Below are 72,089 nucleotides of genomic sequence, written 5' to 3' on the forward strand. Positions count from 1 at the left end.
GCTATACGCAGCTGACAGCCCCAAACATGGCTCCTTTCTTTGGTCGTCTTTGAGTTCCGCTTTCTCGTCGGCGTTTTCACTAAGCGTCGATGTGCGTGACGCCTATATACGCCTCATTGTTCGGTCGTCACGATAAAGAGCACTCTGCCAGGGCCTAGAACGATGCCACGATGGATGCAGCTATGGAAGAAGGACAGACTAAGAGAGCGTCAGGCGACGATCTTGAAGCCTAGCCATAAACAACACGAAGGAAATGCTCTCCTGGAAAAGTGGTTCCCGACACGTGATAGCAAACGGTGGTTTCTAGCCGCCGAGCGCGCTGCAAGTAGGGGGAGAGGGAAACATGAAGCGGGCAGCGCGTGGCTACGGCCGATCGTGAGAGAGGAGGTTGGCTTGCTGAATACAGCTGCCGGACGTCATGCTCTCCCCTCCTCCCCCTACTCTTGTTCCCAATTCCATGGAATAAACTCTTTGAATAAACTTACGACTGATAAGACACTGGCGCCACCTGATGGTGGAGAACCACTTCGCTGCGCCTGTAGTATGGCCTCTGAGATGCAGTGTAGCCATATACCATTTTCGAAGGCTTTGCTTAAAGGGCTTTAGCGCGTTGATTGGAGGAGCAATGCGTTGGCTAAAGTGCACTAGAATACGGTCTAGTGTAGACCCAGTGACGCAGCTTTCAGCCCAGTAGAAACGCCGAACAAGATTGTCAAACTGCAAATACGACGCCGAATCAGAAAGTCTATGCCTCAATTTTTTTCAGCCAAATTACGCCTGTATATGCCAAGTCAACAAATCCACTCCCAGCCACGGACCTTTCTTGGAATCGGCCCGGCCTTACCTGCCGATAGCTCCAAGGCACGGCGCTGCTGTCAATTGTTTAAAAGGTCGGTTGTGCTTCACTAGTTAGAGCAACGAAGCGTGATTCGCATTCTATGGAGCAAGGGCCGAACGCCCATTGTTACGTTTCGCCTCCGACGCGCGGTATAGCCGGCGCGGATGCAACGGACGCCGGGGCTTCGTTCAAAGCGGCGGACATTTTGACCCGTTCAGCGCTGCCGCAACGCTTCCTCCCAAGCGCGTCCAGGCATGTTTCAATGCCACGTGTCTTCGTGTGTCTGTGTGTGTGTGTGTGTGTGTGTACATGTTGGTGCCCACGCTTGTCAAAGCGTGGCAGCCGGGGAGAGGAGCTCCCCAACTGTGAAGCGAGGAGGTCTGACCGGCGCCGACCCGGCGGATGCGTCACTTCTCGTCTCAACGTGTCCGTGCGGCGCCGTCACGTGCACCTCAACCCGAGCCGTTCCCTCTTGCCCTCGACTCCGAGAGTATAAAAGCAGCAGCCCACGAACGCCAAGAGAGGCTTCGATTTCTTCCGTCGAGTAACGTGGCCTCCCGTTTCTCCACTTCGGTCGACCTGACCGGCCGCTCTTTTGCGATGCTAGAATAAACAAGTTGTTCTGTTAGTAGTCGACTCATCCTTTGCCAGGACCTTCGCAAGCTTCCAGCTGTGCCCCAGGCCGCCAGGCCAACGCTACCCTTGGGTCTTGCGACCCATTTGCAACACCATCCAAACCCACTGGGAAATCCAGCCCACGTATGGAGAAACTGTGTCTCGCCTCGAGAAGTGTGAGGTGGTAGTTTTGTGAGTTCGCAAAAGGGCCGTGAAGACTTGCATGGCAATGAACGTTCGGGGAGGCCGCGTGCGTCGCCGTCTGACGACAGCCCCGGTCATTTCACTGGGAGAATCTGGACAACCCACCATGCAGTCCGGACCTCGCCCCACGCGATTTCCAAGTTTGCGGCCGCTGAAGAAGTTCCCGGCAGGACAGCGTTTCACGTGCAACGACAGAGCCACGACAGCAATCCGACGGTGCTTCCACAGTCAGGCCGACGAATTCTATACGATACGGGTATCTCAAATTTAGAACTGCGATGGGAGAAATGTCTGAACAGGTGTGGGAACTATGTGGAAAAACAGTGTAAGTTACGTAGAATAATAGGCCCCCCATACCTATAAGTACCTCATCATCATAATCATCATCATCATCAGCCTAGTTACGCCCACAGCAGGGCAAAGGCCTCTCCCATACTTCTCCAACTACCCCGGTCATGTACTAATTGTGGCCATGTTGTCCCTGCAAACGTCTTAATGTCATCCGCCCACCTAACTTTCTGCCGCCCCCTACTACGCTTCCCTTCCCTTGGAATCCAGTCTGTAACCCTTAATGACCATCGGTTATCTTCCCTCCTCATTACATGTCCGGCCCATGCCCATTTCTTTTTCTTGATTTCAACTAAGATGTCATTTACCCGCGTTTGTTCCCTCACCCAATCTGCTCTTTTCTTATCCCTTAACGTTACACCTATCATTCTTCTTTCCATGGCTCGTTGCGTCGTCCTCAATTTCAGCAGAACCCTTTTCGTAAGCCTCCAGGTTTCTGCCCCGTAGGTGAGTACTGGTAAGACACAGCTGTTATACACTTTCCTCTTGAGGGATAGGAGCAACCTGCTGTTCATGATTTGAGAATGCCTGCCAAACGCACCCCAGCCCATTCTTATTCTTCTGATTATTTCAGTCTCATGATCCGGATCCGTGGTCACTACCTGCCCTAAGTAGATGTATTCCCTTACCACTTCCAGTGCCTCACTGCCTATCGTAAACTGCTGTTCTCTTCCGAGACTGTTAAACATTACTTTAGTTTTCTGTAGATTAATTTTCAGACCCACCCTTCTGCTTTGCCTCTCCAGGTCAGTGAGCATGCATTGCAATTGGTCTCCTGAGTTACTAAGCAAGGCAATATCATCAGCGAATCGCAAGTTGCTAAGGTATTCTCCATCAACTTTTATCCCCAATTCTTCCCACTCCAGGTCTCTGAATACCTCCTGTAAACACGCTGTGAATAGCATTGGAGATATCGTATTTCCCTGCCTGACGCCTTTCTTTATTGGGATTTTGTTGCTTTCTTTGTGGAGGATTACGGTGGCTGTGGAACCGCTATAGATAGCTTCCAGTATCTTTACATATGGCTCATCTACACCCTGATTCCGTAGTGCCTCCATGACTGCTGAGGTTTCGACTGAATCAAATGCTTTTTCGTAATCAATGAAGGCTATATATAAGGGTTGGTTATATTCCGCACATTTCTCTATCACCTGATTGATAGTGTGAATATGGTCTATTGTTGAGTAGCCTTTACGGAATCCTGCCTGGTCCTTTGGTTGACAGAAGTCTAAGGAATTCCTGATTCTATTTGCGATTACCTTAGTAAATACTTTGTAGGCGACGGACAGTAAGCTGATCGGTCTATAATGTTTCAAGTCTTTGGCGTCCCCTTTCTTATGGATTAGGATTATGCTAGCGTTCTTCCAAGATTCCGGTACGTTCGAGGTCATGAGGCATTGTGTATATAGGGCGGCCAACCTTTCTAGGACAGTGTTCCCACCATCCTTCAACAAATCTGCTGTTACCTGATCCTCCCCAGCTGCCTTCCCCCTTTGCTATAAGTTAAGCTATAAGCTATAAGTATAAGTACCTATATGTACCTTATTTTGGCTAATAAAAAATAGGGGCAAATATTTGTCATTCGCCCTCGTAGATAAAAGCTGGGGTATTTCAATATAAGAGATTCAGTCCGCTCACACGAGACGCTTTGAAAAACTTTTTTTGCTAAGTGAGCTTGTGGTGGTGACGCCCACACCTTCGGCGCCTTTTTATTATGGGGCTGCGGCGTTCCTTTGTTTCTCGGTTAATTGATTCAATGGCACAATTTCGACAACAGCAGGGGACAAAACATTGTAGGTAACGTGCAGATGAGTTAGTGTTTAACAGGTCTGTCTTAGAGTATTCCTTTTTCTTTCTTTTTTTGTTACGACAGAGTGGAGATAAAATTTACTTCTTGAGGCCGGTTACACGCACCAATACAGAATCGACGAAGACTTTTGGCTTGATCATATTTGGCAACTTTCGACTGAAGTCTTTTAACTGAAGTTCTGCTTAAAATGGTCGCTTTGTTTAGAATGCAACAAACTTCACTCACACCACTTCTCCGTTTGCCTAAAGAACAGAATTTTCCATTAATAGACGTTTAGAGTTCGAGCAACCCTTCCTCTGAAAGAATTTATCTTTCGCCTGTTTGAAAAATTGTCTTTCAAAAGTCTTTTTTTCTCACGGACTTCGAATACACGGGAAATCGTTGTCCGCAATGTAAGTGGTACTTAAAAGCGTCCTGTGCGATTGCTGTGAATTTCAGCAGGATACCAAAACGCAAAAGAATCCTACCGAAACGGCCTGAGTGGCAGTCCGCCCCTTCCAAATCAAGTTTTGATTGATCAACGTCTGGATTAGTTCTCAATGACCTATCCATGATTTGAGCGGTGCGAAGAAGACGGATTGTTCATTTGTGCAGCTGTGATAACAGTCTGTATGTCTGCAACTGTCGCCAAAAATGAGCGAGGCCTGTGGAATTCATATCATTTAAATACGAGCACTGGAAGCAATGGCTAAAGCTTGGGTGGAGCGCTAATAATAAACCAAATAACGACACTATCAACGCAGTGTGACCAGTTGAGGTTTTGTGACGAATGAAGCAGCGTGTATTTGTTTCTAGAGTGCAGTTTTTGTTCTTGCCTTCTCATGGTGTCCTTCCTCCGTTACAATTGCAGGTTACACGGACGTCGTGGATTTGTCTGAAGGTAAGCAAGCGCTTGATAATTTATGCATGACACGTGCAACAGCCGTACGCGCGACCCGTAAAGCCCAAATGGTTCTTCCTTTCTTTTTTCCTTTCTTTCCTTATTTCTTAAGGTGAGGCTACTAATCAAAACTGAGGCTACTAATTAAGGAGAAATTCACTAATCCCTGTCTAATTGATTGCATCAGGGCCGGTGTAGAAGTTAGGACACTGCAGTCCATCAGACGTCACTTCACGTATGGCGAATCTTTGAGTGAACGTGCGGTCTTCAACGTTTGCGCCAGCACCATTTATTCAGCCCTATATCGGATATGAAATATTGTGTCAAGGTTTTAATCACATCATTCGATTATAAACCTTTGCGTTTGTTTGTATTCTAAATCTTGACTGCTGATAAGACAGCTCATTTGAACTGCTGTTTAATCGGGCAATGCCTGGACAAAATAAAAAGAGGAGGTTCATCTAATTTGACTCACCTATTCCACTTGGTCAATATGTATTTAGACCGCCTACGGAGTGTCCATAGCCATAATATGCATCATTATGCCTTCTTTCGTACTTTTTCATTTCTAAATTAAAGGTATGGAGACGATCTGCAAACAAAAATCGCTAAAACGACACTAAAGGCAAATATTAGGTTGTAGGAGCAGACGGCCCACAAAGAAGTGACATTTATTAAACAGATGACTTCGTTGATGTCGCGACTACCATCGTCGAACCTATATGCCTGACAGCGCTAGTCCAGTCTCTTCGTCTTCCACTGCGGGGCTCTATGAGTACCACTACACGGCTCCTCCCTTAGCGATAAAGGCCGTGCCGTTGAGCGGTTGAAGTTGTGGAGAAGGCACTGCCAGATTCTAGACGAGCTGACTTCAAGTGGTTGATGCAAACTGTCTCTTCGCGTCCATTGATAAGAAGTGTGAAAAACTTGGCGTCAGGCTGGAGGACTTTGAAGGGACCATCGTAAGGAGCTTTTAAAGGAGCGCGAGTAGCGTCGTGACGGATAAAGACGTGACTGTTATGAAGTAAAGATAAGCTCATGTAAACATTTCTGTGGTCGCTACGAAGCGGCGGTGGTATAACAGGGGCCATTGTAATGCGAAGGTGGTCAGCGTAAGATTGTGGTTCAGCAGATGACGGTTCCCAGGCGATGAACTCACCGGGTACGCGAAGTGTCGTGCCGAAAACTAGTTCTGCTGAGGAACACTGTGCAACTGCTTTCGGAGCTGTGCGAAGACTTTGTAGAACCAAAGGCAGCGCTCTGTCCATGGAATCATGGAGTTATCGGCACGAAGTGCTGCTTTCAGTGGACGGCGGAAGCGTTCCACCATGCCACTGGAACATGGGTGATAAGCGGCCATTCGTATGCCGTTCTTCTTCCACCGCGGGGTTCTATGAGTACTGTCCACTACAAATTCATGCTAAACTGATAGATTTGTATTCAAAAACGTCTAAGGTGACAACATTATCGAGGACAGAATTTTCTTGACCGAGAAATGCACGTAAAAGCAGGGCATGATAGCATACTCCCCCATGACATTCAAGTGCTAGCCCAGTTACGAAGGCAGTCATTATAGTTCCGTCACCAGTAATCAACCATCAGTAGCAAATAGATCACTGTATATTGCATCATAAGACGAAGGAAAATGCTACTTGTTCAGTTCTTTTTGATATTTTGGGAAAGAGATCTCGTTCACGTTACCCTCGACAACGCCGTGCATGTTCGAAAGGTTTCGTTTTTTTTTTCCACGCTGAGCCAACCGCGCTTTCGCGCGTCAGTGTTTTCGTTATCGCGTACTGCTGCGCTGGTTTTGTTATCTCGCGAAACTCACGTAAACTGCAAGTGGCAGATAATACCCCTTCCATGTGATGTCGCGGGATTCCCCGAACGGGTCACGCCGCTTCACCAAGTGCAGCTGCAGCGGCTAAATTTCTCCGTGGCCGCGCGTTAGCGTTGAGCACAGTAAATAGTAGCGCCGTCTGTCGTGTGCCGTTTTGCTCACCGACGGCAGTGATGGTGCATGCAACGTCACCACTCCCCACTCGGTGGCGGGCGATTTGAATTGCGGTATCGGGGTGCGTACCCTTCAGACACGCAATTTTTTCGTAGACTAAGTCTTTTCTTGGCATGCATCAAACGCTGCAAGGTTTCTGGAATGATAGTTCAACAGTCCACGTCGACTCAGTATTTGCCTTTAGTGTCTCTTTAGCAGATATAATTCATTTGGTTGCTGGTCTATCTGCAGGGTGTTCCAGCTATTAAGCACCAACAAAAAAGAAGTGGTGCGTTTTATGCGGTCGAAAACGAAAGTGCTCACAATTAACAGGAATCGTGAATAAGGTAGCGTCCAGTATTGTTTTTGTGGTTATTATTTACTTGGTGTATAACTAATGTCATGCAATTCTTAACTGTAGCTATGACACCATGTATGTACACGAAATCTCAGATTCTATGTACAGTCGTCGACATAAAGTTGAAGCTGTATCTTCTTTTGCTGTATACAATTGGTGCGTGGGTAAAATTCATAGCAAAACGTCCCCAAAACTAAGATTTCTATAAAATGTCTCAATATGCATTCGTTAGGGCCAGACGATGTTGTCAGATATTTTATCTGAAAGGAAGATCAATCTGATTGCAGCACGAATACAAAGTGGCGAGTTAGGCTTTTATCTAGCGCACGAAAACAATGTGATTTACGAAATATACACTCTGAATGATACATTACCTAATGTGTCTAAACAAAGGTGTTGAGCGATAACTTGACTGTTAACCAGCTTGGGACCGTGGTCGTGCTCTCGCGGTATGCCTTGTCCGGATGTCATATATGCAGTGTATGTCGTTAACATTGCGAAATGCTTAGCTTTTGCTTCTTTTCAGACAAACCAGCGTAAGTAGACACCTGAAGTTTAATTCATTGATGTCATGTAGTGCGACGCACGAGAACGCGGGGTGGAGAGGGAACGAATGTTGACGTCGTCATTCATGAGCACAGCTCAGCGAAATCACTGCAAGAAACGCGCGTTCAGTAATGCTTTCAATGTTTGAAGTTTTATTACTGATTGGAATCATTGCTGACGTTTAGAGTCCGAAAGTAACACAGCATTGAGGCCCCGTTTTAAGGGGTGGCGCTCAAAATTTAGCTAAACGGACCTTCCTGCAGTCAGTCACCACTGGAATGTGGTCAATGCAGCAGGGGGTCGAATCTGCGACCTCGTGCTGGGCAGCGGAGTACCGTAGGCAGTGAGGAACTACGGCCAGTGTGTTCGACTAATGCGATATTCGTAGTATAGCTTACGTGGTAGATTTGCCTGCCAGATTTGCCTGCAGATTCGAATTGAAAAGAAAAGTTTTAATAGGAATTATTATTTGCCTCATTCTTGGCACTTTGCGGCAGATAGATAGGTAGGCCCCTGTCTGGCCTCGCACGAATAAAAGAAAATAATGGGTAGCCGACCGTGTAATGAAACCCTCGGCCGCCGAGCGCAGCAGCCCGGAGCTCGCCGTGAGGCCGTTTATTTTTGCACTTTTCATTACTGGCAAGGCTTAATGCGACCCCCCCCCCCCCCCGCCCCTCAAAGCGAGCTGAACGTCCTGAAATTAGAAAGGTTTCATATGCAGTACAGTTTCTACCCGCGGCAACACGCTCCAGATCACAGCTGTGTCTAGTGCGCTTCGAGGTCCACGACAGAGACGACAACAGCTCCGTGAACACCTACAACATACGCCGAAGGAAGATCCACTGCTTGCATGCTCGTCGCGCGCGTGTCAAGTACTCGTGCACATGACCCACATCGGTACCGCATTACCGCCGGATGCACTCGCATGCGCGATGGCAGGCACACAATGACGCAATACGTCTTCCGCACAACACGGCGGAAGAGCTACCGCCCGTACAAACAGGCTGCTCAGCGTGCAAAACGGCAACCGCGCCAACCAGCAGGGCCCTGCTGTGGGAGTGCCCAAAGTATGCAGTCTTACGACGAAAGCACTGGGGGCAGGTGGCCGGCTTCGAGGAGCCGGTCCGTCCCTCCGCAGAGGCTGACAGTGGCCTGCAAGCGCTGTTTGCCTTTGTTGCGGAATCGGGCATTTTCCGCGTGGTGTAGCTGTGCGCGGAAGCATTCCTCCGTGTCAGGTCCTGTCCTCATCTCTCAATTGCTCAGCTCCATTACCCTTAAAAGGCCGATGAGCCATCCCTCCTTTAAATGCCGAACATATACCGTGCGCTTCGAGAAAAAAATTATTAGAGCCTAGCGAAAGTACTCGCTCGCACTCCTACTCCTCTCGTTCCGAAACCAGCCAGCTCTTTGAAACGCTCGGTGCGGGCGCCCTGCGCCGATCGCTCGTCTTCTTTCCTTGTGGCAGCTATGGTAGAGCACTGTCTCCGCTACCGGCCCATATTCTTGAGTACTTTCCTCGTAGCACGCTACGTAGAAATTGTGCCGTGTTTATACCGAGATCCTCATCGCCCGAGGTAATTACGCGTTAACATTTATCCATTGGCGACACGTAGTCGCTGTAGACGTCACAATATGTGTTCCTCTTGCTTACGCTTGTTCCAATTCCCGTTGTAGAAACCAGCAATCGCCGCGTCGTGGGCTGACGTCGAACGGCCTGAGTATAGATCATGCCGTCGCCGCCGTACGATAATCTTCAGCGAAGTCATTGACGTGTTCCTGTCGTCGCAGAGACGTATGCCCGTGACCCCCACACACAAGCACTCAGTTTACGCAAGTACATTAGTCCACCTGCTAGCGCTTTGCAAAACCCCGAGCAATGCTAGATAGATAGGTGCTAGCGAAAAGATTTACGTGACATCGATTGCCACTGTGCGTGGGTTCTGCACAGTTCTAGTGTTTCTTTTTTCTTTTTTACGCCATTGCGAACTTCGTATTGTTCTTGTGCTGAAGTAAAGTGGGTACCTAGCTTAGCTTGCATCGCCTTATTGCCAATCGGGTGCGCCTCAAAATTATCCCTACGTGTCTACATATTCATTTCTAGTGCAACACCACACGACGCTGGCAGTGGCAGCGCAACCTTACTGATAGGAACAACAGCGTATAAGCAGCTGCAGGCCTCTGGTGATCAGACCAGTACAATGTTTGCGATAGCATGCCGCACTTTCAATGTTCCAAAAGGATACATGACGTGCCCGAAGAAAATATCACGCAAGAAAATTATCAAGGTAGCTTGCATCACGTGAATGCTTGGCTCGTGTCAAAGACAGCCGGCTGTCTCACTAAACAGTAAAAAAGTCACACATCTGAAAAAGAAAAAAGAAAACAAAGTGATAGGAAATACAGTATGCCGCTACGGCTGTCTTGCTCTATGTAGCCCGAAGTTAAACCATTGCACGTGGCCAATCCAACTGTAACAATGCCAGTGCTTCCCGTCCTTTATTATTGAGCGCCCAATAGACAATCTCCCTTCATCATTTTCATGAGCAAAGAAAAGCATTGCTTCTATAAGGTGGCTTGCCAGCAGGCCCGGCAACGTATTCCACTGAGCTGTCGTCCTCGCTTTACCCAACCAGCGGAGATAGCGAAAGCGGCAGGATCTGGGCCGTCGTGGGCGTCTTCCTCGTCATTTGCCTGATCTTCGGCCTCATCGTCGTTGTCTTATTTGCCATTCAACCCGAAGGTAAGTGCCCCTCAACTTGCGTGAAAGCCCATTTTTAAATCTTATATGGCACCGATAACAGCAGGAGCAGCAACGCGTTGAATATAGTCGCTGTCGGCCGGCAAGAAGATTCTTACGTGACAGTCTCCTCAGCTGCCGAACGCCATTAGTCCAAAGCGACACTTCATGGTCCAGGGGCGGAATTCGCAATGCTTTTCGCGCGCAAGTGATTTTTTGACCGTGGGCGACCGTCTTCGCTCACAATATGTGCAGCATAAAGTTTGGCTTAAATTATCTCTTAGAAATAGTTCTAGCGAAATATCTTTTTGCGATTACGTGGCCAAAACATTCTACTCTCGCACACCTGTTTAAAGCAAACGCACTTTCCATTTTTTTTTTATAGAGCAAGCGAACACGCTCAGGAAACGCTAAACAAGCCGGCTGTCTTGGTGTGGGTGGACAGACAATGGCCTCCGAGATCACAGCGGCGCATACCACACCGCCGAGATCTCGAGCTCACGGGCATGCTTACTAAAAAAACGGAACACTAGTTTACCAGCCCCCCGGTCTGGGGCGAGGCTCCCGCGTCTTGCACTAAATAAAGGTCGCTGCAAATTTTGCCAGTGGTCTACATAAGATATCGCATAAGAATCTCCGCGCGATGCTTGCCTTTTTATGAATTGTAATTGATTTATATCTGTATTTACAGATGATGACATCGCTGAGGAAGTCGCCGGCAGATCTGGAGCGGCGGCCGTTACCATTCCGGCTGCCCCGAACCATACGCTCGCTGTAAGCTTCAGGAACTAATTCGCGTTCTGCGTATGACTTTCAGCGTGTTACAGATTTATGTACGCATGTTTCGTGTTTCGAAATTTTGTGCAAATTATTTCAAGCCTATACAAGGTGTCCCAAGTCTCGTGCGCTGATTAAAAAGGAAAAAAAACGCCTTCTATGTGGATGAAGCCGATTATACGCTGTTGCCCGCAATTTGAGGCAGCATGCAGTCTTTCTTGTGTTCTTTCTCAGAAATTAGTTTGTAGTGATTGCTTAACTAACTTTTTCATTATACTTATGTCTGGCGGGCCTACAGTCACTGTTAGGGCACCTTCGAATACGACGATTTCAATTGTTTGCGTAGGCCCATCTGTTGCGCAACTCTATATCCAGCCTTTAGGAACAATCTCGGTGAATATTAACCGTAACCACCTGACCAGCACGTAGTCCACGTTGTATATACCGCGTATTGCCACGTTATAGATTTATATTTCGCGGTCTTTGCGCGAAACGTGGGAGAGAGATTTCACGGTGCAAGCAATTAAAATTGACATTTTCGAAGGTGTTCTAACAGGTAATATTAAAAAGTTAGTTATTCATTGCCATCTAGGTAATTACAAAAGGAACAAAAAATACCGGACGCGTCTTGGCATTGCTGATACAAAAATAATATTTGTTCGATCTGCATAGCATTATGCATTCATTTCGAAAATAAATGAACTCCGTGCGTGGTACGTGGGACACACTGTAAATACCGCTCACACTGAATTTGCCGAAGAGACAATTTTTGTTACGACCGAACTGAAACTGTCAGATTCTGGGTTTAAAACACAAAACAAAAGAAAAAAAAAACGTTCGGAAACTACTCTTCAAGTATACGGAGATGCATTAGTCGCCATGATTTGCAGTTGCACTGTGTCACGTAACTGTCTCACTCTCTGGCATTTATAATGCCGCCCCCCCCACCCTAAAAAATCTTGATCAATCTTGCGTACGCGTTATTTAACACATTGTGCTTATCTCATTCCTTTGAGGAATGATATGCCACGTTCTTACGTCCATGCTGTTCGCGCCCGGAAAGTACTGGGAATAGAGTATATTCTACAGTATATAGTACAGTATAGTATAGTATAGTATAGTATAGTATAGTATAGTATAGTATAGTATAGTTCAGTATAGTATATACAGCATATAGTATACAGTACAGTATATTTCACAGTATTATTGAAAAGATAGGCATGCGTTACAGACGGCAATCAACGCCGCGGCCAGGCACGTACCCAAGGGGGGGCCCGGGGGGGCCCGGGCCCCCCCCCCCCCCCCCCAAAAATCAAGTGGCATACCCCCCCCCCCTCCCCACCCACGCCACCACTCCTCACACATTCCTAAAGCGCCACCAGATCAATGTTGAGACTTGGCAGCTGTTCATCGGTCAGCATTATGCTGCCTTTTTCACTCCCTTTAGATGGCGGTAGTTATAGGCATCTCTTGTAATGTGAAGGACAGTTTTCTCATAGATTCCGCACCCGCGCGATTAACTCGAGATGCGTTCAGTTGTCACCATCTATTCAACAGTCACGCGCATAGCTGTTGCTTTTGTTAGTTCAACCTTCTTTGTTTAGGCTGATCCTGGGACCAGGAGAGGGATGCGGCTGTTACTCAGCTGGTCTGTACTCTCATGGAACGAGTTGCGGCGGGAGAATACGCCAATTGCGTTTAACTTAACCCTTTGCTTCATTATTTCCTTGAATTACGGGTCGCCGCGACGCTGGCAGATGCCTGCAACCATATACACGTGATGGAAATAAAATAATGTGAAAGAGCGTCCATCATGAAACCCTGCAATAACCCTTAAAGCCATAAGCAAGATGACTGTCGCCCGTTACCTCGTCTGTTTTTCCCTAATTGTATAGCACTTTTCGTGCAAAATTGGCAACGGGAAACAAAAATCGCAAGGAGTTGAGAAATTAAGCGATCTACTAAGTGAGAGAGCCAAGGCAACAACCAACCTGCAAGCAAAAGCGAATAATAAAAAAGATAACCGTTGTTTATGAGAATATTTATGGATCAACATCTTTTTATTTAAAAAGGAAGTAGAGGAAACGCCGCCGGAAATGGAGAACGATGACTTGTTTTGAATGACGCTTCAACAGTTATCGGTCCAACCGCCTCACGTAGCCACTTCTCTGCTGTGCTTATGTGGGTGTTTTTCTAACCTTTCGCGGTGAGCGCAGTACGCCTAGAATCGCAGAATCCTGTGCTCTACGCGGTTGTATGGGACTGGCGGCCGCACAGCGTTACGCAATTCGCGGAACTGTCAAAACTGATCAACAAGGCGAAAATAACTGATATTCGAAACTATAACATGAGAAAGACTGAAGAAGCCGTAAAAAATGAACGCAGCCTGAAATCAGTAAAAAAGAAACCTGGCATAGGACAAACCATGATGTATGCACTAAAAGATAAGAAGGATAATATCATCAGCAATCTCGAAGATATAGTAAAAGCAGCGGAAAAATTCTAAGCTGACCTGTATACAGTACCCAGAGGAGTCACGATACCTCACTTAGAAATAGTAATGAACAGGAAACAGAAACTCTCCTATAATTAGCGATGAGGTCAGAAGGGCCCTGCAAGGCATGAAACGATGAAGAGCGGGAGGAGAAGGTGGAATAACAGTCGATTTAATCAAAGATGGAGGAGACATAATGCTTGGAAAACTGGCGGCTCCTTATACGAAGTGTCTATCGACTGCAAGGATCCCAGAAAACTGGAAGAATGCAGACATTATACTAATCCACAAAAAAGGAGACGTTAAAGAATTGAAAAATAATGGGACCATTAGCTTACTCCCAGTATTATATAAAGTATTTACCAAAATAATCTCCAAACACTGGACTGTAGTCAACCAAGAGAACAGGCTGGCTTCAGGAAGAGATACTCTACAATGGATCACATCCATGTCATCAATCAGGTTATCGCGAAATCTGCAGAGTACAATAAGCCTTTCTATGTGGCTTATATAGATTACGAAAAGGCATTTTATTCAGTAGAGATACCAGCAATCGTAGAGGCACTACGTAATCAAGGAGTACAGAACGCTTACGTAAAAAGCTTGGAAAATATTGCTACATGCGTGTGGTATTCGTTTTAAACGAGGCGCGTAGGCGCCATCACTCCAGAAAAGAGGAGGAAGAACGAACTGGGCTCGCGCTGTGAATCTAACCGGTCAGCGCTGCAACCGTTGTTGTAAATATAATCTGTAAATAGTTTCTCGTCTTACTGACTCGTCCTTCGCGTAAGAATATCTACAGAGGTTCTACAGCTACCTTCATTCTACACAAGAAAAGCAAGGAGATACCTATAGAGAAAGGGGTCAGACAGGGAGACACAATTTCTCCAAAGGTATTCGCTGCATGCTTAGAAGAATTCAAGCTATTAAACTGGGAAGGCTTAGGAGTAAAGATCGACGGCAAATATCTCAGCAACCTTCGGTTTGCCGATGACATTGTTCTATTCAACAACAATGCAGACGAGTTACAACAAATGATTGGAGACCTTAACAGAGAGAGTGTAAGAGTGGGGTTGAATATTAATATGCAGAAGATGAAGATAATGATAAATAGCCGGGCAGTCGGCCACTAGAGACTGTAAAGGAGTACGTTTACCTAGGTCAATTAATCACAGGGAACCCTGATCATGAGAAGGAAATGCACAGAAGAATAAAAATAGGTTGGATCGCATACGGCAGACATTGCCAGCTCCTGACTGGAAGCTTACCATTATTATTGATAAGTAAGGTGTGCAATCAGTGCATTTTGCCAGTGCCGACATATGGGGCAGAGACTTGAGAGCAAGTTAAGGACCGCGCAAAGAGCGATCGAACGAAGATTGCTAGGCATAATGTTAAGAGAGAAAGAGAGCGGTTTGGATCAGAGAGCGGACGGGTATAGACGATATTCTAATTGACATCAAGAGAAAAAAATGTAGCTGGGCAGGTCATGTAATGCGCCGGTTAGATAACCGTTGGACCATTAGGGTTACAGAATGGGTACCGAGAGAAGGGAAACGCAATCGAGGACGACAAAACACTAGGTGGAGCGATGAAATCAGGAAATTCGCGGGCGCTAGTTGGAATCGGTTGGCGCAGGACAGGGGTAATTGGAGATCGCAGGGAGAGGCCGTCGTCCTGCAGTGGACATAAAACAGGCTGATGATGATGGTGATGATGATGATGATGGAGGTGGTGGGCCGCCCCCTCCCGAAAAAAAATTCTGGGTACGTGCCTGGCCGCGGCACAAATTCAGCCCCAAAGTGTGCAAATATTTCATGGAGTGCGTTTCTACAACTTGCTTGCGGTTTCGGTCGATTGACGCTCTCTCTTCGTCTATCATTTGTATGGTCATTATACTACTCTTGCTTCTGCCTTTTTCATTGACATAAAATTGGCCGCCGACAGCTGTCCTTTATTCATTTATTATCGTCGAAAGGACAGCCATTCATAACATGCTGCAAGCGCTCTTAGCCCGCCTTCCCTGTGTTCAATGATGTCAGCACATGTCTGTAAACAGGCACCACTTGATAACGCAGCCAAACTTAGGAAGGGGGCAATAATAAAGCATTTCATAACATGCTACCATACAGAAGCGATTAGAATCCTTAATTATTAAGGTGAAAAAGACTCGAAACTAATTGAGCGAACGGCCGGTCAGGAAGGAGCGTCAGAAAAGAACGCCCATCCGTTTGTTCACGTATAGGCGTTGTGTCCTCCTCGCCATACGTAGGAACCAACTAGCCTAACGAAAATTAGCGAAGTGCTCAGTATCGTCAGTGGTTCCTGCAGCGCGTCCAATCCGCTTAGATGAGGCGTGCCTTGTCTAGAGTTCGCACGACAGCCAGGCACTTTTTAACGCGACAGCGTTAAGGAGCTCGTGTCGCAGAAAAGCCGGTGTCGTCGGTGTCGGCGTCCGCGGCGTTGGCCGTGAGCGAAAAATCCCGGCAGGCAATTCATAAATAAAAACAACTTGCAACATGGGCTGCGTGGGAATCGAACCAGGGTCTCCGGAGTGTGAGGCGGAGACGCTACCACTCAGGCACGAGTTCGATGCTTCAAAGCGGTACAAAAGCGCCTCTAGTGAATGCGGTGTTGTCTTAGAAACGTGCCGTAGAAAGTTATACTGCGGTGTATATCGGTAATTATGAGCATGTAACTTACAGAAGTTGCAGTTACACGAGTAGCGAAGTACGTTTCCGCTACATTTCTTCTGCGCTTTCCGCACACGCAGAGCCATCTTGCGGCAAACACAGAAGGCCCCCTCCTCTCAATGTACGGCGCTACCCCGACAGGTGGTGCGCCACGCGCGCATTGGGGCTGTGCGGGGACCGGCGCGAGGCGCGTCGCAGCCCCGACTCCCTCTCCCCTCACGACGCTTCGCCGTGCTCCCTCACGGGTTGCAGAATCAAGCGTTCTTCCTTTCTTTCTTTAGATCACTATCTATATATCTCTCTGCCCGTGCCGATCACCGAGTTCTTTGGTTCGTTCCGCTTGCTCAGGCGCACGTTTCCTTGCCGCGCCGAACGCTGCGTTGCTCGACGCTCACGGCGTGATTGGTGGGTGCGAAGTCCGATGCGGGGCGCCTCGTAAATGATCGCTGCGCCGTAGCGCATTGTCTTACACCCCTTGGCAGGTCGACGGGAACGCTGTCACGTTTCACTCTTGAAGGCAAAGCTTAAGGGTCCTCCAATTTTTTTCTCAACTAGCTGACTGGTTCTCCTTCTCGACGGGTTCCCTTGTTAGCTTATTTAGTCACTTGCTTCAGTCACACGGCCGTTTGTCGCGTTCCGTTCGCATTTCTGTCGTCCATTGTGCAGAACCGTTTAAATCCGCTTGTGTACGGAGGAGAACAGGCTCCTTGTAAAGCTTCGCTAGTTTCCGCTCTTATGTCTTGTTGCTTCTCCAGACGATTCCGGAGCGTCGCGTCAGTCCCACACCGAGAAGGGTTCCCACACCTAGAACGACTGCGACGAGCGCTACGCCACCGGCAATGATGACGTTGCCCAGGAGGACAACCCCCACGGGTAAGTCTCTGCGGAGAAAGTTCAGGACGTCTATACTCCGTTTCGTACATTGTAGCTGCTTCCACAGACAATGGCCTGCCTATCTGACCACGCTACTATAGTAGTGAGGTCAGATACAAATCTTACTTCCGGCGACTCACAATGCAGTTTGTTTTTAAATCTGCAGAGCTCCATACAGAATAACTACTTCATATATCACAACTGCGATTTGTGGCCGCAATGTTACGTCAAATCATTTATCATTTGTGCACTTTGTGCGCCCGTTATGCGGCGTACTATCTTTTGGTCGCGAGCGCGAGTGGTGCGACGGGGCCGCTACTCGCACAAACGTGTCACTCTGTCACCCTGTTCGTTTGGCGGTAAATGGCCTCAGAGCACCGAGCTCCTCTCTCGCGCTTCCTCCTGGGCAAGCTGCGCCATCTAGCGGTGCCACCACGAGGGTGCGCGAGAACGCTCGCAATTGTTACCTGACGCTAAACCGTCGGGCTGTAGTTCAATTCCGCCCAGCACACCGAGAAGTTAAAATGATTTTCTCTTTTCATTCAACGGAGGCGTGAAATAGTTACATACATACATACATACATACATACATACATACATACATACATACGTACATACATACAAACATACATACATACATACATACATACATACATACATACATACATACATACATACATACATACATACATACATACATACATACATACATACATACATACATACTATCGCAAAGCAGGTGAACTTCGGCGAGAGTGCTAATTGCGTGAATGCAACATCTCGCAGCCACTCCGGCAACGACGACGACTCAGCCTCCTCCGCTGCTCTGCTCTGTCGGCTCGCCGGCAGCAGCCATCCACCCGCTGTACCCGCCGGACAGGTCGTGCGACATCGTCTTCTTCACGCACGTGCGGGTCAAGAACAACACGGTGCAGCCAGTGCTTGGCAAGATCATCTTTCCGACGTTCAAGAACGTCTGCGCCACATACAGGGACACCACCTGCGGCCTGTCCTTCGACGTGAAGTAGGTCACTCAGCGCGCGTGCCGGGTACAAGAAGGCGGTATAATACAATGCTCGCTGAAAGGGGTCCCCTTATCACGCATGCTGCGAGTGCTCGATAGGAAATTTTGGTTAACCGCTGATCGTTGTGAAGCGCAGTATATGGAGCGATTTGGCGGATGCTTTCGTTTTTAAATTGCATCAGTAATTGTGGGAGATAGAAGAGGCTGTGTTACCCCGAGGTCATTGCTACCAGGAGGCGCACTTCCATACCAACACTGACACTCACTTCCTTCAGAACACGGACGCACTCTTACAAGCACTTTTCCTTCCCTACCCTCTCCCACAGCGGTACCTAAGGACCACGTCACGTTTGCGTCACTGGACTCAGTTTGCTTTCTTTTTTCTTTATGTTTTTTGTTCTTTATTTCTTCGCGGTGCGCTCGCACTGGCGGTTTTACGCGTTGTTTATTGGAGAATGCACTAAGCCCACATGCCCTAATAGGGGACGTGGCGTTTATGATGGCGAGACCTTTATGTGTGAGACCATGATTCGCAAAGAGGGGGTGCAGCTCTCTCGAGAAGGAAGGCGCATAAAGAGCACTTTGAAACACAATAGCGGCGCAACAAAACGAGGACAAAGGAGGGACAGACAACGCTCGTGTTGTCTGTTCCTTTTTTGTCTCCGTTTCGTTGCGCACTTAATATGACTCAATACACACTCGTCTAGCTGTCAGTGCTTCTGAACCTTTTGAACCTTCAGCTATCGGTCATTACACGCCAAACGCACCAACCGAGCACAGAAACTTCATCCATCCCTTTATTTATGAGCACTTAATATGTCTAGAGAAACGAATTCCCAATATAATTTGTGCGAGACAAATTTCTTGTGTGCCTGAGCCCCGCTTCACTGGTACCCTTAAGAGCAAAAAATAAAAATAAATAAACATCTTATGAAATTTATACTCAATTAAATGAAAATGAAAACTTTATTCAATGCCATAGAAAGGTTGTGCTTTACTATGAATTCTGCAACGTGCAGGCTCCGCCATTAATTTTAATATGTTTATATAGTGGCTAGCAAAGCCAATTTTTGAAAATTTTCAACTGTTTATGAAAACTAAGTGTATTAGCAGCTGCTTTTTGTAAATATTCTTGGCAATCATGCGACTGAATATTGTGCTAAAATATTTTTGCATGCATCAAGCACGAAATATTGAAGAAAATGGTCCCTACTTAAAAAAAATTGTATTTTGTCACGTATTCAGCCGTAAATTATGCATCGAGGTATTCAACCTAAAAATATGAGAGGTTGCGTGTCTCACTGAAGGGTGCCTAAGAATTGGTTTCGGAAAGTTCATTCCGAGTAATTGTTGTTTTTAGCAGACAGTATATATATTGTGAGCATTATTCATACGCTTCATATTCTCACCTGTACACAGTGGCGTAGCAACAGGGGGGGCCGGGGGGCCGGGGGGCCGTGGGCCCCGGGTGCAAGGGTCCAGTGGGGGGGGGTGTGTCATACGCCTGAAGACAACCCTCTTTCCGCCGGCTTGACTGGGCGCAAATGGCAAAGAATGCTCCAGTATCCAGTAGCCCGAGCTCATGTACCCGATGCGTTGCGCCGCAGAATTGTCGGCTGCAGCTCTATCCAACACCCCACGAAACAATTGCACGAATGTTCGGGCTAAAAAATTTAATTCGCAAAATGGTCACTAAACTATTCGCCTTAGCGGAACGTTTCATGTGGGGTGCGCTCGTGCTGTGCGTTCATGCTGGGAGCAGGAGTCGCTAAACATACAGTGAGGCGTTGTAAGGCGTTGGGGCTCTTGGGTACCTCTTCCGTTCAGAACGCGAAGCGAAGACGAACAAAGACAGCAGCAAGAGGGCGTTCAACCAGCGCGCCCGGCGCTCGCGTTTACGGCGAAGCGTTCGTTGAGAGCGACGTTGCATAAGTGGGGCCGTGAAAAGTCGCGAATGGGATTCTCTGGATCGTCTTCAGACTCGGTTCGGCCGAAGAGTTTGGCGGCGTATGACGCGACAGGCTGTAGTCGCGGGCCCGCCGCGATGTCCGGCTCGCTTTTACTTCCCCTATCCCGCTCGCTCCGAGAAGCCGCTGCGAAACCTGCCGTTATGTTTCACACTTTCCTTCTTACCCTCGAAAGTTTCAGAAAACTGTTGTTGTTGTGTGACTTCATGTCACAAGTACAGTGTCTGTTTCAGCTGCACAGAATTTTATAAAAAGAAAGGTGAATTTTGTAAGGATATTTCCGATTGAGATTCTATGAAGTTATGTCTTTTTGTGATTACTAGGAACTCGGTAGCGCGAAAAATATGGCAGATAAGTAATAACCATATCCTTAATAATTCCATAATTAGTACTTATAGAGGAAGCACTTCAATTCGAGAATTTAGGACTTAAAGTCATATTATTAACTCAACAAAAACTACTTAATCAAAACCGTTTTGGGTGCTATAACCTACAGTACTCTGGCACTGCGGGCGGCGCCCAGTATATAGTAGCAGCGAAAGAAATACGAAATAGTGGACCAGTGACGTACGTTGATCCCTCAACCCTCTCCACAGCGAGTGCAGACCAACAGGTTTCGCTGGCACGAGCTTCATCGCGGTCTTCTTTTTTTTTTATGGTGACGCCAAGAATCGACGCGAAGCGTTGCTCTAATCTGTTCCCAATCTTCTGGTGGTACCGCGGCTCGGATAATCACGTTTGTCCGTATAGCAGCAAATAAAACAAGGCTTTATTGATCAGAATGAAGAAAACTAGTAATTGTCATAGCATTGGCGCCCGCGCAGCAGGGAGGCAGTTGGTGTTTTCCGTTTTTCTAATATGGTGGGGAGATCAGCGTCACTGAGACACAATTTAATTCTCGTTTTCGTTCAGGGCTGCCCACAGCCAAAATACTGCGGGCCATAGTACCTACAACGATTTTTTTGAAGTTGTTGTTGGGCAAGATATGAATGTCGGCCTTCAATTTTGCAAATGCAATGTTTCCGTTAAAATTCGTAATTAAAACTTTACAAAAATGTTTTTTTTTTTTTTCGTGTGACGTGAGCCGTATTTGCCGCGATGCCGCATTTGTACTGGTTGTCAAGCCTTACAGCCCGACAGAAGATGTGCACATGCGCTTATCACAAGTTATCAGTGCAGCACCCTGTGTTATTTGGTGCAGAAAAAACTGCGTGTATTGGCCTCGAGCTCCACCACTGTAAAGCTGGCGCCACCGTCGGCGTGACGTGCTATTAGGGATCACGTGGAAATAGCGGCCGCGTCGGCTGCTTCGGGAGCGCCGAAGCGAGCTGGAAACAAGAGTGTAAGTTCCCTCGTACGCTGCGGTCTTCATTTAGTGGCGAGATTTTCCTGCTTCGAGTGTCTCCTTTACAACGATTGAAAACATTACAATAGGTAGTGGCTGCCTTTGAAGGCGCGCAACATGGTAGGCTACTGCTCAGTGCCGCAGTGCCGGACGCACGCAACGGAGCCCGGTGTCATCCTTACTCATACGTAGCCGCAGGAAAAGAAGCTGCGTGAAGCTTGGCTCGCGAAACATAAAACCGGCAAACAGTCATCGGCTAATACTCGGGTATGCAGCAAGCGCAGACGCGAGGAAGATTTATGCCACGGCGCCGGGTCTGCGATGTTCGAAAAACGCGCCCTGAGACGCTCGCCCGAGTCCGCTGCCCGACTAATGTCATGACGGTTTGGTTTATGAACTTTTCGATGCTATATATACTGGCAAGTTCACTGGAGTGGAAAGAGAGCGGTAAGAAGCACATTAAAATAAAGCATGGCAGATGGTCATGTTCGTGTTATGAAATAATGCACTGGATTACAAAAAACGAAGCAGCGAGAAATCACACAATGAGGACACCGATAAACATATAGTCCGACGCAACTCGAGAAATAATATCGAAACGTCCAAGAAATTAGAAAAAAAAAAGATTCAATCGTCGCGATGGCACATCACAGTTGCCGTAGATATAGGCGTCGAAGTCTTTACAACGAAGTTATTTTTGAACAGCTCTGATAGCGCACACGCAACAATGATTGCTTGTATATTGTCAAATGCTCATATTCTGCGGCCTAAAGCTCATGGCACGGTGCGAAAACGCGCACGCGGCGAAAGCGAAACAGGGCGCGGACAAGCATGCAGACGCGCTGTCGGTCGCTGCGAAGCTGTGCGATCGCTGCATTGAGGCTTCATTCTATTACGCTCCATTTAGTTATACCAACACTATAAGAACATATTTCACATAGTTTGCTCTCAGCGTTTGCCTACCTTTCTCGCAAGAAGCCGGTTCGGGAGACTCCATTGCTGCAATTGCGCACAGTGGCGTTCACATTACGTATTCGGTAAAGAAATAGCGTCTGTAAACGATTCTGTGCTTTCAGTTTGCCCAATATTTTTATTTAGACAGTAAAAACCTTCTCTCGTTTCGAAAGTAGTCACAGAAATGTCCGGGAGAGCTCCCGCGTGGTGTTTTCACTGAACACTGACAGCAAAACCTATGAGGAGCGCGCCGCGTGATCCCTCAAACTACGCCAGCGAGGAGCTTCCAATAGATGGCGACTCCGTAACTCCTCGCCGCCAATACCTGCTGCATTCGCGATCTCTGGGAAAGAAAGCGAAGGAGAAGGGGACCCGGGGGACGTGCGAGGTATGCAAGGCGGCTGTACTGGTGCTGAAACCCGGAAATTGTCGATATCCTCGCCTTCCTCGACTACACCCGGGGGGGGGGGGGGGGGTGACAGAAGACCTATGGGCCCCGGGTGCCAGACAACCTAGCTACGCCACTGCCTGTACACACTCATCATCACCGTTTTGGGGCCTCTCTCACTCGAGAGAATAAAGAAGCGACTGGCTGCCTAAACCTCGTCTCACAAGTGGTGGAGTGTGCTTTCCGGTTCCTTCGCCCTCTCGGTCCCGGTCTCTCCCCAGCTTCACCTACGCTACATCCCTGGAGCTCCGCTTGGGTCGCCGCCTCTAACAACTGCACTCAACCATGTCGCAGGACCAGCAGACCAATACCACGACACCCACCTTGCCTACTCCTGCGGGAACCCCTTCTTGCACAGTCACCATCCGTCAAAAGGATCCACCGGTGTTTGCTGGGCTTCCAGGTTACGATGTTGAAGACTGGTTGGAGCTATACGAGCGCGTGAGTGACTTTAACCACTGGAACGAATCAGTAAAACTTGCTCACGTCACCTTCTACCTAACCGGCGTTGCGAATACTTGGTTTCACAATCATGAGCTCGATTTCGTCAACTAGAGCACCTTTAAACACCATCTACGCCAGATTTTCGCGAACTCGTCTGCCGGCTCCGATATCGCCAAGAAGCTTGCTGAGCGTATACAACAGTCGGGCGAGTCTTACATTTCGTACTTAGAGGACGTCCTCGCCCTCTGCCGCCACGTGAACACCTCGATGGCAGAGAGTGGTGGTGTACGCCACCTGTATTGGGACTGCGGTATTCAAAGCTCTTGTAGTGCTGAATCCCATTACCATCGCGGACATCATCAGTACGTGTCAGCGTCTCGATGAGCTTCATATGCTCCGCTTACACCCTGACACATCTGATTTCAAGGCGTCCAAAGACAGCGAGCTACGTGCCTTGATTCGCTTCATCATCCGTGAGGAACTGCACGCCCAAGCTTCGTCAAGCCCTCCTGAGTTCCATCTGACGCCTCCTGGTGGCGGCCTACACCATATCGTGAGGGAAGAGATAGCTGCCGAGACCTGGCCGCAAGTCCCGAGGCCGCTTCCTTTCCCTACGCCGACTTACGCTCAGGTTGCCTCTATAGTGCCACCCTCCCAGCAGCCACTACAACAGGCACCTGCACCGCACGTGTCCCTGAATCCTATCACTGCAATACCACCGCCTGTTCCGTCTTGCACCGCGTGGAGCGCACGTCGACCGGTTTGTTACTACTGCGGCATCTGTGGCCACATTTCAAGGTTTTGCCGACGCCGTCAGCAAGATGAAAGACGTGGCAATGACGGGTTTGAAAGGGATAAGTTTTCTGGCCCTGTACCACGACGTCGGCGTTCTGACTACGATTATTATCCACGACGTTACCCATCTCCACAGGACTTCAACACTGCAGGTTCATTGCGTTTGCCGCGTCGTCGCTCTCCATCAGCGATGCGGCGCTCCTCTTACCCTCTAGGACCGGCTACTTCATCTTCCGATCACGGCCCGGAAAACTAAATGGTGCAGCTTCAGGAAAGAAAGCTGCAACCTTTGGACAACGTGAAACTCCTCCGGAGCGCCGTCAAATGTACTTTTGGTGTGTTTTGAAAGTGTCCGAATCGAAGCCTTGGTTGACACAGGTGCATCGCTTTCCGTTGCTAGTACTGACTTGTGTTCTCGAATGCGAAAAGCGAAGACACCGCAGTATGGCCCTCCCCTTTGTTGTGCTGATGCAGTTTTTGTTCAGCCCTCCGGTGTTTGCACTGCGCGCGTTTTCATTGATGGCATCCTTCACCACATTCAGTTCATCGTGCTGTCTTCGTGCACCTCCGCGATGATTTTGGGATGGGATTTCCTGCCCTAAGCCTCAGCTTTCATCTCTTGCCGTCAGCGAACTATTCATATGACGGACACTGAATCTTCGTCCGCTGTCGATGCTCATAGCCTACGTTTCATCACGTCTACCGACTGTTTCATTCCCGCGGGCAATGAGCATATTCTTACTGTGACTTCCGAGACTATTCTTAACGGTGATGTGTTTCTTGCACCGAGCGGTCACTGCATTTCTGGTGGGCTTAGCCTTACTTTTTGCCTGGTGTGATTTCAGGACGGTAGAGCGTTAGTCACTGTTCGTAACCCTAATTCTTCGCTAGTTGCGCTCTCCCAGGGCACTACTGTGACATGCTCTACTGACACCGAACCTCTTTCGCTGTTACCGCTTCACACCGGATCACCACCTTTGTCTACCCCAACTGATTAACATACTACTGCCGCTGCTTTAACGGCCGCGATAAATCTATGATTTATGGCGGCCACAAGAAGACCTTTTGGCACTCCTGCAGAAACACAGCGCCTTATTTGACGTTCATTCGAAGCTTCTGGGGCGCACTTCCGTCGCAGTACATCGCATCGAAACCGAAGGCAGTTCGATTGTACGCCGCCGCCCGTATCGCGTGTCTTCCGCAGAACAGAAAATCAATGCGGATAACGTTGATGACATGCTCAAAAGAGACATGATTCTGCCATCGTCTAGTTCTTGGTCGTCTCCTGTTGTGCTGGTTAGCAACAAAGACGGCTCTGTACGATTTTGCGTCGATTATCGAGCCCTTAATAACATCACGAGCGAAGATGTATATCCGATGCCCAGAATCGACGATGCCATTGACTCCCTCCAGGGTGCAGAATATTTCTCTAGTCTAGACCTCCGATCCGGATACTGGCAAATCCCCATGCACGAAGCGGACAAGGACAAGACTGCCTTTGCAACACCAGACGGACTTTACGAGTTCAACGTCATGCCCTTCAGTTTATGTAATGCCCTTGCAACATTTGAATGCATGATTTACGTGGCCTTAAGTGGAAGACCTAACTGTGGTATTTAGATGACATCGTTATTTTTTCTACTGCTTTTCGTCAGCACCTTGAGCGTTTGGACGAAGTTTTCACAAGCGTTTCCAACGCTGGACTCCAACTCAAGACAAAGAAATGCCATTTCGCCAGAAAGAACATCAAAGTGTTGGGTCACCTTACCAGCAAAGATGGCGTTCGACCAGATCCCGAAAAGGTTGCTGCCGTGCTTCGCGTCCCTCGCCCTGAAAATAAAAAAAAACAATTAAGATGTTTCTTGGGCCTGGCATCCTACTTCCGCCGCTTGATCAGTCATTTCGCTGCCGTGGCGTCGCCGCTGCACAAGTTGCTCACGTCGGGCACTGCTTTCCCTTGGACAGACGACTGCGAACTTTCTTTTCAAGTCCTCAAGCAACCATTACCCACCGACCTTGTCTTCTGTCACTTCGATGAGAACGCACCAACTTGTTTGCACACCGATGCTAGTGGTTAGGGGATCGGTGCTGTCCTTCTACAGCGTGATACCACCTCACGAGAGAGAGTTGTTACCTATGCCAGTCGCGCACTAACGGCTCCCGAAAAGAACTACTCGATCACAGAACAGGAATGTGTCGCAGTAGTTTGGGCGATCCAAAAATTTCGACCATATCTTTATGGACGCCACTTCACGGTCATAACCGACCATCACGTCTTATGCTGGTTGTCGTCAATCAAAAATTTGTCTGGGCGCCTTGGTCACTGGGTGGTCCGCTTACAAGAGTACGATGTTGAAGTTGTCTACAAGTCTGGGGAAAAGCATCTAGATGCCGACGCTCTCTCTCGCTGCCCGCTGCCACTTATATCTTCGAGTACATCTCTCCATTGCTTGCCACTTGATGATGAGACTAAGTCGGCACTCCCGTTATTACCTCTAGCGGTTACTGACACGTTATCTTTCAGTCGCGTCACTCAGCTCACCTCGTGTCAATGTTCTGACCCCTACTACAACAGCATTATCCAGCCTCTGTGCGGAACTACTTGTGCACCAAATGCCAGATTACGTCAACAACTGCGACTATTTAAGCTTGACAACGATGTGCTGTGCCACTACATTTACAACTTCGACGGACACCGCTTGGTACGTATTCTTCCACGTTCGATGCGCACACAAGTCCTTGAAGCCTTTCACGACGACCCATCTGCTGGCCATTTGGGTTTCCACAAAACATACCACTGCGTTAGGAGCCGTTTCCTTTGGCCAGGCATGTCTACTCTTGTGGCCAAGTACGTCGCTTCTTGCGTCCAGTGTGAACGGCGGAAACGACCGACTTCGCCTCCTGCTGGGCTTTACAGCCCATCCCATGTCCCGAGACACCCTTTGCCATCGTTGGGATAGACCTAGTCGGCCTTGTGCCTGTAACGCCGGCAGGTGATCGATGGATCGCAACAGCTGTTGACCAGCTCGCACGTTACGCATAGACCGCTCCTCTACGCTCTAGTTCAGCCTCTGACGTTGCCACCTTCTTTCTGGATGCCATTGTGCTGCGTCATGGTGCACATCGTGTACTGTTAAGCGACCGCGGCAAGACTTTCATGTCAACAATGATCACAGAACTACTCGGAGCTTGTGGCACAGTTCATAAGACGACATCCGTATATCACCCACAAACAAATGGCTTAACCGAGCGATTTCATCACACATTAATAGATATGATATCAATGTATATCGGGCCAAACCACGACAAGTGGGACAAACTATTAGCTTTTGTGACTTTCGCTCCCAACACCGCTATCCAACGAACTACGGGGTAGCCCGCCGTGGTTGCTGAGTGGCTATGGTGTTAGGCTGCTGAGGTCGCGGGATCGAATCCCGGCCGCGGCGGCCGCATTTCGATGGGGGCGAAATGCGAAAACACCCGTGTGCTTAGATTTAGGTGCACGTTAAAGAACCCCAGGTGGTCGAAATTTCCGGAGTCCTTCACTACGGCGTGCCTCATAATCAGAAAGTGGTTTTGGCACGTAAAGCCCCATAATTTAATTTTTTTTTTTGAACTACGAGGTACTCACCTTTCTACCTAGTTTACGACCGTTCACCGACCACCATCGACGCCGCTTTTTTAAATCCCCCATCTAACACCTAGGCCAGTGTACCCGAACAGTTCGTCTCGAGACTTGAGAAATGCCATCAAGGTGCTCAATTCAACACAGAAGTTCGTCAGCTAGATCGCAAGCAGCGTTAAGACATCTCTCGTCACGACGTCTCCTTTCGCCCTGGAGAGGAACTGCTCCTTTGGGCGCCCATTCGTACACCCGGTTTGTGTGAGAAGTTTGAATCCCGCTTCCTTGGTGCCTACATTATTAATCAAGAAACACCCCCATGGAACTATCGCGTTACTCCCGTAGACGTTTCTTCGGACCATCGTTATCATGGTTCAGAGATCGTTCACGTTTTGCGCCTCAAACGATTCGTTCGGCGTTTCCCTCCTGGCTAAGTCGCGTCCTGGCTGGCCGCTTGCGCGTGAGGGGAAATTTGTGTGAGCACTATTCATACGCTTCATATTCTCACCTGTGCATACTCATCATCACCGTTTTGGGGCCTGGTGGTGGGGCTCTCACTAGAGAGAATAAAGAGAATGGCTGCCTAAACCTCGTCTTACAATGCATATATATTGCCACTACTCCGTAATGCACCGTTTGCCAGCAGTGCATCATTACTGCAATACACGGCTCAGTGTGGCGCAATACGTTATGTACTGACCGCGCTTTTCTCCGGAAGGCGCTGCTGAAGTGCTTTGAGTCTGCGGGAAAGAGAGGTATGGCGAACGTCTGCAATAATACCAGCACAATCATTGGTGGCACGTATCCTGTGCAGCTTCCTCGACCATACCCAGTTTTCCGTCACGGACTTGCTGGATCATCTGGCGGAGCTGAAGAGAGCGTCACGTATCAACCACTACGGCGTCCTCAACATCTACGGGCCCCCGACCTTCGTCGAAAACATCGGCATCGCGGCCGACTTGAAGGACATAATCAGAGTGAGCGATGCTTCCGCCCCCCAGCACCTCAAACGATAAGAAAAAAATAACACGAAACACGAGTGACAGGAGTTCAGGGCCCGATGTGGTCGAAGCCTTGGCAGAAGTAGTAATGCTTAGCGTTGAGCTCGTACTTCTCCGACAGTGTCCAAGACGCACGTGGACACGACGTGTTGCCGCCAGGCAGCACGCAGGGCAACTGCTGCGGCGCAGAAGGAACAGTGCCCCGACAGCTACCAGGCGTCTCGTAACATTGGTCTGAGTAGGCGCGCCGTCAGTGGCGTTGCAGGCGTGGCAGCTCGATAGAGCACAAGATGAGACTAGCGGGAAATCGCCGGTTTTAGTTTAGCGCTAACCGAAATATTAGATAAGGCTAGATTGACGCTTAGCGTCCTGTCCCGCTCAGACCAGGGCATATACACCGAGCAGTCACCGAGAAAGTGTACTTACAGTGCATGTGCGCACAATGCTCACGTTAGCAGCGGGAGAAATAGTTAACGCTGACCTGGCACCACTAACGAGGTGAACCAGTGCAGCGTGGACTGCGCGTGCACTTCGTTTCGTCTATAGAGAGCTTTAGTTTAACATTGCAGTGTAATGGCGGGGTGAGGGAAATATCGCTACCGTTCCGCAAACGAGCTTTGCAGAAACCGAGTTCTAGCACAGCGGGATAGCGTAGTTCACGTGTGCGAGGCTATTCAACTACGCTTTATATTTGCCATGCTTAGCGCACATAACTGATTCTACCTATTCGCTAAGCATTGCGTGCGCGTCCTAAAAGTGCAAGAGGAAGCTGAATGACATTTGTGAGAATGTTGTATTTGTGCTTTCGTGTATGCCGCTCCGCAGCGAAATCTGTACAGGTCTGCCGTCCATAGCCTCCAAAACGGCCCGATCTCAGAGAGCTCATCCCGTCACGCCTAGTTCGCGACTTTGCCAATAGGTGGCGCAGCCATCCCAGAAGTGCCCGGCGATCATTTGTCATGCGAAATTCGGCTATCAGAGCTCGCTAAACCGGAACTAGGAGGCTGCAGCGAGCGCGAAGGCACGCGCTTCGAGATGACGTTTAGCTTACGTCATCCAGCAACGGGTGTCCTGCGCGCTGCGGATCTACGCTCTTCGCAGCTCCAGCGCGCTAGCTGCTCACTGCTCTGTGACGTAAGCACAATGTCGCCTCGGTGGGCACGGCTTCGCACTCGCTGCAGCCTCTCAATTTCGGCTTCGCGCGTTATCAGAGGCGAAATTCGTCGGGACGTAGTTGTATGGGTAATCGACTTTTTCGAGATTCAAAAGCTGTTATGGATAGTATGTAGTTTGCTTCAATTTCCCAGTTACCGTCAACCCATAGGAAGGAAAAGTAGGAAAGGTAGATCACAACGTAGATTGAAAGAATAGTGTAAAAAAGAAAAGACACCTTGCCGCCAGTGACAAGTAAACCTACACAACCTAGCACAATTTTAGCAAGTATGGCCCAACCTAAAAGCACCATATGAAACCCGCGATGCTGTACCATTTGAGCTACAGCGGTAACTCTTCCTCCGTACACATCTTTTTTACTGAGTATTTGCGAACGTGTTCGTAGCCTTCGAAATAGCCAAAGTTGCGATATCGATGATTTGCACATTCGCCCAGCTAAGCATGTTCTAGACCTAATCTGTCCTGTCTTAGAGCATGTGTACAATCTTTCATTGGCGAATGGTATGTTTCCTCGGCGCATGCAAATAGCGAAGGTAGCAGCACTTTTCAAATCTGGCGACAGAAACAAGCTCTCAAATTATAGGCCAATATCGATCCTGCCTATTTTTTCTAAATGTCTCGAGAAATTGATTAATACAAGAGTAACCTCTTTTCGGAAAAAGCACAATGTAATTACAGATTACCAGTATGGGTTTAGAGAAGGTAGTTCAACAGAAATAACTTTACTGTTGCAAAAAGAGAATTTCGCGAGGCTTTGAAGACAATTTAGTTACTCTCGGCGTCTTTATTAATTTTTCAAAGGCTTTTGACACCATTAATCACAATACTAACAAAACTTGACATTTAGGGCTTTAGGGGAACATTCCTGACCTTAATTAGAAGTTATTTGCAGTACAGGTATGAGACCGTTGTCGTAGGCAACACCTGTTCAAAAAATTTGCCTATATTCGCTGGAGCTCCTCAGCGAAGCATACTAGGACCACTATTGTTTAACCTGTATTTTAAATGACATAACTAATATCAATACCTGCGCACAATTTTTTATCTATGCCGACGACACTAATTTATTTATAAATTCTAAGGACGTGAAAGAAGTTCTATGTGTTGCTAATGATACACTAGCCCAAATAAACAAGTGGAGCTTATTCAACTCATTAACTGTTAATACTGCCAAAACAAAAGGCGTGCTTTTTCAGCCAACAAACAAAAAAAGCATAGCATTGGCGGAAGACTTAGAGTAGGTACTTCTTTCATAGACATAGTACCATGGGTAAAAGCTTAGGTGCCATATTCCAAGAGAATATGCTATGGAATGACCATGTAAACATTATTGGTAACGAACTAGCACGAGTTGTTGGAATACAAATAAGATTACGCTTCCTTTTACCATAAAGAGTGAAGCTCCTGCTTTATAATTATCTCTTTTCATCTGATGTTAACTATTGTCACCTCCTATGGGGCAACACGACTAGCAATAAGATCAATATATTATATTTATTGCAAAAGAAAGCCATCCGTGCAATTTCAAACCCTTCATTCGATGCGCATACTGATTCTCTTTTTTGTCAATTAGATATACCGCCGATAAAATTGGTCTAAAATACAATTTTGCTAGAACGCTTTTTAACAGAAAGAAAAGGTAGCGCTGATTTTCTCGAGCACTTGTCAAGGCTAACATTAAAGACAAGCAGTTTCAGTACACGTCACAGAGAAACTTGGCATATTCCGCACTCAGGAACTAACTACGGGAATCAAATGCTGCGGCATCATGCACGGCCATCTGTACTTAACCCTCTTCATTATTCGGCATACTGATTATCATTTGAATTAGGTGCCCAAACTTGCCACTCACACTTTCATTCACGTGTATGCTTAGTGATTTTCTTTGTGTTTTGTTCTCATGAGGACGTATTCTAAGCTGTATTTGCACAGTGACTTACTTAGTTTTGTATTTCTGTGAATGTTAACCGTAAATGAAAAGGGATTTATGTTGTCTGCATTTTGTTGTTTTCCTGTTCTTATTTTTCGTAACTTGTATGACAATTACAATTTCTGCATTCATGTCAATTTTTCGCCGCTGTGCGAAAGTAACTTCGTATAAATAGTCCCATTTATCCAAACATTGTTTATATTTATTGTTTTTTGAATACATGTGTTCATATTGTATTTATGCACGCATTTCTACGAGTTGCCCAAGAAACGAATAAGGGACACAGACCTAGTCAAGCCGATTTTATGGCTTTTTGTCTGTGCCCCTGTCTTCTGTGCGTTGTATAGATACGAAATAAATAAAGTTCAGTTCATGTACCATAGGCTTAGTCATGGTAATTTTAGCCAGCGCCACTCGATTTCATGGCGGAGAAGGGGAAAGATCAGTTCACCTGCAGGTGGGTCCCGTAATACGTGAATACGTGAAGCCGTGCTCTACTGCTCCTCCCTCGCCTGCAGGTGAGGGAGGAGCACACACACACACACGCACGCGCACGCAGGCACACACACACACACACACACACTCGCACACACAACACACACACACACACACACTATGACATCGGTGACTAACACCGCTACTGGCTGCGAGAGCAGAAGCAGCGTATCTTGCGAAGGCCATGTAATGCTGAGAGTTCAGTGCTAACCTTATTAGTGAAACATATGTCACTCCTATCGTTCAGTCATCAGAGGAAATATATTGACGGTACAGGGGGATTTTTTAGGATTTACCTCCCCCCCTCCCCCCCCCCCCTGATTCACCAAAAAGTACGTTGCACCTTCTAGTGTTCCTTCCCTGTAGATGACTTGTGCAGCGTGCTAGGCTCAGATGGCTCTTGAGCTCATTTGTTTTAATTTCACCGTTATTAAAATGATTACGCAATTTTCAACGCCTGAATGAATTAGGACAGTTCTGAGTTTGCATGTGCCTAAATCTTGATGACGTTCGGTAAGTAAAGCTAACAATGCAAAATAATCTTTTGTGTTCTTTCGGGACATATGTTCCTAAAGCCTGCTAAATATAGAACGGGGTTCCAGTTAAGATTGTCTGTAACTATTAGGGCGACGATTTTGTGAAGCTGCTCAATGACACGTCGATGTATTTTGTATCACACTTTAAGCATTGATGTCTCTTAAGTGGAGCTTCTCTGAGATACTGCCTAGCAAACATTCTCGGCTTTAGTGTTGCAATTCCAACGTGTTTGACCTTAAAGTTAACGGCTCTAACTCTGAATCTATTTAGTTAGCTACCTCTACATTGCAGTTTGTCGCGCGGGCGTGTTTGTGATGGAATTTTTTTTTTCAGGCCTTTCGGAGTGCCCTAGGAGACGACAGGAAAAGCCATATGATCGTCGTCGGCGTCGGTTTCTTCTTCTACAACGACACAAACTCTTGGAAAAACTTGGCTGACATTGTCGAGCAAGTCGCCTCGTGAGTATGACAGCCGTCGAACTCGAATTTTAGCGAGGCGGAGTGAAGGCTTTTCTCCGGTAATTCATCAGCAGAACCATCCCCGCTATTATATAGACCTTCTTCAGGCTATGACGTCACGCAGGTTGCGACCTGCCGTTGCCTGCCGCGAACCTGCTAATTCTGGTAGGCACACGTTATTCTATTCGTTCTGAGCCTTGTAACGTCTCACAGATTAATAAGCTAAGCTGCAAGTTAACTGCGGCAAAAAATTCAAGGGGCTCGAAGAGAAGTCGCAAAACGCGTTTCTGTTTATTCTGCCCATGCGCCTTCGCGCTAGCGACGTCATACCTTTATTGCTCAGAAGCATAAAGGTTTCCTTAGTCTATATGGCGAACACTTCCGTAGCATGACTCCTTATTATGAGCACGACTTAATAAATATTTCACGTCGTAAGGGAACGGCGCCAGTATGCACAGAATACTCGCAAGCTAGTACTATTACAGCAGCTAAACCCCTGAAATTTCTCATCTTCCCACGTCGCCTTCTTTCCTGTCCCGCCCTTACCCCCTTATATGCGAACCTCGAGCGAAGAGTGGCAAGGATTTTGTTACTCACTCGTCTCACGACTTCGCAATTTCTACCCATTCTCTGCCTCTTCTCCCTGGCCCCTCTCTACGACTCTCTCTACCTCTCCTCGGGAATTGCCCACTAGTAGAAGGGTAAGCGCTGTACTTGCTGCAATGATTTCAGGAGGTGTCACGGGTAATTGCAGCGTCCAAACGAATATCTCCTGGTTCTTCTATGTCACGCTCCTACCATGTACGTACTGGCTGTAGACCCCCCCCCCGAGGCGCGCAAAACAGCAGCAGCAGCGATCTTCAGGTTTTTCATATAATTTGTCATGAGATACATGCCTTGAGAAATACGTCATGTCATGAAATGTCATTCATTTCATGGCATGCATTCATGTTATGATGCATGCATGTCATGCCATTTTCTATACTTATTTTGATATAAACTACGTTGAAGACATAATCAAGACGTAGGAGATAGATAGATCGATAGATAGATAGATAGATAGATAGATAGATAGATAGATAGATAGATAGATAGATAGATAGATAGATAGATAGATAGATAGATAGATAGATAGATAGATAGATAGATAGATAGATAGATAGATAGATAGATAGATAGATAGATAGATAGATAGATAGATATTGAACACGAATCTTTCGACTTAAATCCTTCGAGTCGAGTTGGTTTTGTGTTGCCAGAACAGGTCCATGCGATCAGAAGGGGCAATTATTTCTTTCATCTGCGAGGCCAAGTTATAGTTTAGAGGCAAACTCCGATTTCTCCATTCAAACGCATATGAAACGCAGAAATCCCGCCATTAAAAAATAGCAGAGCCAATTTAAATAAAAATGTATGTTGCTCTTTATCTCGTTATCGTCCTAACGCAACGCCCCAACGCCACGAGCACGCCTCGACGCCGTCGAGGCACGCTCGGGACGTGGCGTCGCAGCCAATGGGAAATTAGGCGCCGTCTCTCTGCTAAAGGCGCCCGGCGCCGGCCTTTTCGCTCGCTGAGCCATCTGACGCTGTCGCACCAATATGTGGGCCGATCCCGAAGTCAGTGCGTCCAACACAGCGTTTCAAAGTGCTAGGTGTCACCGGATGAACGTACGAGGAACGGGCATACGACACCTGCGCAAGCCGTTTCAAAGAGCGACATTGACACGAGAGGACCACGCGTGCGATCGTTTCCGAATGGAAATACAAAGGTACGATATGAAAAAAAAAAAAAAAACTACCCAATTTTGTGGTTATACGTGCCAAAATGGCGATATGATGATGAGGCACGCCACAATGGAAAAGGGGGGGGAGGGGGACTCCGGCTTAATTTAGATCACTCGAGGTTCTGTGACGTGCCCCCAATGCACGGCAGGCGGGCGTTTCCGCATTGCGCCCCATCGAAATGCTGCCGCCGGCTCCCTCCCGCGCCGCCGGGCTCAGCAGCAAAACATCATAGCCACTACAACGCCGCCACGGCGGGTAAAGAGGCTTGATACCAGCATCGGTCCCGCTTTTCTTTGCAGCGTTGTAGGTAAACTGCACTCATCCGCTGAGGTATCCAACCGAAAACTTGAGATGCGTTGAGCATACACGGTGTGCATCATAGTGCGCATGAGAATGCAAGTTTGTGCGAGATTCTAGGTATGCAAACGTCCCTTCGTTAAATGAGAGTGTGCGAGATATACCGTGACGCAACACCCGCAGCTGTGCGGACGCCTACCACGCGCCGGAAGTGAGCCGATTCTGGGTATAATGGAATAGTAAGCTGGTGGCCCGCTGTCCTGCTATGCGGGATCCACTAATCACTCTGCTGGAAAATGCGGTGCACACGTCGCAACGATTTTAAAGCGTTTAAATAACCTCATCACGAAAGCGACGCAGGTTCTAACACGTGTGTCTGATCTGATGTCATTGTAGCCTATATAAGAGTATGTGTTTCTCAAACGTATAAAATTGACATTGCGTACATTGACAAATCAATGAAAAAATTTTTAAATGTTTCAATTTTTTTTAAATGTTTCGTTTTTTTTACGTTATGCGGGCATGTGAGCGTCCACTTGCTATTTTATTCATCGTGCAAGTGGTTATTATATTTTTTTACCTTGGCTGCAGGGACGACGTGGACGTTGTGGTGGTAATCACCACTGTTCTGTCACAACCTGATCGGCGACAGTGCCTTACGCTGCCCATCAATGCGATAGACAGCCAGAATCCTTTCGTACCAACAATGGCAAGTGCAACAAAAGCATTGCCCTAGAGCTTCTCCGACCTATTCTGGTCGAAGTTATTGAATTCGCAGCCAAAACTCCTTAGTTGTCGACTCGTTAGATCGAATTTTCCGATAATGCCAACGTACCGTCGTCGTCTAGTCAAAGCGCGATGATACATGCCGCCCAAGAATGGCTATGTCTTAGCTTCGGACCTCGCGATGTGAAGAGTTCGATTCCTGGTCATTGCGGCAGTTTTCCGATGAGGAGGGAATATATATATGTATATATATAAGAGAAACAAAAGACGCATCTGCGGTTAGACTGTTGGGCTATCGTAGATAAAAGGCCGGAGCAAATCAATAGGGCAACATTGTGCGTGACCTCGATTGCGCGGCAAACGCGTGAAAACCGAAAAGTTGGAAACAACAACGGGGCAGCAACGAATGAACGAACATTTTTCTTCGTAAGGGTTGCTTGTGATTGGCCAGCCGCCTTCGCTAAAAGCATGTTCGACATCACGAATGGCTGACGTGTGCTTTTGCGAGCAGTTCTAGCGTAAGACCTTACTGGGAACATCTGCAAGCAAACGAAAACCAGAAAGAAGGAAAGTGTTGAAGAAAGCTTACAGTTCCGACCACGTATGTTAGTCGTGAGCGAATAGGCATGAGTGTTGAGTAAATCTAGGCATTACTTGGAAACAATTAGCACTGAAATGTCGTGTGCACTTCTGTTCTCATATAGTACCTTTTAGAGGCAACAGACAATAAAGCAAGGGTTTGCTGGCCAGTTGTCTGCATTTAGGATGAATGTGTGATGTGTGCTAGTAGTTGAAAGTATGCATCTGGTGCGCCATGCTCGTAACTAGTGCTGATTAACAACCTCAGTGCTAAGTTTAGTGCATGTACTCAAATATCCCCCTCCCCTCAAAGAAATACGGCCGTAACTTCCTCTGGGAGAATCACCGTGGCCTGAAGCATTATATCGTAGCTTTTAATTTGCCCCTTTGCGAGCTGAATGTTCGTGCTTCTCTTATTCCGCTTGATTGTGGTAGCGCTGCCTATCCCGGGCTTTTCTGGTACATGACGTAGGAACAACGCTCACCTTTTTGGCCGAGAGTGTCAACGTCATCTGGTGTACATAAACACACAGCAGATGCCCTTTCTCTCACTCGATAACTGCACCTCCTCGAAAGAGCCAGACAGGTGCAGGATTACAAGAAAAAGAAATGACAAGAAACCATGAACGCATAGTAATCTGTAAATAAAAGTACCTATACATAGTGTATGCATAGTATGTATACATTGTATACGTACCAATATCTTCCGTTCCAATGCGCCGTTCCCAAAAATTAAAAGTGTCGCTTTCATGTGCAGACGTCAGAGATGCCTTCTGCCAATTCTTTTTTTTTTTCTCTATCTCGTGCCTTCTTGCTTTGTGTCGTGCTTCCGGTGGCTGTTACGCGCCGCCTGCATTTCAAGGGGTTCGCAAAGTTAGTGGTGCTGTTGGCTACGTTGCGTATTCGCAATCGGCGCACGTGAGGCAAAGGCAAAACCTCTGACGTCCTTGCGGGCGAGAAGAATGACTAGCCTGAAGAGGATGCCGATATCGTGATGGAATTCGTTTGAATTTTCAGCTGTCCCCGCTGTGGACATCAGTGCACTCGCTGTTTCATTAGTACATATACAGAATGTTTCAGCGAACACTTTAAAAAATCTTGCAAGGTTTCCTGTGGCAGATATCACAATTATAGTTCATGAGCTGGTCTACTCGAAGCGGTGGACAATACTTGCACAAAAAAATTGATATGTAGGATCGACCAATAAATAAAAAATTCGATAATTAAGGTTTTAACTAATTACATCATGGCCCATATCCCAATTTACAAATTATAGCCGTGGAGTTCGAAAGGCGAATCCACTTGGAACGAATTTTCCACAAGACACCGCTTTAGAAACATAAATTTCCGACCTTTGCGGAGAAAGCCATTGGCGTTCCAGTTAATTTGTTATCAAAACGTCGTTTCATGCACTGAAGCACATAAGCAGCTGGAACTCCAATGCATTTCTCCGCAAAGTTCAGGAATTTATATCTCGAAACTGGTGTTCTGAGAATTCGTTCCAAGTGGATCCACCTTGCGAAGTCCACTGCTAGAATGTGTAATTAGCAATATGGGCCATATGATAATTAGCTAAAAAGTAATTAGTGAATGCCTGTTGATTAGTCAATTTCGCATTTAGAATTTTGGGCAAGTAGTGTCCGCCGCTTCGTGTAGACCGGCTCGTAAACTAGAAGTGAGCTATCTGCCACAGGCAACCTTTAAACAAATTTGAATGTGTTCGCTGAAACACCCTGTATATTCTAAAGACGTTTCTCATTTCCCCTGTAATATTTCTTATTAGGCAGCTTTCTGAAACACAATTCAGGCTGTGTGCTTCTTCCTAAATACTTTGCTCCACACGTTCAACATCGCATGATCTCGGAGTCACGGTCATTTGTATGCAATATCCAACACTTGTCAGGGGCCTTTTAGGGAACTGTACATGTGCGATCCCTAACGACAATGACAGTGAAACTGTAGAACAAATATAAGCGTCAGCTGATCCATTGCCCCAGCTTCCTTAATGTCACGATCTATGCTGGCAGAAATGACAAAAAATAAAAACACGTCTACCCTTAGGAGCATGACGACCATACAAGTGCCACCAGCAACTTTATTATCGTAAGTGGCACCTATCCTAAAGTGTAGTCTTGATTTGTGCCACTTCTACCAAGATGAAACTGTACGAACTAGACGAGAAACAAGTCCTACTCACGATCTACGGCTAACTATTGTTGAACTGGTAGCTTAGCCCAATAATAACCGCAGCGACAAGAAACTTGGACAAAGACAAGTGCTTGTCCTTGTCCACCTTTTTTGTCTGTGTGGTTTTTATTGCGCTAAGTTACCAGTTCCATTATGAGAAAAAAAAATTAGCCCAACAATCAACTCGTCTGGCATACTGAGAACTAGCCCGAGCTCTTTTAGAGATCCGGCATCTGCTCACTGGCAGTCGCTACTGGCAGTCGCTAAGTTCGTCCTAATAGCGCTCTTTACGTTGCTCTAAAACTCCCAGGAGGCGGCATCCCCCATGATCACGGCAGGATTCGCGAGGCCCTCGCTAGTCGTGGCCTTCGCTCTCCAGATGGGCGTCGTGTACTACACCCTGGACAAGGATTACGACCTGCCCATATCTGCCTCGTACCAGCCATGCACTGGGTTCGGCCTGACGGACTACTCCCAGGCAGGCTTAATGTCCTTACTGCTCCTCCAGTGGGATACAGTGACGCGTTTTAGTGGGATACACGTGCACGCATTCTCACTAAATGGACACACCCAGTAAGCACGTATGGCGGCTTCGATAAGCCACAACCGGTTCCACAAAAGCAAGTCTGACCGCGCGAAAGGAGGCGTGACCCAGAAAAGGGACGCCAGCCCATCGCTTTCTTCGGTAATGCAAATGGTGTTAGAAAATGCCAGCATGATTCCGACTATCGTTTTTTTTTCTTTCTTGGCAGCAAACGTAAAACACATGCATGTTTTCATAATCTACAGTCACAAAGTAATGTTAGCAGTAATATAGCACTGAGAGCAAAAACTGAGCTGGTCGTCAACCGTGGGTACAGCGTAAGTGGGCACGCCACTTCTAATTCATCCAAAAAGCGACACCTTTTTGCGCGGGAGTGCTATGCCTAGCTCACTAACAATCCCCTCGTTTGCCATAGCTCACTAGCACCCCTCCCTTCCCTGCCGCAGGTGCCTAGCGCGTGATGGAAGACAGTGCTTCCTACCAGCCTTCGTCCCTTGCTTGCGCGATATTGAGCCGCCGTCGTCGGCTCACCCTCCCACGCTTTCACTCGGACATGCAGCATACGATGCGCGGCCACAATGTTATCGTCCTTGGACTTTTTTTTTTCGTAATTTTATAATTTCGAAATTTATGTATTGGTAAAAGTACAGAAAATTTCATGTGCCTAGCAAACATAAGGAGGTCCCATAGTCGAGGACTGTATCGGGACTTTATACGGAACATCACGGCAACGCCAACGGCGACGACGAAGGCGGGAAATACGCCTATATTGTCTATATATTTGCTATCGCAATACAGGAACTAAGCGCCACACAGGTGAAAACCTGAAGGCGGAAGTCACAAACACGCTGCCTTGCTAGTACCTTCGCCTAAGTAACGTGTATAGTTTTATAACTGACAATATTAATTAAAGCTTCTCGGTTAAGAAGACGAACATTGCGTGTCTGATTCTGAAGAGGAAGTGATCTTTGCAACACTCAACACCCTGCCAGCTCTTGGACGATTCTGAAGAGTCTTTATCAGTCTTGACGAATCTGGTTTACTGCGAAAATTCAGGCCTGCTGTTCATATATTGTGGTTAGCTTTCAGTGATGCACTGAAGACGTCGAGCTCTACTTATATTATACGAGACTACCACGTGCTTGTAAAGAGGCTGCGCGTTCAGGCTGTTATGCCACTAATTAGAAAAATGAAACTGAAAAGCCCATCATAGACTGTCAAACGCGATGCATGTCTACCGTGCACATGCTGGCAAAATTAGTTGAGCTGAAAAAGCTTGCTGAAGGCATTCTCTCGAAAGAGGAGAGCTCGATTTGGGTGCGAAATATGTGGGAGCAAGTAGGAGGCCTTGCAGAATCCTTACGGCCAGCGGAGGTTATGAGGTTTTAGCCCTCTTATTGTGTCGCACTTTTAGTATTGAAGTTTGAGAAGACTTAAGATTAAAGGCATGCTGTATCGGAGATTTGGTTCATGAGATTTCTCTAAGGGCGGCCAATCACAAGATTCTGAGGAATATTTTTGTCAAGAGTGCCAAACCTGGTATGAACAACTATATTGATAGAATGGTGCAGCAACGTAACCCGCATATACCACATGCACTGTAGCCGTGCGTGGCATATAGCCTACATATACCGAAACGGTACTTCAAGGCGACGGTGGCAGCACCGGCAAAAGTTCGCTTGGAGTATCCATGTGATTGCTGTCGCAATAAAAAGAAGCGACAGCCGAAGCTGTACAAAGCGTCAGTTGCTCTCGGAGTGCCGGCTACACAAGTCAGCGTGGGGCAAGCCTTCCCGGCAGTAGCATATGTTTTATCAGCCCAAAGGCCGCGCTTCTCCCGCGGTTTGCTGATAGCCATATCGCTTTTGAGGTGTGCTTCAATAACATGATTTAAAAATGAAGTTGAAAAAAAGGTTCCATTTGTACAGCTGAGAAGCGGGCTACATTTTTCATACAAAATAAATTGTTTTTTTTTATGACAATTATTATGTCCTGCAAACTTTATGTACCACTTCAAACCAGTTTGAACCGGCTTTTTTTTTTCGTTGCACAGTTGAACAGGAAATGAACCTTTCCGACGAACCAGAACAAAAACTGAACAAGAAAATTTTTCGATACTCTGGTGTTGGTCTGCATGACAGAAGCTGAGCGTTAGTTCTCAAAACACACCTTTAGCGACACAAACACTCGACAATAGGACGATCTTTCTTTTCCTTCGACATTGCGCAATAAAGTAATTACTATGATGTAAAACACTTACTGCTTCGAAGAAAGTTAGTGTTTCCAGTGTGCAGCCCACGTGATCCACAATAAACTGTAACACAATCGGCAAATTGTTTGCTGAACAAGGTCTTGGCAGATAACAGAAAGGTTTCAGCGAAGTTTCCGACAGTTCACCGTCTGCAGCGCCATACCACGGATGCTATGGTATGTTGGGGACTTGCTGATTTGTAAGCGCGAGCCAACGTTCGCGAATTACGAGTGCGTCCGGTAGGACACACGAGAAATTTCTAGCTGCGTGCGCACATGTTTTCCAGATAGAGTTCGGCTTCTGCGTACCCGAGCGTATTTGCGTTTCGGGAAGGCTGCAGACAAGCGACAACTGTGCTACCTGTGCCCGAAGTTTGTGCGCATGAGTGATTTGTGAGTGAAAAGTCACGGTACTGGGCCTAGGTACTACGGAGGAAGACACACTTTGCTCCGTTTGTCCCTAGCACATGGCAGTGCCCCCTATGCGAGATCTGGCGCTGAACTTCTGTTCAAACGGGATCACAGCAGACAATACCGAGTCCGTAATGGGGAAGCATGAAGAAAAACGAATGCGCAGTAACAACGCATAAATATTCATCGTTTGGCGGCCACTAAAGTGGCCTCTACCTGGCGTGACTGTGCGTATTCGCGCGGCCCCTATCTTGAAATCGATCTGCAATGGTGATAACAGTCTAGGGATGCAGAGGGCTGATAGCTTCGTGTGCACTGTTATCGCTGCTTCTTCGCGTTGAAACGAGAGGCAGCACGAAGGTCAATTCGCTCGCTACTGCTGCCGCGCTTCCTCAAGCCAGTGTTTTCACTACCAGTGCTCGTTGCCAAAAGGAGCATATCATCCAGCTATATGTGTCCACGTTTGCCTGCACGCGAGTGACACTATGATTGTTGATTTAGTTAGTAAGCGAGTGTTTAAATTTTAGGCGAGCGATAAAACTATCATTTTTGCACTGTACAGCTGTCTAATAATTTGCTATGGAAAATTATGCTTCGCATTTCGGGCGAACTTGCGACATTTTGTTCTGCCATATCTGCTTCTCGCGACTAGCGAACCCATAAGTTCTAGGTGTTACCCGCAATGTGCCATGTATATAATAAAATATTCTTATTGGTCTATATATTGTTCTCGCACCACACGCGTGCAGGCGTGTCAGGCCGACACATCTGAGCTCACCTATGAAAAGGTGGTCATTGGACTCAGTGACGCTCAGACTGCCCAGTTGTTCAGCGGTCGGAGAATCTTCCAGACGCACGACACACTGGATCTCATGGAACTAAAGGTAAAGTTATTCTTATGCTTGGAAAAGAACAGCGCCGTTTTCAGGAAGACAAGCAGGAAGAAGCGGCACGGACGAGCGCTGTCGTTTCTCCCGGCTTGTCCCTATGAAAACCGCGCTGTTCTGTTTCAAATATGCCTTACCAACTCGCCCAAACCTCAGTTTTAACAAGTTTTTATTGTTATGCAACTCTCAGCTCAGACGGTTCTCACTACATGGATGTAGCAACACTCATCAATGTCGCACCCATTCCAACTGGTCTCATCTTCCAGGCAGAATTGATCTCAGCTTCGAATTTTTTTGCTTCGCAAAGCAGGAAAGCGCATCCAAAATACATAACCCGCAACGCCGCCTCGTTTGTCATTGCCGAAACTTTGTCTTAGCGTGACTCGTTAGTTTCAAGGGAGACTGCGATACTCATGATACTAGAGTTGTACATATGTGAACTTAAATACTACAGAAGTGAAATGATGCCTTTCTGCAGTAGTCATGTGGGTACTCTGGCGCGAGAACAACACACGTTGTGAAGAACCCGTTGGCACGAAATTAGATCACGAATTACAAATCACTAGAGACCGTGGTTATTACTACCACCGTCGCGAACCTGAAAGCGCAAGAACATCACAGCGCCGTGCAGCATCGGCAACTGAGCCCGACGTAGCACCCCAGATATATGGGCCGCACCTGGCTGCGACAAACAGTAAAATAGAGCTTGGTATGTCACTCGCAATGGTACTTGGCGTGTCACTGGTTTATTATTGGCTGAGCGTTATACGTTGATGTGCTAGCAGGCTGCGGTAATCCTCCACGAAAATAGTTCTTAGTAAGGACTTGTGCTATGGACGTACCGTATTGCATGAAACTATGGAAGCAAAATCGTGAATGCCGGTGGTGGTCCTTGCTGTCGCTGTGACAAACGTGAACCCTGCTTGCGAGTACAGCGCTGTGGAGCGTCGAACACTAGGTGTGAGACACCTGGAACTATACTACAACTACCGTATAGACCATTTCACGAGGCGAGGAGGAAAGGGCGCGCTGCGAGACGATTCTTCCACTCTGGCTTGTACGAGCCGTTGCGGCGCTGCTTGAATGTGTTGCCTTCTTGTGCTGTGGAACGAATTGTGGAAGTTCTTGAAATCATTCTGCGAAAGCATTTACGTGATGAATGTTCAAGCAAGGTCGTCGGTAAAAGTACTGTGTTGCTTTTATGAGCATCAAACACTCCTGTATGCGTAAATTTCTCTTGGTCGCGCACGCATGCAAAGTGCATTATCAGCCAAGGTATATGTACGCGTTTTGAACCAATGTGGCTATATGGGTTTCCACTCGGCAAAGAACAGCGCCGTCATTGAATTGGCGGCGCATGTTAGGAAATCTCAGAAAGTGATCGCTTGGAGTGGGAACTGAAGCACCTGAGTGCTCGTGCGTATGACTAACCCAATTATTAACCGTCAATTAATACATAATATTTGCGTCAGCCACCGGTATCGTTCTCGCACATTTTAAGGCTATACTATGCTATATCTACGTCGGCGTCCTGTATGAGGTTGATGGCGTGGCTCAATGGAGTGATCACTGTGGTTGGCAAACCAGCATAATACGTAGCAGCTGTGTTCTTCGTCATTGCCTCTTTTTCCCTGTCAAGCAGTAATATCGAAACGCGGTTGCATAAAAAAATGAGGCGACTAATTGCGAGAAAATAATTTCCGCAAAACGGGTGAGTGCGTCGTAGTGGTCAGACCGAACGAGGCCGAACATTAAAGGTCAATTTTCATCCACTTGCGGCTTCTAAAGTTTGTATATCATCCTTGTCTGGTCAATCGGCCCACTTCATCGCCATCTTTCGAGAAATAAAGAAAGAAACGGGCTAATGTGACAATAAATACAGTTATGCCCATACCGCATGCTCGAAAACATATGCTATAGAATAAGTAGATATAAACTGTGCAGTTCAAACTGTTTTGGATGTTCGCACAGTCCGCAGCCTTCCGCTAGACCACTCGATATGTATTGCTCACTCTGTACGTGATACTGTTAGTACTAACCAAAACTATTTTATTCGTCGAATAAGCGAAATAGCTGCGCTTTTCAAATGAAGAGCGCAACTTATTCCGTATCGAAACGGTAGCACGTTGTTAAGATCATCGCGTGTATTTCTTAACTACTCAGTTCTGATACATCACAACATAGAGTTACACAGACAATGTTGCTCCACGGGCAGATTCACGAAACATTTTCTTAAGTAATACACAACTTATCCCTGTGGCTGGTTGTATGCTCAAACACAGTCGCGCATATCGCGCTTGGTGCTACGCCCGCATCATCCGCAGCAAAAATTACGGCCATGCCAAGTTAAATCACTTCAGTACGTCTCCCAGAACCGTTTCCAACGCAGAAGACGTCCACGTCATACTAAATAGAATGCTTGAGCACGTAAGCAACCACCAAGTGCCACCAAGCGTATACCTGGCATACAACAAGGAGCGTTTGCCCAAGCCAGCACTACGGCGGCTAATAGATGGCGCCACTGCCTACTAAATATGGCGGTGCTCGGAAAAAAAAAGACAAGGTTCTTCTGCTCCAGTGTGTGGCAGCCTGAAGAGTGGGCAGGGACACTGTACAGGGACAGCCTGTTGGCAACTACAGAGTCTGTTACTTGTGCTGGTAACAGTGTTCAAATAAACAAAAATTACTACGATATCTATAGGTTCATGGCGGCTGTTTCGCTTGGTGCTGTGCTCAAATTCCTCGTTTGTGACGTAGAATGGAGGTGTTTCGTCGAAGCCGGAACGGTCCTTGATGCGGGTTACCTTATTTTGATCGGTCTTAAAGATTTCAGCGAATAAACTGCTTAAATCCTTGCGCTGTGAGTGTAAACGTGCGGGCCCCATAGCAGCATCAATCTTTTTTAATGACGAACAGCCTTTCAAACCTGCCGAAGATGAGAAAGGGAAGTGTTCCTGCATAGCGGGCCTCCGAAAAATGCAAGCACTTGTTCCACGAAGTTGTTGCACCGCCACGAATATGATATTTGACTCGTTTCCTCCCTCGTAGGCAACTCCGCACTGCCACTCTTGTTGTAGTACATCGCGTAGCGTCCTACAATATATAGTCAATAACGTCCGCCGTGCATTGAGAAACCAAATGCGCATATTGTACACGGATAGAATGAGGCTAAAAACTGTTGCGTTGCCTGGTCAGCGTTTATGGGCATAAAAAGGAATGAGTGTTTCGTTTTGGAGTCGGGGTGAACCTTTCTCTTCAGGGTTAGCTGATGCGTGTGATAAGGTGGTCTGTGACTGACGATACGCCTGTTCGCGCTCGCAGTACGCAGTGTTTGAGGTAAGGTCCAAGCTTGAGAACACAGCAGACACCAGCCACCCGGAGAAATTCTGAAACCCCGGCGAAACCTCAGAAGTAAACAACAACAAATCGGGACAAGTCGCGTTTCTTCCAACAGACTTCCCCAAGTTCATCGCGGTGTTTCTTTAGGGAAAGTCAGTTGTATTAGTGTAAATACATGACTTGGAAACGAATCAGTTGTAATGGAATTTAGCTGTGCGCACAATGTCTGAAATCAAGCTAGCGGCGCTTTGCGCACTTAGGTTCTTGGGAGCAAATGAACCGACAACTCACCACATTGAATGAGAAAGCAGCCGGTTGTGCTTGCAGCGCTAAACAAAAGCATGCTATGAAAACCGTATGCCGCCTCACGGCATAACAACATGTGTCATGATCAACATCAGACCTTCCGAGCTAGTTATCCTTTCTGCTACCGGTGACTGCAGACAAAGTATATTAGCGAGAATATTCTTACTGCTTAAAGCCTTACTAACACTAGTGCTGGAGCAGCAAACTAAACTAAGCAAGCAAAATGAACCTTAAGCATACATCACTAATGGTTAAAAGGTAAACAAAACCCGAGGCACTTCGCCGACCAAATTTGTTTACCTTTTAACCATGTTTCATCCCGACCAGACGGGCTTCCGTCAAACACTGAACTTGATACATCACTAATTAATAAAGATCATGCCTAAACAAAGTGCACTTTGCGATCTGAAACTCCAACAACATTTTAGAATGTGCAAAACGAAAGCAATGCTTTACTCTGTGGGAGTTAAGATGACCCGAGTGCAACGTTTTGAACAAACAACTCTAGCATACGCCATATTTTTCCCAATGCACAAGTTTCTTATCTATCGCTCTCCATTGCATGTAGTCGGACGTGCTTTCGGGAAACGATGAAATGATCAGTTGGGGTCTTTCCACAGCGATGACACGTGCATAATGGTACACAGCAAAAGTCTTTCGACATTCCGTTTTTCTTTTTTTCCAGCTTCTGCGCGGCGGCATTACGACGATTTGAGAACTACGAGGCAGTGTTGCAGCGCACGCTATAATGTGAGACCGCGCGGCTGAACAAAGATCGGCCTGTTCTGGGCGCGGCAGGGGCGAGTATTAGTGGGAGTAGCGTATACATAGAGGAAGCAAAGACTTACTCGAGCAACCACCAAGATAATCTGAAAATAAAGGGGAAGCGGAATGCAGCGATAATAAAACATAGATCAATTTAGGCTCCCAATAAGTATGAGATGGTGCGTGGAATCTAGAAACGAGTAATGGTGCCAGCGCCGACGATCGCTAATGCCATTCTGTGCTTAGAATCGGATATTTTGTCCGGGTTGGAAGTAAAACAAAGATAAGTAGGCCGTTTACCCTACTACGGTTGGCCTACAACTTAGTTACAACAGCAAATTAAGACAGAATGTACCTCCGAGTGGTAAACCGGGCACATTTTCCCCCTTTTGTCTTAAGCGTTAGTGCAAATGCGAAATCATCGCACTTAGAACTTGCGATCACACGGTATATGCTCCGAAAAGCGAAAGGAGCTCTCAAACGCTGCTGCATTACTTGGCGCAGTAATACGCATAGAGGATAACCATCCCTGCAGCTTTCCCTTGGTTGCTGCAGAAAGTTGTCGGCGAACATAGCACTAAAGGTCGGCGTGTGGTACCCTGTGAACAGCTCACATGACTATGCCACACTCCAGCCACTCCGTTGCAGTTCTGGCAGTTACCCGAAGTGCCGTTAGGTGACGCGTGGCGAACTGTGGGGACTAAGGTTTACGTGGCTCTGCTTGCAAATACTGCAGCATACACTTTTCGGTGCTAGCACCCTCCCTCCATTCGCCCTGTTCGTTTTTGTTCAGTGCTTTCGCGATTCAAACAATGACATGTACTGAGCCTCCTTCCTGCTTTTTCTTATCAGGCCAGCCAGATCATGGCGAAGCCGGGCATTCGAGCCAACTTCACGTGGTTCCTCTTCGACGTCCATCTCACGGACAACACGAATATCTGCCTGCCTGACGGACCTTTCTCGCGAGTGAAAGGATTCAGAGATTTCTTCTATCGAGAAGCGCACAGGCAGAAAGGATAGCGTAACGCGCCTGTGAGGTCATTAATATAAATGAAGGGGCGAAGCTTTTCCTCGAGTCCTTGCTCTTTAAGGCTTAGCTCCAACATGGCGCAGATGTGTCATTGTTTCCTGAACAGGAGGCGTAACAGTAAAATATTTGAAATAAAGCGTCAGAAAAGTCCAATGTATTTTTCTAGATTGTTCCACCCGTGCGACAAATGTTTTCAGAAGAGCCATGCAACCATTTTTTTGATGACTTGCGCAACCCTCACTAAAAGCTCCTAAAAGGTCTTGAGCAGACCGGCGAAGCTTCCTGACATCCTTTGTATAACTAATTACAGTTTTTGGTGTGTGTTGAATCATAACATATGCAACTAATGAAGACCTTGCCTCTGTGGGGTCTGCGCTTTTTATAGCACACAAGTACTTTAAAAGCTTAGCCCCATATATGGCTTGGGCCATCAAAGAACACTCAGATCTGGCCTCGATCGCCACTCCTACACCAGTTCACCCGGGACTGTATTAGCAAACCAATTATCCGGGCACTCCTGTCGAATTCCCACCATCGGCGTCGCCGTCGTGTTCAGGTTGCCTATGAAGTAGGTTTTAGGTGCGAGGGCTCTTGCGAGAATGAGTCGACAAGGAAGGTGTCTTGATGCGCGACGTCTTCTCTCGCGCGCGAGGCTATGAGGGGAGAGGAGATGAGGGCGCGCTAAGACGGTGGCGGGGGAGGGAGCAGGTTAACGTCTCTCCTCCTCCTCAGGCGGCTGCTGCGCATGATGCGGCTCAGCGCTGCCGCACGCGCTCTAACTTGTAGGTAGTCTGCTGCGGTTGCAAAGTCTAGGCGACCTGAGATGGCTGATGCCGTAGCGTGTGCTGTATTTTGGCTCGCCTATTCCACCCCGCTGCTGCCGCTCTTCATCACGCCAGCGGGTGTTCGCGGTCACTGAATGAGATCTGTTCCTGTCTGGCTGTACACGCTTGATACGATTCTTGTAATTTATTAAGTAAGCGAATGTTTACTGGAATACATTTCGCCAGATAAAATTGTGATCTTTAAGTACAAAAGGGACGGCGCTGAGCAGACGAGGACGAAGTGAGACGCAACTACATATACAGGCGCCACCTTCCTTGTTTCGAGGCAACAACAACTTCCAACTGTTTCTTCACCAGAAACCACGCAATCTTATACATGAAACCTAAGTGCAAAGTTATCAGAGGAAAGATAAACTAACAAGTATGATAGCAGCTGGCAACCTCTGGTAAGCCAGTGATTATCAGAGTGGACAGACGTAACAGTGTAATTGCAATGACTGAACTGAACTATCGAACACGAGTGCATTACAGGCGCAAACCGAGGAGCAAACCAAATCGGGCAACTGCACGCTGTAATCTTGGAGGACATTAAAGGTTGTCTTTAACGAATGGCATTCTTTGCCACTTAATGTAGTGACGGCGAGCTAAAGCACTCATTGCCTGCTCTTTTTATTAAGAACGGCTCGAGTGTCTGCCTTTTTCACTGCGGTTTCGTGCTTTCCTCAGAAAGGTCGTTTGGTCCAGGAGTGGCACACAACCACATCGCTTGCAGTGGTCTGCCAAGAGTACGTCCATGTCACTGTTGAGTGCCAACGGCTGCTCACTCGCACGATAGTTGAAGCATCGTCGCCTTTGGCCAATATAAATCCTGTTGCAGCTTAGGGGAATATTGTGAACCGCACTGCTAACCATGTAAACCACGTACGATACTTGTTTACCTTTACTGTGATTACTTCCTATAACACTCGTCAATTTAGCATTACTTTGATTGCTTCCTATCACACTAATTAGTTTATCTTTATTCTGATTAGTCCCTATGACACTTGTTTTTTTACCATTAGTGTGATTACTTCCGATCACAATTGTTTATCTTCACTGTGATTAATTCCTATCACACTTGTTAGTTTATCTTTACTTTCATTACTTGCCTATCACATTCGTTATTCTTTACATCTTCACTGCTATTACTTTGTACTTTTCATATATAATATTGTGTTATTTCTGGTGAATTAAAAGTTCGAAGTTGGCAGCCGTGTATGTCATTTATCTCTAACTTCGTCTTCTTCTGCCAAGTACCATACCTTTCGTCTGAAGTCTTGAACCAACTAGCTCAGAAACAAGCTTTGTTAAATCGTATGATCCTTACTTCGTGTATGATCCTTACTTTGCTATCGCACTCAATATTACACCCTTCCAAGCGAAGCTGCGACTTTATTCCTTCACCACTGATATTGACAGATCCCTCATGGTACGTTTCACTTGTGCGAAGAAAATCTCATTGTCACTGCGCTTTGATTTTGAGCACAGCATCAGGTGGGCAGACGGAAGTCCGAGGTCGGTTATCAGTGAAGGCTTCGCCATCTGACGCCGTGTTCACAACGTAGCGGTAGTGCGGCGAAAAGAAGATGAAGAGTTATCCAAAAACTCCTGCAGGGGTTAATATTAAATGAGGTACAGTCATCATCATCAGTTAGCGTGATCAATACACAGTGTAGGATTCAAAGCGGCAGTCGATTGGCACGACGGGCGTCGTAGCCGCTGATCATTAAAACTACACAATGACACAGCTTTCAATGGTCGGGCAGTCCGGTAGCAGTCTTCACATAGTATTTTTGTGCTTTCCTATACTTGTAAAGGTAACGCGAAGGCAAAGTTGTGGTTAAACCTTCTACTTTTGACTAGGCAGGTTAAACCTGCCTAGTCAAAGCAGGTCCTGAGGCAGCAGGCTCGGCTATAGAGACACCTTTACGGCCGATCTGCCCCCTTTTTCTCTTCATTAATATACCTGTCATTGTTGCTGTTATTGTTGTGGCTCATACCCACTGCTATTCCACTATCGTGTCTTACTCATACGACACCTTTCCATCGTTTCTGTTCTTGTCATCCACAGGTTTCAAGAACCAAGTCACCTAAGAACCAAGATCCTAAGTCATGATGCAGTTTTTTAAGCTGACACATGATTTTTTTACATGTAATTTCGCCGCTATACAGCCTACCTGCTCCAGAGGAGCCCTGAAAATGTATTTCCGATTAGAATAAAGTACCCATTTCGTTGGCAATTCTCTGTAGGGGCTATGAGCCATAGATTCACTTGACAACAGACATACCCCCCCCCCCCTCTCCTTCATGTACCAGCGGAAGAAAACGAATTGCTAATTTTGGGACGAGGCGACTGTGAGAACTTGTTGACAGTTTAGATATCACTGCAGAAACGTTTACTGGGAAAAGTGTTAAAGACTATGGATGAACACAAATTCTAGCACTTGTGTGGAGCAAAGCCATAATTAGCCACCGAGGGTCCCGGTACCAGTTTTCGACTTTGGGACCCTCGTCTGTAAAACAAAAATGTAATCGTTCCCTTTTTGTAATGAATAAACTTTACTTTATTTTATTTTATTTGAAAAGCTTTAGCGAAGCAGGCAATCAAATTCTATTGAACTAATTTATGCCCGTACGAGAGCGTTCATTTTCACCTCAAGCAACGTGAAATCCCATGCAATGTCGGTCCATGCTCCACACAGGTCACAAAATCTCAGGCTATTTTATGCATTAAACCACTCACAGGCATATTGAATAGCAAAGAAAAATTCGCTTGTTTATGCGTACCCACGTTATGAAATTACTCGACTCTAGTCGCGCACGGTTTCTAATAAATGTTTCACAACTTTCGTTATTATTTCATAACAAAGAAACAGACAAAATATGATGGTGGGTGGCGTTAAAGATTCTTGGGCGTGAACGTTTCGAATTCGCTAAAAGGGGCCTGATAGTCACTTGATTACCGCACATGCTATGACGTATGCAATGAATAATTTGAATGCATTCAGTCGGCCCCCATTTGCATGTTGCTACATTGCTCGCTCCTATCATAGCGTACAAGCATCGGCTGACGTTGTGAAAAAACTATCGTCAAGAAAAAAAAAAGAAAAACATGATTAAGGAAGTAGTTCCAGGCTTCGCGGCACATTCACGGCCACAACGGGTCAGGCTATCTCCCGTGGTCCTGGGCAACGTTGTAATAAAACTCTTTGAATTCCTTGACTCTCTGGAAGGGTCCTCCGGTCAGGCATCGCCCCGTCGCGTCCGTCAGATGCACGTTCAAAAGGAACCAGCTGAAGTTGGCTCGCCTGCGCGACATCTCCATGATGAGCCTCGCCTGACAAACGGGGCGAGACGATAGGCAAACCGTTTAGTTTCGATTCCTCATACAAATTTCTCAAGTACCAAGAAAGGAGTAGGTATGAAGTTGTACTGAAACATGATCTGTTTTTTTTTCTTTCCTTTTTTTTTCGCGTATCTCTGTCTTTTGTTTCTTTATTTATTGAGTGCGATCAAAACGAAAGTGCTGCTGTGCATGATAAATACATTTCAATTATTGTATTCTAATTATTTTCCTTCTTGAGTTTTATGAGTTTGGTGTCCGTGGCATTCTGCCATCCAATATCAACGGTATGTATCGTTTGCGAGTGGCAGATGCCAACAAGGGAGTATAATCAAACGCGAGAAATTGCAACCCAAAAGCGGCGAAAAGGCAATAAACAGCATTATTTATGCTTTTATGGAGCTGTTTGGGTGGGTCTTTAGGCCTCACTTAGGAATTGGGGGCGAAGGGGGCGGGAGAGTGCGGCAAGTAAGAGGCGTTACCTGTATATGCACTAAAACGTATAGTATATGGCTCTGTGTTTTGTTGAAATAAATGACGTCATCAATACCATCAAGTACGCAATATGTGATGTGGGAGGAACACTTGCTTTCCAACTCGCAACGGAAGACCCAAATTGATCGGTTCTTTGTGTGCAATATGTGCTTGTCAATACGTGCACGCACAAACACACGCAAATATGTAGGCCATACGGAAATGAAGGTAAGCGATATATTTTGTGACCTTATGTTGGATGAAAAGAGGTGTTTGAACGCCTTCCGGTTTCTGGCATGGCATTCATCGCAAATGTTGTTGACGTCACGACACCACCGTAAACTTCCGTCGCCGTAACACCACGCCTAACTTTTCTGAAAGCGCCAAATATTCCCGAACTTATAGATGCGCTGTGACATTTCAAAGCCATCACTCCGGAATACAGCTGAATACTGTGAACAGAAGTCACCTTTTCCTTCATCTGGGAGAGTGTGTCGAACGAGTGGAAGATGGCCTTCCGGAGAGAGGCTTGAGAAAACAATGTATTGAAGCCAATGTTCGACTTCTCAAGGTAGAGCTCCGCTTTGTGAGCTTCGCATACCTGCAAAATTAGAGTGCGGAGAAATCGTCCAACACGGAAAAAGTTCGTCATCATGGCCACCACAAGCTTTAGTATCATCATCATCATCATCATCACATAATAATAATCATCATCAACAACAACATCCCATTTAAATCGACTGCAGCACGAAGTGGTTCACGCCTTATTCTGCGTCAACCAGTTCAATCCCGTGGCTGCAATGTTCTTCATTTCATTACCACAGTGCTCCCCTGAAAACTTATAAAGCCCCTTAATACACATTTACGGAGTGCGGAGGAAGGGTCTTGAAAATGCAACCTGATATTCGGAAAGACTAAGTTGTTTACAGACAAAGCTATCACTCTCTAATAGTACGGCATGTAGCCGTCCTATTTAGCCGTATATAGCTGTTAAGGAGTGCGCGCGCACAGAAATTTAGCAGGTGGTTGGCACCAGCGTGCGATACAATGTGCACATGTGCGGCACACTCGCGCCAGGTGCAGGTCTCTCGCTTACGCTAAGTACTGCTGGTGCGACTGTGGTGGAGATGTTGTCGACCTGGTCTCTTGTGCCGTAAATGTCCAGGATGCCGTAGTGGTGGATTCGCGACTCACTCCGGAGTCGCGTCAGCTGGCTCCTGATGTTCATGTTCTCGAACATGTTCTCCGCCAGCATCCTGTGAGCGAATCGAATCGCGGCGAGGTGTGAACTGCCAGGCGTGACCAAGCCTCCCAGTCACAGGAGTGTTTTTACTATGTTATATTTAGAAAGAAAACCTGGTTCCGCTATCGATCTATGCGAGTGTCCTAACAGGTGGCTTTGCCACTATGGGAATGTCGGTATGTGGGTACGCGAGGCATGTGTTATTGTAGCTTTGCCTTAGGTGTAGATATTTTTGCACGAACAGTACAAGGAAGTGAAGGAAACGAAAAAAAAAAAGGCTATTGAAACTGAAACACCCGCCGCAGTTGCTCAGTGGCTTTCGTGTTAGGGTGCTGAGCACGAGGACGCGAAATCGAATCCCGGCCACGGCGGCCAACACCCGTGTACTTAGATTTAGGTGCACGTTAAAGAACACAAGGAGGTCGAAATTTCCGGAGTCCTCCACTACGGCGCGCCTCATAATCACAAAGTGGTTTTGGCACGTAAAACCCCATAATTTAATTTTAATTGAAACTGAAAAAGAATCAGCGAAGACCTTGTAGTTTCTGTTCCAAGTTTAGCGGCCGCCCGTTTTCTTCACATCCGACATTACTACACAACCCAGCACAACTTATCGCGGTTTTATAAAAGAAATGCTTGATTGCATTACTAATAAAAAATGGCAAGTTTAACAAGTGGTATCATAATAAAGAATGAGCCATAAAGATAGAGATGACAGTCTGAACCCAACACATCTCCACATTCTCATTCACACCACAACACGGCAGCCCTAGTTCTCCCACTAGGTGATTATAAGGAGCTCTACGCTCCCATTGTACTGGAAACTTACGGTTGCGTTCGACTTCATATCAAAACCAACGCGGGCACCCTCAAGTACTCGCGATGTACCACGTAATTTTGCCATATCCGCGTTGTTTCACTTTAGGGCGATGATAGCTCTTCACCTAAATGCCACTCTTATTAAGGCGAAAGCATTAGATGGGCCGAAATATCCGTTGTCCGGCGCTCTGTCGCAAAAAGTTCAAACGAACGAATTCGGAGATATGGGGGAACCAGCTATTTTTCAAAGTTGGATTCCAACACTGACATCGTGAACGACGATAGTCAAACCCATGATCTTTGGTGGGAGTGAAACTCTCGACCTTTGGTTGGAGTTGAAATCACTACCTTTTGGTGTTAATTAAGGCGAAGGTAATTAATGTACATTTAATTAGGATATAGGTAATTAAAGCACTCGAACCTACGACCTTTGTTACGAGTCGAACCAACTACCTTCGGTGTTAGGGCGAAGAAACATACAGTTAATTAACGTACATTTCGTTAGGGCACTTGAACCCGCGACCTTTTGTGGGGAAAAACAATAGGAACAACGCATTCGAATGAACATGTCACGTAATGTAAGGAATGTCGAGTGAGCACGCAGGATTTCCCCTTCATCCTTTCTAGCGTATGCTAAAGTAACTAATTTTTTTAGTTTTCAGTACAACGCGAGGTTCGTAAGTGCAATGTTACGATCGGCCTGCGGGGGTGGCGTCCTTCGGAGAAGCGACATTTGAACCCTTCCCGGCCGCTGCAACGAGTGGCTTTGGAGAGCCAACAATGCGCGTCTTCAGAGAACTGGCGACGCCAGCAAAGTTAACCGACCATGCACCGCCTTCGGCGAAATGGAGACCACAGCAAAGTTAATCAACCATGTGCTACCTTCGGAGAGTCGACGGCGCCAGCAAGTCTAGCCACGTTCGGCGGACCGAATATTGTTACTTGATTCGCTGTTGCCTTCACGGAATACTAGGAGCAAGAGCACTCCGGGAAAAAGGTGTTTTATGGTGGTGCGTTATCGCGGGCCCCAGAATTCGTCAAAGTCTGCTGACAGTCGCGGCGGCTACCTGAGAAGTCAGCTCTGGAATCAAGAGGGGCACGCCGGCGTCAAGCTTGACAAGTCATATGTACGAGGACCCGCTCACCTCAGTGTGTTCAGTGACACCAAAGTGCGGAAGAGAGTGTGTGAACCCTCCCCCTCAAAGGCGGGTCGACTACGCCGCCAACGACGGCTGTGGATGGTGCGATTGGACGAAGTTTGGACGGAAGTTTTCCCTCACCTAGGGATCTAGGTAGGGCAGAGGGTTTTTAAGCAGCTGTTTTGTCGGGGTGCTAGTCGTGCTCGTGTGCTGTGTTCTTCAGGCTTGGTGCTTCTTCTTTCGTGATAGTAAGTCACGTTCACTCACCGCGAGGCAAAGGAGAGGCCGCACGTTGTCTGCCGATAGACAGCGCAGACGTTCCTGAATGCCTCGAAGCTGATCTGGCTGATTACCGCATGCACCGGGCTGTTGAAGACCCGCGCGTGAGTGAAGACCAGGATGTCGCACGCATTGTCGGGCGGAAACAGCGGTTTCATGGCTGCTGCGGTCGAGCCCACCGAGCACATGAGCGGCGGGGGTGGCGTCGTCGATCGGGCTACGAGAACCGATGAAAGCAAGGGCAGTTAAATGGCCGTCGCCGTGATTGTCATCGATCAACTTATTCGCGATGATGAACTGGCGTTTTGTGGCGCAATTGGCCATGTATATGGCCATAGAGTGCCAGTCCTCATTGTTAAGTGTGACCAATAGGACGCGACTTACATAAGGTTATTTGAAACCAGTACTCAAGACGACGGCAACACGGAGAAAGACATACATATATGAACGACCACTGTCTAACAACTGAAGTTTATTAATTACAAAACACCACATTAGTGCGCATAACGTTAAGAGCAATGCCATTATTAAGGTATACAAGACTATCATCTTAATTATCATCACCATCATCGTCATCTTTATGTAAGAGATCATCATTGTTATACCAATAACGGAGAACCTCTATACACAAATTCTCATCACATCTTGCCACAGTCACCGTCATTCGTATCATTGTCATTGTCTCCATCGTTATGCTGTTTGATAACGCCGGCTTGTGGTCGCTTTCAATAACCATTGCAACGCCAGACGTTTTGAAGTCCGCGTGCCTGATTGGCTACCTATGCATTAGCGTGGCAGAATGAAGGTGATGGCGCTCGCATGTTTCGATGATTCTTGACTTCAGTGGCCAATAAAATTGAGCATGTGACTGCGACATGATCCTACTACGAAGGCGAAGAACATTCGCATGGATCTCTAATATCCCCATGACATGCGTCAACCGGTCGCATCCTACTCCTGAGGAATTTCAGAAGACGAGGGGCAACGTAACACAAAAGTTCTTGAAATAAAACCGCTTAAAGAAGGTTTTAGCCGAGTAGAGAAATTGTATATGGTAAAATTAAAGGAACGCAAAAAAAAAAGAAAAGACACGGAGAAGAGGGAACGTAACATGCCCTCCGTGGTGTTAACTCTTGTCCATGTATTTCTTGCGCTCTTTAGATTTTGCTTTATACCATGTACCAACTATCCCAGCAACAAGTCTTGATTGAGACACTGCGGTTCCTCATAGGAAAAGACTAGCGGTGCCGCGAGGCACGGAGATAAGAACGCTTCTTTTCTATTTTGGATTTCTTTCCGCCTTGAGGTTTTTGGCGATGACACACTAATAAAGTTCACTCTCCGGTAACCCTTTTGTTTGTCTTTTACTTTAGCAAAGAAGACTTACTGAAAAAAAAAAGTCCGATCGCCACGTTTTATCTGTTTAGCTGTTTACGTCTTGCTCCTTTTGTTAATTTGTACACACTGCGCATGCAAATGCGCATACACAGGTCACGGGACAATTTGCCGCACTTTTCTCGTTTTTTTATTGTCGTTTTCTAATGTGCACATCTCATCTGTGTTTCGAATTTGTAAGTAGGTGAACGTTGTGTGTTTGGGTTTTGCTACAACACTTTGCTTCCTACCCGACTGCCTTGTAATCTGCTTCGCGTTAATAGCTTCTCATTTGGGCTTACCTAGGGTGTCTGTGTCCACAACTGCGACAAGCATGAGCGGCTCTCAACAACAGGTCGGCACGGCCGCAATATTCAACCTTCTTTTGTACCAGCTCTCCGCCTGTGGAACGTCCGACTGCTGTTCGTAAAACAACACATTTCCGAAGTTCTGAAGTTTGGGGTGCACGAGATTTCTATTATCTTTTCGTAAGATATACGTCACCTAAGCACAATTTCTACCTCACTACCTATCGCATGTCCAGGTATCGGTGTGAGTATTTTTTTTTTTGGGGGGGGGTGCATCTTGTGCGACCCAATTAGAGCATGCGCGACATATTTCTGAGCAACTCACTCGATGAGGGCACAGTGGGCACCGTGCTACTCGCCGTCACCGTCGCCTTCGGCGTGGCCACGGTGCTCGAGGTCGAAGGTGTCGGTCGTCTTCGAAGTTGAGTGGGCCCCGCTGTTGGGAGGGGCTAGAGAGGAGGTACGTCGATGCGGGCGCGTGCGATATTGTGACGTTACAGTATTCACTGCGGCATTATACGCGAAGGTGGGCTTTTTGACACAGAGAAACGAGAGATTGAAAGGAACAAATACGCGCAAATAAAAAAATTTTCTGGCCATTTACCGTGTATCACTTGTTCGCAATATTTTTTTATGTGAACGAGTGGTATACGAGACGGTAGTGAGACAGTCTACTCATATCGCTGTAATCAATAAAAAAAAGTACAGATCTCTCAATTAGAGAAAGAGGCGTTGCTGCTGTCGTGAGTGTTGCGCTTGCGGCACGATCGTTTTTTTTTTCTTTTTTCTTTTTTTTTTACTTTTCGTGCAGTGAGAAAGCAACAACGACGGTAGGTAAATTTACAAACTTTAGGTGATTGCGGAACTTGGTGTCATAATGCCACGTGTTTAATCCGACGCTGCGCGTTATAGCTGTGCATAAATTGCCCCTCTTAACTTTACAGCTGTCGGCGTTGACTTCACATCCAACAAAAATGTAGTTTAAATCAAAACGAACACAGAAAGGTATTCTTCTATCTTCTTCTTCTTCTTATTCTTCTTCTTATTATTATTATTATTATTATTACTATATTTACTATTATTATTATTATTATTATTATTATTATTATTTGGACCTGTGCATCGGTATAAAGGTTGTGTGGGTCTTACTGTCACAACTGCTTGTCAGAAATACGTTTGCTTTGTACAAGAATTCCTCTCATTACTTATATAAATAAATATATTAGGGGCCATGTGGTAATTAGGCAGTTACGATGCTCTTCCAGATATGACGTTTCTGCAGTGGGCTAGAAAGAGAGAGAGAAAAAATTTTGTAAAGCAATGAACGGGGCTAGTTGGTGGACGTTCATGATTATATTACGCTTTGTGTTACGCTTCACCCGCCGTGATTGCTCAGTTGCTATGGTGTTGGGCTGCTGAGCACGAGGTCGCGGGATCGAATCCCGGCCGCGGCGGCCGCATTTCGATGGGGGCGAAATGCGAAAACACCCGTGTACTTAGATTTAGGTGCACGTTAAAGAACCCCAGGTGGTCGAAATTTCCGGAGTCCTCCACTACGGCGTGCCTCATAATCAGAAAGTGGTTTCGGCACGTAAAACCCCATCATTTTTTTTTTGTTGTTACGCTAACGAACGTAAGGGACAAGTCGCCGACGTAATGCGCTACGTACGCCCGCGTCTTGTCCCTTATGTTGGTCAGTGTAACACTAAGCGCGATATAATCATCAACGTGACAAAAAAATATTTCCTGGGATTTCAACGCAAACCATATTTACCGAAAATGGCGCTAGGAATAAAGCTTCAAGCTAAAATGTTTATGCGTTGAGTACACGGTCACTTCAATTTTGCAAATACATTATGGTACTCTAGTTAGTATTGAATATTCTTAAAATGTGAATAAATAAATAATTGGTATTTCTTCGGTTTGGGAGGAAATTTCCCAAAGTGAAGTAACATTTGAGTGGGACGTGGTACTAACAGAAGAAATTACGTGAAAAAAGATGGCAGTCCCTGCCTGTGCTATATCACATACGTGCAGCAAACACCAATATATACGTGCAGTAATACAGGGCAGTCGGCCAATTAAAACAGAAAATGTAAAGCAATGAATACTTTGTCGTTATGAAATGATAGCTAGGGCCATCAAGAATGTATGGCAGTATACAATAGTTGCTATTGGTGCGGGAGGGAATGCCGGTAATCCAGAGAAGTTTCAGTGAATGTATCCTAGCAGGTGGTTAACTACGTTGTTAATGACTTAGTGCAATTATTTATCCAGTTATGATGTCTGCCACTGTTAAGAAGACTGTCTGGAAATACTTGAAATTTTCATCACATATAGATGCAGTCGTTGCATAAGAAACCTGTTGTAACTTTGCGAACCTGCTTGAAGTGTCTCTTTAGGACAAAGTCTGAAGATGCCAACAAGAGACAAATCAAGGCAAACCAGCCCTCGTAATAGATGTCGCTGCAATGAAAAAAAAATGTACATGCAACGAACATGTCAGAGCCGATGTCAAATGAAGATTTAGTGAAGCGGGTAAATAAATTCTATAATACTGCTCCACCTTCAGCCTCGCGTCTTGCAGCACAGCAACGACATGCCTGCGTGGCAACTCGCGGGTAAGCGGACTACGCCGCTCACGTGACCCAGGCGACCGCGCATGACGCTAAGCTAATTCGTTATATGAACGCTGTCCCGCGTTCGAGATGTTTGGCCAGGCAGCAGTAGCAGGTCCGCCAGGGTTGGCAAAGAAAGCTTCGCAATTAAAGCGAGCTGTCTTGCAGCAACATGGCGTTCTGTCCCGCAGAATGCGTTGCAGGCGTCCTGACTCACAGTGGAGGTTCTCTCTTCGACGACGGGGACTGCGATGTCAGGCGGCGCGACACCACCACGACCAGATCGGTTGCTGCTGACTGTGTCGTCGAGCTCGAAGTCTGTTGAATCGAACAAAACAGAAGGCTGCCGTTAACAATTGCTACGTTACCCTAATCTTTGCAAGGCGCTCCGTTAATTATTGACTGCGCTCCACGTCGCTAACGTTGGAGGCGGGAGTGCGTACCGACGGCTTCGCTCTAACACGAACTAACGTGTCGGCAAGTTTTCTGTTTTAAACGGTTGCTCTCTCTCTCTGCTGCTACGACTGGAGATCTCATGCGCCGCCATAATTAATCGTATACTCCCCAACTAGAAGATGTTCTCTCTGCCTGAGCAAAATTAGCTCAGCACATGTTGCCGGGTAAGCCCGTGTTTTAGCCAACTGGTCTTAGGCTGCCCGAAAAGCCAGCCACAAAACACACATGGGCGCATGACGCAGGCTCTGTTTGCGACTGACAGACATCAAAATCTATATATAAGAGGTGTTTGATTTTAGTGATTGAACTTTAAAAACAATTGCCTCTGAGATATAACTCAAGCCTGCTCATTTAGCTGGATCGCTCAAAGAGGCAAACATCACTAGCACACAAAATCAAAAAGTTTAATTGACGTGTGAGGAAAATTTCAGTAATCAGCAGCTCATTCACTCAAAAGCACAGGTTGGCACAGCCACAGGTGCAGCTTGCAAGTCACCGTGTATTGGAGGTACGTACACTTAGAACAGGTTTTGAAACTGTCGAACTGGTTTTGAGAAAACCACCGTCAAACTTCCGGTAAACATGCACTCTTCAACTTCCGTTTTACAGAGAAGCTGCTTATGGTTAGAGTTCTGTGCATTTTTGTTCTGCGTGTGCAAAAACCGTGGGCCGATTCTGGAGATAGTGCAATGCCGGGCCAACCCGCGGCGGAGGCGAAGCAGGCTTCAAGCACTCCGCCAACTCCCAAATATAAGTTTAATATCTTGGATCCCAATAGAACCCCTATCAGATATTAGGCTGATAAGAACAGATACTACACTTTGGTCCGCGTTGGCCATGTCTGCGTTCGCACCGCCTTCTCTTTGGAAACGTGACTTAGAGCGTTGACCTGTAGCTCACGTTTGCTATGGAATACCAACTAGCCCGTACTCAAGCCCTGCTTTCTTTGTCGGCGTTCCAAGTGTTTGCTTATCTACTTTCCTTTCCTTCCACTCTCCCGTAGTCACGGTCCCGCTGAAGCGTCACGTGAGTTTAGTTTTCTCCGGTCCCTCGGGGTGTCTGTTCCGTCGTCCACGCGAATGTGTATAACAATCACGGTAGATAAGTTCGTCCCTCTGTTCAACATTTTCTATCGTTTCTGTGTCGTGTGCTAAACACTATCACTGGTCATGCACCTTCACAGAGTGAAAGCGCTCATAATTTTTTTATAAGTGTGCCCTTTCCATGAATTGAATCAGAATAATTTGAATGACAAGGTTATTTCGTCCCAAATTTTGAGAATATGCATTTCGAAACGGACATCGTCCTCTCAACTTATTCAAAATGGCTATGGCTTGCGAACTCAACGTCTACAATTCATTAACTGCAAAATGTACCGTAACACAATTAGTAAAAGATTTAACTAGTGAAACACCGGTATAATTTTAAATGCGCATTTTGAATTCTCGCGCAAATGAACTCCGCTTATTGGAGTAATTCCACTCAAGGAGTGTGCCGTGCTACATGTGGCTAGCAATCCTGTAAACAATCTTAGTATTTGAACACAGCATTGTATCTTATTTTAACAATTAGCAGATCCTACGGTAAGTTGATACATAGTTCACGAGATGCGCGACAGAACCGGCTGACTAAGCGAACCAGCGGCGTCCTCTTCAATGCAGTTATGTCTAAACCAACGGTCTGCGTACTGCGGCAGCAGCGGCGAAAATGCGAACTGCCAAACAACCATTATTTTCCTGATCACGGGAAAAAGATCAAAGCAAATCATTTCCACGATATCGAAAGCGTAAAATTCTCTTACATTGCACACTGTTTACATTTGCAGTAAGAAGAACACTGCGGGATGGAGAGTTGCCTTGAGAAAGTCTTGCATCGCGGCACATTGAAAGGTCAGCTGCAATAAAATTACGCTTACTATAAATTGGTTATAAATAAGCAGTATATGCAATTGAACCAATCCTGGCAAAGCCACAGGGTTGGTGACGCTTATTTTTTTTTATCACCAGAGTTTCTTACAGCGCCTTGGCAGACTAGGCATGTTCAGGATACTTGGTGGATATCTATTTTACTGCAACGCGTGGAAGCGTTGCCGTGAGCATCAGGCGGCGGCGCCCAACAGAAGCTAATGTCGAGTAGCCACACATGCTGGGTCATGCCTAACTTCAGCCGAGTGATAACACAGTGAGCGGCATTCCTATAGATTTTAGAGCGCAGCTCTTGCGCGCCTGTTCCCGCGTTCGGCGTTGGCTTGTCTCGGCGCGCCTCGTCCTGCCTCGGCGTAAACGAGCGAACGAGCACAGCGAAGGATGAAAGAGCAAACGTCTTGCGCAGCGGGTGATGAAAGACGGCGATAGCGAAGAGAGCGCGAGGAAGAAAACGGAGGAGGAGAGTGCAGCGTAACCATGAGGCGGAAAGTGGGGGAGGGTAGGGCTTAAGCGTCGTAAGAAAAGCGTAGTGGCGCGCAAGACGGGCTCGGCGGCAACGATGGCTACGAGATGGCGTCAGAGTAGCGCGAGTCAGACATGTGTAAACAAAGCGCTGCATGGGCGGAGGTCTGTCTGCGGCGGCTGCTGTGAATCGCGCCCACGCGTCACCCGCGCGCGCCGTCTCTCGCGAACTCCCGCTTAGCGAGGCAGTCGTGCCACACGTAGCTCCGTTTGCAACCCTGCTCCGTTGCGGCCACTCTACTAACAGCGTTGTCTTTCTATTATAAACCGTGCACCTATATAACTATAATACAAAATATTGACACGCTAAATGAAATAGAAGGAACGTGTACAGCTGCGCCCAAATTTCGGATTAGGGAGCATTGTAACCGTCGGGGAGTTTTTGTTTACTTGTTTTTTGGTATGGAGAACGCCTACTTTGCGAGCGTTACGTGACGCATCGGCTCGTATTTTTAACGCGTAACTATGCACGGAGGCTGCTGTATATCTACGCTATCTGAAACTGTCATTTACGAACGGTTCAAAATTTTGTTGCAGTTGGCCTTTAATAATAAGGTTCCCAAGGAGCTTTCGAGAGGTGTAGGCTTTTGTACAGGCTTTCTTTTTATTCAGTGGGCCGGGCAAGGAAATAAAAGAAACCTCGTGTAAGGGCAGCGGACCTCTTCTGTAAAAATGTAGTTTTTAGCTCTGTTTAATTGCGTAAATCTCTACTCATATGCCTTTCACACCGTAATGTATTGTCTATTGGCTTTCTTTATTGGCACGGTCGCAACATCCATCTCAACCATGCATACTTACTGTCGACCTGAAAGATCAACAGGAACACCACGACAGCCACGGCGAGGGCGAATATAATGATCAGGCAACACACCGCCACCCTGTGCCTCATCTGCGTGTCTTCCTCTGTGGAACTGAAAAGGGAGACATCATTGCGCGATAATGTTGGCAGCATGAAGCATGAAGTGTCAATTGGCAAATCAATTCTGCGGAAGCTCGCAAAACGGACCAAAATTCACGATATGTAATGCTTCGTGTAGCGAATGTAGCTTCGTGCTAGATTTGCAATGGATGGATGGATGGATACAACTTTCTTGTATGTCCGGCAAGGTTTAACGCGACCCGCGCTCAGGTCTCCCACGGAGGAACGTCAAGGCCCTGCCTCAACGCCGCTTCACGGGCTTGTTGGACTGCCCACATCTGAATTCCGAGGTCTGAGCTGCGCAGAGCGGCGGCCCACCTCGACGACAGGGTCTCCGGAGTAACTGCCATCCCTTCTATAACTACATTGCACTCCCACAGCATGTGTTTGAGTGTTGCTGGTCCTTCCTGGCACAATTTGCACGTGTCGTCCTGATGCTTATCTGGGAAGATACGTTTGAGACGGAATAGATTAGGGAACGTGTTTGTCTGTAGTTGTCGCCAGGCGACGGCCTGCCTCCTGTTCAATTTGGGACTCGGCGGTGGGTATATCCTTCTGGCGATCAAATATGCACTGGTGATGTCGTTGTATCTGGTGAGACTGTCCCGTTCTGCTCGAGAAGCGTTCGCTATCGTGCGAGAGGCGTTGCCCTGTTCGGCGCGGCGGGTCATGTCTCGCGCCGTCCGGTGCGCCGTCTCGTTTAGGTTCGGGAGCGCGTCGCCTTCCGTGGTGACGTGCGCGGGGAACCATATGATCCTCGAGCTCGCGGTTTTGGATCTGCCCGCTTTGGCCAGAATGGACAGGGCTTCCTTGGAAATTCGACCTTTGGCATAATTCTTTATTGCCGTTTGCGTGTCACTGAGTACAACTTCGCATTCCTGTTCTGTGAGGGCCAGCGCAATCGCTACTTCCTCCGCTATTTCCGAGTGTTTGGTGTATACACTGCATGCGGTTCTGATTTTTGACTCTGCGTCTATGACTACGGCGGCGTATGTTTGGCCATTCGCATATTCGGCTGCGTCGACAAAGCGCGCGTTTCTCTCCCTGCCGAATGAACGGAGCAGAGCCTCGGCTCTTGCCTTTCTTCTACCTCGGTTGTAATCGGGGTGCACGTTTCTTGGGATGGTAGCCACCGTAATGGTCTCTCTGATTTTGTTGGGGATTTGCATTTTCTGGCCGTGCTGGTTGTGGTACGTTATGCCGAGCGTGTTCATAATGTGTCTTCCCGTCGTGGTGGTCGACAGGCGTTCGAGCTGCGAGATGCGTTGTGCTTCGGCTATTTCTTCTATGGTGTTGTATATGCCCAGCTGAGTCAGGAGCTCGGTACTTGTCGATTCCGGTAGGCCCAGGGCTATCTTGTACGTTTTTCTTATGAGCGTGTTAATCTTGCTCTTTTCCGCGACGTACCAGTTGTGGTAGGCGGCTACATAGGCGATGTGGCTGATAACGAATGAGTGGATCAGTCGAATGACGTTGTCTTCCTTCGTGCCCGCGTGTCTATTGGTTATTCTCTTTATGAGTCTCGTGGCGCTGATGACTTTGCCGTTGATCTTCCTCACGGTTTCACCGTTAGCTCCGGTGGCCTCAATGACCATTCCGAGGATTTTAATCTTGTTTACTTTGGGGATCGCGTTTCCGTCTTGGGTGTACAGGCCGATTTCCTCGTACTCCCGGGGTCCTGTGTAGCTCTTTGGTGGCATGCCTCTGCGCGTGGGCCGGTAAAGGAGTAGTTCGGACTTGCTCGGGGAGCATTTGAGGCCCGTTCCTTCGAGGTACTCTTCCACTTTGTGAATGGCCGTTTGTAGTGCGTGTTCAATTTGCCCATCACTGCCGCGGTCTGCCCATATCGTTATATCATCTGCGTATATAGCGTGGTGGATTCCTTCGATTTCACGTAGTTTGCTGGGGAGACCCAGCATGACTAAGTTGAAAAGGAGCGGAGATATAACTGAGCCCTGGGGGGTACCTGCACTTCCCTGGGTTCGTTCTTCGGACTCGAGGTCGCCAACCGTGAGGGTGGCATTGCGATCGTTCAGAAAGTCCCTCACGTAGTTGTAGGACCTTTCCCCCAGGTTCAGATTAGACACTTGTTTAAGGATCGACCCGTGAGCGACGTTGTAGAATGCTTTCTCCAGGTCTAGTCCTAGGATGGCTCTGGTGTTTCTTGTCTTGTCGTCAAGGATCTGGTTCTTTAGTTGTAACATGACGTCCTGCGTGGACAGGCGGGATCGGAAGCCTATCATGGTGTGGGGGTAGGCTTCCGTCTCTTCTAGATGGCTGTTGATACGGTTCAGGAAGGCGTGTTCCAAGACCTTACCCACGCACGACGTGAGAGATATTGGGCGTAGGTTCTCCAAACTCAACGGCTTTCCGTGCTTGGGTATGAGGATAGCCTTGGACCTCTTCCACTGCTCCGGGATGCGGCCTTCTTTCCAGCACTTGTTCATATAGCCCGTGAGTTTGGTAACAGATTTGACGTCCAGGTTTTTGAGCGTTTTGTTGTTAACCCTATCCGGTCCCGGGGCTGACTTACTGTTGAGTCCTTGGAGTGCCGTTCTGATTTCCGCCTCACTGAAGTCTTCATCTAACTTGGGACTAGGACTGCCAGTGTACCGGCCGTGCTCGACCGTCGGTCGTTGCGGGAGGTATTTGTCGCAGAGTTTCATGACGATTTGCTTCTCGCTCGCCGCCCCTTTTTCTTTGTGCAGAAGTCTCTGCATGTCGGCTCTTTGCTTGGATTTGCACTGGGTTTCGCCCAGCAGGTGCCTCAGCAGTCGCCACGTATTTCCGTTGTGGAGTTGGCCATCCGCGGCATTGCAGACTTCGTCCCACTGTTGCTTGCTCAAGGTGTTGCAGTGCTCTTCGATTTGTTTGTTTAAGTCGGCTATCTTTTTTCTCAGCTTTCGATTGAACCGCTGGCCTCGCCATCGGGTTTGTATGGATTTCTTGGCTTCCCAGAGGTGGGCGAGGCGACTGTCCATCTTCTCCGTCAGGAAATCGGGAGTGATGGTTTGCGTGGCCTCCCCGACATCCCTGGTCAAGTCTGCGATCCATCTGTCAATGTCACCGATTGGCTCGTCGTCTTGCCTGATATCCCGGTGCTTGCGGAACTTGTCCCAGTCTGTCCATTTGAAGCTTTTGACTGGGAGGGTGGTTCCCGCTCGGGGGATCGTGATCTCGATGATCATGTGGTCGCTACCTAGGTCTTCTAGGGTGTTTCTCCAGGTAGCCCTCTCGATGTTTTTGACCATTGTTATGTCTGGTGTGGTATCTCTTGCAACCGAATTGCCCATACGCGTTGGGGCGCTGGAATCCGTGATGAGCGTGTATTCCAAGTCTTGCGATTCCTGCCATAACTGTTTGCCCTTGGTTGTGGTGTGGCCGTATCCCCAGGCATGGCACGGCGCGTTGAAGTCCCCACCCACTATTCGCGGGTTCTGGCCGACGAGCTCGGCTGCCTTTTTGAGGAGGGAGAGAAAACGCTGCCGTCTTTTCGATGGGCTACTGTATATGTTCAATATGAAGATGCTATTCTTTTGCGTTCTGTTAGGAATAATTTCTATCATTATATGCTCGGCCTGCGGCCCTTTAATCTCATGTTCAATGGGTACTAGACCCTTTCTGATTAGTGTGGCGATGCCCCTATCGTTTTGGAATTTAGGGACGAGGGCGTGGTAGCCCGGGATGTTGGCCGACGCGCCCACGGTTTCTTGTAGCATTATCACATCGGGTTTGGGTTGGATGTTTCTTACGTATTGTTGTAGGACAGGTTTTTTCCCGGCTATACCTCTGCAGTTCCACTGCCAGACCAATAACTCTTTATCGTGTCTGGCCATCCTGGAGTCTTGAAGAAGAAGCTGTTGAAAAACTGGAGCGGTGCACGGGGGGCGGTGCCAACATGGGGCGGTGCCAACATGGGAACGTCTGAGATTACGGGATTTATATTATGATTTCCCATGTTTGGCTGTGGTGATTGCGACAGAGACGGTGCCCACATCGCACATTCTTCGAGCTTGACCACCCTGGCTGTGAGGCCGGATATGGCAGAAGACACATTGCCGATTGCACTTTGTAGTTCGGTAAGCATGGCTTTTATTTCTGATCTCGCCTGTTCGGCGCGGCTGGTGTCTTGGCTTTGTACGGCTCGCTTTGTCGCGGGTGGGGTTGCTTTGTCCTGTTCCTCGCCATTGTTGCTCGGAGCAGGAGTACTGACGGGAGTGGGTCTGGGGATTTGCGCGGGAGGCGCGACCTTTCTCAGTTCGCGTACCTCTTGGGTTAGCTGTTGTACAAGGCTCCTGAGCATGGCGTTCTCACGTTTTATTTCTGCAATAATCTCATTGTCTATGTTCTTTGTGACTTGCGGTTCTGAGGCAGTTACTCCGTAGACCCCGCGCCTCGGCGCACCCTTGACCGCGTCTGCCCAGCTCACCTTTTCTGGGAGGGCCTGGATGGATCTGGACCTCGCTCGGCCCGGTCCTGGGGTGCGACTGCGAGCTCTGCTCCTCGACTGGCAGTGCTGGCGGGAACGAGGGGTCCCGGTAGCCGACGTCGATCTGGACCTGGCCCGGCCTCTGGATCTGGATCTTGGCTTTTGCAGGGCGGGGGCTTGATCTTCTCCGGATTCCTTGACCGCCTCGAGTTCTGCTTCCGCTTCGGCTCTTTTCCTTTCCCATCTTCGTTTCTTGACTATATACGGGGTCTTGAACTTTGCTCGGCAGGATTTGTCTGCCGTAGGGTGTTTCCCTCCGCATAAGCGGCAGTTTGGCTTGCACTGGTGATTGGGGTCTGGGTTCTTGGCCCCGCAGCCCCTGCAGATCTTGTCCTGGGGATTTGGGCCGACGTCCATACGGTGCCCCAGTCTACCGCATTGGTGACAGATGTCGACCTGCTTCCTGTACAGCGAACAGCGAAGCAGAGTGCCTCCGTACCTGACGAGAGTGGGCACTTTTAGGCCTTCGAAGGCGATGATGACTGTGATCGTGTTGCTAAGACGCTTGGCTGCCAGGGCTGTCGGGTTCCTGTCGTTCACGATCTTGGAGTTAATTGTCCTGGAGTCTTCTTCGAGAGGTATGCCTCGGATGACCCCCTTGGCCGTATGATCGGGCGCCGTTTCATACGCGTTGACCTCGTATTGGCGGTCGCCGATCCTGATGACCTCGAGCTTCCTGTATTTTTCTGCGTTGGTGCTGCTGGGTGTGCTGATAACGACGATATTTTGGTGGGTGCTGGGGCAGACGGTGTCTTCGCTGGCGTCTTGATCGGACACTCCTGCAGCCCGGTATATAGCTGACGCGATCCTGACTGCGCCGATCGTTGCGGTGTTGAGGCCGCCCCTGGGTCTAACGACGATCTTGATGTCGTTCCTCGGGAGAGCCGGCATTCTGCTGGCCTTGAGTATTTGTTGTTTTACGTTCCGTGAGCGTCGTGGCGGTTGTCGACCGTCTCCCTCGCCGGTGCGGGAGTAGGCTTCGTTCTTAGGTCTATCCCGCGATGCGCTGGGGCCGGACCGGCTTTTGGAGCCGATCATGCACCAGCCGGCATCTTCACCGAATTCCTAGGGACACATCTCCTCTCCTTCGACCTGGACGTCCATGCTTGGCAAAAAGTGATTCTTAGGGCTTGGGTATTGTTAGGCCTGGCGGGCGGTAGCTCGCCTAGGCTTGCCTCCAGGCGTGCCCAGCGTCTGAGCGCGGCGTCGGCGTTGCTCGGGCGGAAGCGCTTTCTAAAGTAGCCAAAAAACGTTTCCCACCTTGAAACTTGATACCAGCACGCTCCTGGCAGCTTGCTGCAATCGAAAATAGCTGAGCTAGAATAGCTGAGCTATTTGCAAGGATGGCAAATAATTATTGCCATTCCAAGTCACAATTGTGGACGGATCTAACACGCGTTAAAATCAATAAAAAAAGGCAGCAAAGCTCATCGAAAACAAAAGCGTTACGCGCAATCTGAACTTAGCACGAGCAATTTGCTGCTCTACCGAATAGCTTATGTTCTAAAGGTTGCTAATTTCTATAAATATCGGCAAGTTTTACGACACAATGTAATAAATAATATTTCAATCATGAGTGATGTAGCAGAATTAGCTGATGGATTTCAATATATATTGTGCGGCACATGAAAAAGTTGGAGAGAACAACTCGCGCTGACTCCGGTACCACAATTTTAAGAATTACACTGCCCTCTGTTTCCAATAATATAGCGCAGCATGGTATTGATGTTACTTCATGCAGCAGGACTGAACTTCGGGTATTTGAAATATAGATTGCGTATATCCGAAGATGTTTCTTTCTATTTCTGTTGTATCTAATTTTGTTTTGTAGATGAACTATTACGCTTGTGTTTTTTGTGTTCATTTAGATATGTAATAAATTTGCATGGACACGTATGTTTTTCTTTTCTTGTTTTTGTTTTAATATGTTCGGTACACAGAGGCAGAGGTGTGCTGCTAGATAATTTACTGTGCGGCAGAACGATACAGGGGCTAGGAAGCCTTGTCAAACGCTCCAAAGCCCTGCGCTCTTTGAAAGGGAAATAAACTGATTGATTGGTAATAATTAATTAATTAATTAATTAATTAATTAATTAATTAATTAATTAATTAATTAATTGATTGATTGATTGATTGATTGATTGATTGATTGATTGATTGATTGATTGATTGATTGATTGATTGATTGATTGATTGATTGATTGATTGAAGACAGCCCAATTTCCAGCGGAGCTCTTTCTTGGGAGCCGCGGCATTAGAAATTTCGGTAACCTGTAATTACAACAAACTTGAGAACGTTGCCCATACATGATACGTCAATTTTCAACATTGCCACCACACAACGCTTTTGAGCCCTCGTTGAAGAAACGTTTCAGCAAAGGAGCCAAGGCCACACTTCATGCACACGCTTTCAATTTCGTATGCGCAGGTCAATCATTTGGAGGCTATATGGCGTATGCTAGGGGCGATATGCACGGAAATTTTAAGGCGTGTGGGTCGATTAGTGCTGAAAGAAAATTTGGTTAGCCGCCGTTGTCTGTCTCTTTGTGTGCGTGATATAAGACAGTTAATCAGTTTCCGTGCTGCCCTTAGAGAACCAAAGCAGGTAGAGATTGTGGATTTGTATAGAACGAGAGTCACGTTATCGGTAACGTGCACTGAAGGGTCGAAGTGTGAAGGGTAATTACTCTCTTCGTTGAAAAATTTACTAGTGCTCATTACGAACCGCCCAGGGAGTCTGCCAGATCCCCGGAAGAACTCAACGCGCCAAAAATTGAACTTTTTTTGTTTTACTGAAACTTGGGGCAATTTACGGGCGATGACTGCGCTAAGTGTCCACAGTGTCAGTTATTTATCGCTGTGGCGAAGTATTTAATAGGCAACTGTTTAGAA

The 72,089-nt window shown here is 47.2% G+C and overlaps 1 protein-coding gene and 1 pseudogene across 2 annotated transcripts; one reads left to right on the plus strand and one right to left on the minus strand.

Moving 5' to 3' along the window:
• Positions 1–9,397: 9,397 nt before the first annotated feature.
• Positions 9,398–33,383, plus strand: LOC129385406 (uncharacterized). Of its 2 annotated transcripts, XM_072289097.1 has the most exons (6): positions 9,398–10,332; positions 11,021–11,103; positions 17,049–17,166; positions 17,953–18,190; positions 28,580–28,742; positions 33,235–33,383. In XM_072289097.1, exons 3-6 carry the CDS (start codon positions 17,133–17,135, stop codon positions 33,361–33,363), a joined length of 564 nt encoding a protein of 187 aa, XP_072145198.1. In that variant the 5' UTR covers positions 9,398–10,332; positions 11,021–11,103; positions 17,049–17,132; the 3' UTR covers positions 33,364–33,383. The 2 variants fall into 2 exon arrangements, with proteins under 2 accessions (XP_072145198.1, XP_072145199.1); XM_072289098.1 differs by lacking the exon at positions 9,398–10,332 and having other exon boundaries at positions 10,914–11,103.
• A 28,618-nt stretch (positions 33,384–62,001) lies between these two features.
• LOC126535002 (U2 spliceosomal RNA) lies at positions 62,002–62,181 on the minus strand (annotated as a pseudogene).
• Positions 62,182–72,089: the final 9,908 nt, after the last annotated feature.

This window comes from Dermacentor andersoni, chromosome 7 (assembly GCF_023375885.2).
Source record: "Dermacentor andersoni chromosome 7, qqDerAnde1_hic_scaffold, whole genome shotgun sequence".
Classification (NCBI taxonomy): Eukaryota; Metazoa; Arthropoda; class Arachnida; order Ixodida; family Ixodidae; genus Dermacentor; species Dermacentor andersoni.

Bases quoted from the DNA above. Each gene is read 5' to 3' on its own strand.
- LOC129385406 (XM_072289097.1), top strand. From the start codon at position 17,133: ATGATGACGTTGCCCAGGAGGACAACCCCCACGG. The intron at 17,167-17,952 runs GTAAGTCTCTGC...AACATCTCGCAG, and splicing joins CAGGAGGACAACCCCCACGG to CCACTCCGGCAACGACGACG. The intron at 18,191-28,579 runs GTAGGTCACTCA...TATCCTGTGCAG, and splicing joins GGCCTGTCCTTCGACGTGAA to CTTCCTCGACCATACCCAGT.